Source organism: Anguilla anguilla, chromosome 6 (genome assembly GCF_013347855.1).
Source record: "Anguilla anguilla isolate fAngAng1 chromosome 6, fAngAng1.pri, whole genome shotgun sequence".
NCBI classification, from domain to species: domain Eukaryota; kingdom Metazoa; phylum Chordata; class Actinopteri; order Anguilliformes; family Anguillidae; genus Anguilla; species Anguilla anguilla.
The window spans coordinates 1416802-1478601 of NC_049206.1; the positions used below are offsets into that span (position 1 = coordinate 1416802).

General features: G+C 49.5%; 1 protein-coding gene across 1 annotated transcript; it reads left to right on the plus strand.

Moving 5' to 3' along the window:
• Nucleotides 1–19000: 19000 nt before the first annotated feature.
• On the plus strand, nt 19001–60462 carry LOC118228858 (glutamate receptor ionotropic, NMDA 3B-like). The gene is made up of 4 exons (XM_035420389.1): nt 19001–19727; nt 52866–53485; nt 55504–56632; nt 60302–60462. Exons 1-4 carry the CDS (start codon nt 19275–19277, stop codon nt 60449–60451), a joined length of 2352 nt encoding a protein of 783 aa, XP_035276280.1. The 5' UTR covers nt 19001–19274; the 3' UTR covers nt 60452–60462.
• The last annotated feature ends 1338 nt before the right edge of the window (nt 60463–61800 follow it).

Sequence of the window (61800 nt, forward strand, 5' to 3'; positions counted from 1 at the left end):
TGGTGATACCAATGTGCTCTGTGATTGGTAGAAAGCTTCTATGCTAGTTTCTGTGCAAAAAGCAATGAAATGTCTGTGCTCTCCATGTTTTACGAGTTCTGGAATAGGAAATGGGCTGCTACCCACAATGCTTCAGGGTTTCTGTTACTCCATGCTGAAGTGCCAGCATTTCAGCACAGTGACTTTGTCAGTGAGTGTGTTATACACTAGGATTTGTTTATGATGCATACAAAAATGTACTTCGATATCAATGCTCACAATATTTTTTATTAATATTAGGACCCCAGAACTCACACCAGCATCTAAGAAAGGAATGGATAAGTCAGAGAGTCTCAGTGTCTGATTGAGTCACAGTGTCTGATTGAGAGTCTCAGTGTTTGATTGGGTCACAGTGTCTGACTGAAAGTCTCAGTGTTTGAGTCACAGTGTCTGATTGAGAGTCTCAGTGTCTGATTGGGTCACAGTGTCTGATTGACAGTCTCAGTGTCTGATTGAGTCACAGTGTCTGATTGAGAGTCTCAGTGTTTGATTGGGCCACAGTGTCTGATTGATAATAAATAATGAAATAATAATAAAAGATTTTATTTTCTTACTGTGAAAACGGCCGTGTTGGCTGATTGGTGGAGGGTCAGCGATCCAGCGAGGGTTAGGGTTAGGGGTAGGGTTAGGGTGAGGGGTAGCGAGGTGCTGCTGCCGCTGGGATTATTTCATCGTTTGCCGCGCGGTAGTGTAGTATCTTTCCGCGGCGCCCGGGGAAACGTCACATCACATGATCAGCGTGATTCCCTCGGGCTGCGTGTGGCACGGTGAAGAGATACAGGCTGTAATTATACTCGTCTGCGTGCGTGCGTGCGTGTGTGCGTGCGTGCGTGTGTGCGTGTGTGTGTGTGTGTGTGGGTGTGGGTGTGTGCGTGTTTATGTCTGCAGTTTTAAAGGGTGAAAGGTCACCGACCCCTCACCCTGTCTTGCTGATGGTTATTCCCTGAATCACTCCCTCTGGATACTGCATGCAGGTTTACTGTGCAAGTGTGTGTGTCCCCATACACACACACACACACACACACACATACGTGCATGCACACACACAATTCCCCTCCCCATACACACACACTCTCTCTCACACACACACACAATTCCCCTCCCCATACACACACACTCTCTCTCTGTCTCTCTCTCTCACACACACACACACACACTATCACACACACACACACCTGAAACTGTCCCCTATCATTCCTCATCATTACTATGCCCTGTGGGATTATGGGTACACACGTGCTGGGTCATTTGTACAGATAAAAATAAATGTCACTTATTTAAACCAGAATTTTTGTGGTTTAATTTTATTTTAAAGAAAATGGTTTCTTGAGCGTAGCTCTTTCTGGAAACTTCCGTAGACTGTGAGGGCTCGTATGTCTCTCCGATCTCCTGGCCGTCACACGTGCTGTTAAAATTGCAACGGGACCGAGTGCAGCTGAATCTCGTGGCGGTGCGTTTAAAATGCAATTTGAATTTAACGGGAATTTGAGGCGTTTTTGCGCACTGGGTTTCGAAAAAACTTCCAATGTATTTTAAGAGCGGCTTCCTTCCAGCAGCACATCTGAACCCCAAACCGCTTCGCTTATTTTATCACGAGCGCCCAGCTACGCTGCAGAGCTGTAAATGCGTACAATATTTATATTCATTAGTAAAGGTACACTGGAAGCATTTCGAAATGTGAAACCTGCTTAAATAACATGAAATAATAATAATAATAATAACAAAACAATAATAACAACAACAACAACATCAGTTATAATAATAATACTATGTACTGTGATCAACAATTTCGGCTTTGTTTTCGGTTCTGTCACAGCAGTGTTGTTGCAGTAAATGGGTTTATTCAAATTCGTTTGAATTTCAGCCACAATAGGTCCCTTTCAGCCGGAGCAGCGCAGGAATACGAAAAAACAACCAATCAATCCCTCAAATAACACTTCTGCTGCAGCCAATAACACAGAGCTGTGATTGGACAGACACAATTGGGCCATTCATCCCACTGTTCTGTGCAGTAAAATTTTGAAAGCTTCAGGGCTTTAAACTTAAAAAAAAAAAAAAAAAAAAAAAAGCTTTTAAAACACCAATCAATTCTTCAAATTCAATCTTTAAAATGTATTGTTTTACTCGATAACCAATTTCATGGTAGAATTCACCACACCAGGAAGCAGTGCAATAACAGCTAGAATGATCTGATCCTACAACGGGTCTTAAACAATCCTTCCAGCAGAGGAGTAATACGGGCCGGTATTTTTCAAACTCCTGCACGTAAACACAGAAACAGGCTACGTACCAGCTGGCCATCCCGTTCCTTTTGGGTCTACCCAGAGCAAATGCACAAATACAGTATTCATGGCGAGATTGAGCTCGTGTCCACATTCTAAATGATGACCTCGTTAGGGTTTTCTGCACATCCTTTGGCGGGCACAAACAGTTGTCATGGTGATTCATACACTCAAATACATAGAGCTCTATGGTACCTTTACATCATCGTGGCAGTTTTGAAGTGCTCATTACTGTGGTCTTTGTGGTATGTTTAAAAGAAACAAACTGCAGTTATTTCGTTCTTTTCTGTTTAATTAAATGTCTGCCATTTTAAGTATCCTCAGACCACCACTGGAATTATGATCACTATTACGTAGGCTAGTGTGGGTGTGTGTGTGTATGTACAGTACATGGTGTGTGTATGGTGTGTGTGAGTGTGTTTATGTATATGGTGTGTGTTAGTGTGTATGGTGTGTGTGTGTGTGTGTGCGTGTGTGTGTGTACTTGCCCTCATCCCTCTGTGTTGAGTAGAACTCAAACGTGTGTGTAGTTCTGTGTTGTTAGAAGCAATGCTGACTTTCTGGTACAAGATTAGTCCAGCTCCAGCAGGAAGTGAGACCTAATCATTCATAAGCCAAAGCACCAATGTGTTTATTGAACACAAGTCAGCCAATCAAGTACTATCAGTGTGGATTCCTCTGTTTATGTCAGAGGATGTGTCATAATAGGATTGTCAGTCTTTTCTCTTTTAGGATTAGTGCTGTGCTTTCAATGCGGTTTAATTACATTGGCAGAGAGTGTCTCTCACTGTCCTAACTGCCTGTGTGTGTGCGCATGTGTGAGCGACTGCGTGTGTGTGTGTGTGCGCGCGCATGTGTGAGTGACTGCGTGTGTGTGTGTGTGCGCGCATGTGTGACTGACTGCATGTGTGTGTGTGCGCGCATGTGTGAGTGACTGGGTGTGTGTGTGTGTGTGTGTGTGTGTATGCGTGCGCATGTGCGAGTGACTGGGTGTGTGTGTGTGTGTGTGTATGTATGTGTAGGTGTGTGTGTCTGTGTTTGTGTATGTTTGTGTGTGTGTGTCTCTCTCTCTCTCCCTCTTTATCGCTCAATTTCTCTCTCTCCCCCATTGTGTCTTCACACCTTTCGTCTGACTTGCTCATTGCACATCCCCCCCCCCTCATTCTCAGCCCCCCCCCCCCCCCCCCCAATTCTCAGCCCTCTCTCCAGGCTTAATTATCCACAGGAAATTCCGTTTCTTCCAGCCACATAGGAGCGCCAGTGATGTGTTTCAAATACCAATTATTCAGCCGATCGGTTAATCAATGCCAACGGAATCTCGCCGCAGGATTAGTTTTGCAGGAGGTGTCTTTCCTGGGAAGGGTGTGAACTTTGTTAGAGGTGTGAGGAGCCGAACAGGCATGTGCGTGTGTGTGTGTCGCGTGTGCACGTGTCTCGCGTGTGCGCGTGTGTGTGCGCGTGTGTGTGTCATGCGCGCGCGCGTGTGTGTGTGTGTCTGTCTGTCTGTCTCGCGTGCTGCTGTCACACGGCCCGCGGCGGTCTCTCCTGAGCAGGGCCGCTGGCGGGTCACTGCGCGTAATTCCCGCCGCGCTGCTGCCCGTCCGTGGTCTGTGTGTTTAACTGCGTAGCGTACGCGCCGGTCACACGTGTGTCAGCAGCATGTTCAGCAGCGTACGTGTGATGAAGCTTGGTTCAACCCGACAGACAGACAGAGAGAGAGAGAGAGAGAGAGAGAGAGAGAGAGAGAGAGCAAGCAGGGTATCATGTGGCCCGTTTTCCACGTTTCTGTGCAGAGTTTTATGTACACGTTTTACAGCGGTGCTGTTATTCCCCCCGTTATACGATAGTGTTTTTCTCTGTGTTGTGCTGTTCTCCATGTTTATTTTACTGCGTTTGCACGAGAGTCCAAATTCATTTCCCAATGTGCGGCAATAACCGAACCGTCTAACTCTTATTCAGGAATTAAAGAAAAGTTTAGCCAATACTTACTTCCAAACTTTCTCACAGAACCTGCAGGCTCATGTATTAGATCTATCTTTTAAAATATTCGTGTCAGTCGCTCATTGCGGCTGACCTATTTAATACAGTCTGTCTGTACAGGCTGGTCCTGGGGGGTGGGGCAGGGGGGGCGGGGGTCACCTACAGTCAAAAGGTGACCATGGGAACAGAAGGAAAGACTGGCACGCTGGTAGTACTCTTTTTCTCAAACCCGAAATATATTTTAGAAATGTGTCACCCCTTTTTCACATTTAATTTCCCCCAGTATAAAGGAACACATTCGTGGGATGCTTTAGTTGACTTTATTTTCCGAGTTTTGGGGAGCTGGTAGACTGCCTGGGGGAGGCGGGGAATCGGTCACGGCGGGACCAACGCTCCGCTTGCCGTCAGCGCGTCTTCGCCGAGCGCCGGGTCCTCCGGTCCCCACGGGGGAGACTGCAACCCCCCAAAGATCACAGACAAATTACAGCCCGCTCCAAAGATCACAGACAAATTACAGCCCGCTCCAAAGATCACAGACAAATTACAGCCCGCTCCAAATCGATGCTTCATATTCCAGCTCAGACGGGCGAATCGCTGAAGACCAAATTAACGGGGTTAAACTTCACCGTTACTAAAACATCGCATCCCCCCCCGCCCCCCCCCCCCCCCCCCTCAGAGAATACGGATGAAATTGCTTGTGGTTAATTATTCATGCAGCCGTTTTAAAGAATGTAATTTTAGCAGTTCGAGCCACGCAACGGGGCGCTGGCATCACAGCGCCTCGTAGTATTTTAGAAAAGGTTGCAGATCTGACTGCAGTGTTCGGGATATGTTCAGGACCCCGTCCCACCCACTCAGTACCCCCCCCGCCCCCGCCCCCGTCACTCAGTACCCCCCCCCCCGCCCCCGCCCCCGTCACTCAGTACCCCCCCACCCCTGCCCCCGTCACTCAGTACCACCCCCCCCCTCCCGTCACTCAGTACCCCCCCGCCCCCCCCCCATAATCTCTGCACGTCTTCTGTTTAACGGATTTGTTCTGGAAAAAGTAAACAAAGTTATGCCATCTCTCAGTCCACCCTTGATGCCTCTGGTAGCCACTGGACTGCTGCATTAATTTGATTTGTGATTTTGTTTGTTTATTTATTTCTCTTTTTTTCTGTTTTAAGAGAATGGTTTTGCTGGACCGTGCTGTATTAATGATTGATATCTACCTGGCACCTTCACGGGGAAATATACTATCGATTCCCTTGCGGGTTATTTCAGTCTAACCATCACCAACAGACATAAAAATCATCACTTAACACAGATATAAAAAGCACATTAAATGTAAATATTGAATATTAATGCACATAGATGCAGTCAGACGGATCTGTAGGTAAGAAAGTGGCCTTTCTTGGCCATGGTTGTGATGTCCCCACGCACTAGACCCTAAACCGTGTTTCCAGCCAGAAAAGAGTTGTGTTCAGTCTTGTCCTTTGAGAGCTGCAGGATCTGCTGCGTTTTGTCTTCACCTTTAACAAATGAGCAGCCAAAGAAACCCCCTGTGAGGTGAACAAACCGTGCTTTAGAGATGCTTTAATTTACTTAATTAATTGTTGGGTAACAACAGAAACCAGCAGAGACCTTCCGCTCAAGATAGGGAAGACTGAACACCGCCATGGAGATGGGACAGACTGAACACCACCATGGACAGAATCCCTTCAGCTGGATATGGGACAGACTGAACACCACCATGGACACAATCCCTTCAGCTGGATATGGGACAGACTGAACACCACCATGGACACAATCCCTTCAGCTGGATATGGGACAGGCTGAACACCACCATGGACACAATCCCTTCAGCTGGATATGGGACAGACTGAACACCACCATGGACACAATCCCTTCAGCTGGATATGGGAAGACTCAGCACTGCCATGGACCGCCACAGTCTTGCTGCCCTTTTGCACAGATCCCCCTCGAGCTTATGCACATGGTTACAGTTCTGCAGAGAGCCTGGGACCCCCTGCCTGCGCCCGCTGAATTTAACACACCCCCATTCTCAGTCAAGCTGGGCCCACATTCAGGAAGACTGTCCAGCGAAGGCGCCACTTCCTGTTCCCCGATCTATCGATAGCGCCTTCCAGGACCCAGGCGGGTTTACTCCCGAAGGTGCCCTTGCACCTGTGGGAAAATCGACAGGGATCATTATTATTCCTCAGGCCAGCGAACAGGAAGGAGAGAGTGAGCGGATGTATGAGGTAAATGAGACTGCTTCAGGATGACAGCGAGCTCTACATAAGCGCTGATAATGTATTAATAATAATAATGATGATAATAATGATAATGATTATAATAATAATAATAATTTCTGCAGGACTCATAAAATCAGAGACCTTTGGGCTCAGACAGGGGGTGCGGGGGCTGTGGGGGCACCACCCCAAACACGGAACGAAATCAGAACAAACCCAAAGGGATCATGGGACACCGCCAGGTCAGTGCTATTTTATAATGAATCTGGAGGGAAGGACAGGGCCGGGTCAGTGGGGTCAATGAGAGCTTCAGTAACGCAGGTAAAGAAGGCAGAATCACCGCCATCACGCTAATGAAAGGCAGAAACAGCTCATTTCTGTGGCTCTTTGGCTTTGTGTAGATGTGTGATGTGGGGTTTGTGTAGATGTGTGATGTGGGGTTTGTGTAGATGTGTGATGTGGGGTTTGTGTAGATGTGTGATGTGGGGTTTGTGTAGATGTGTGATGTGGGGTTTGTGTAGATATATAGTATAAGGTGTTCCAGGTGCGGTGTGTAAGGTGTAGTCAGGTGTGTGTGTGAAGTGTTCCGGGTGTGGCCAGGTGTGTGTGTGCTGTTCCAGGTGTGGTGTGTAAGCTGTTCCAGGTGTGGTGTGTGGTGTTCCAGGTGTGGTGTGTAAGCTGTTCTAGGTGTGGCCAGGTGTGTGTGTGCTGTTCCAGGTGTGGTGTGTAAGCTGTTCCAGGTGTGGCCAGGTGTGGTGTGTAAGCTGTTCCAGGTGTGGCCCGGTGTGGTGTGTCGTGTTCCAGGTGTGTGTGTGGTGTTCCAGGTGTGGCCAGGTGTGGTGTGTGAGGTGCGGTCTGTGCCTTCCCACCCACAGTTCCCCCGGTTCAGTGGTCCAGCTCTAGTGGTGGTGCATTTTCACTCCAGGCTACAATGGGGGGAGGGGGGGGGGGCAGGGGGGCTAACAGCTGGGGACTGCTCCCCAGGGGGGAGCTTGATCACTCTGCCTGGGCCCATGTAATCTTCCCTCCATCCCTGCTGCAGTTAAACCCCCCATGGAGAGAGCAAACGTTTTCATCCCCCAGCCCAAAAGAACAAAACAAAAGTGCCATCTCCTCCAGATGTTCAGCAGTCAGTGAGAGGTCCAGGACTGGAGTTACGCTACTGTCTGTTCCACAGGAAGTGGAGTTACACTGCTGTCTGTTCCACAGGAAGTGGAGTTACACTGCTGTCTGTTCCACAGGAAGTGGAGTTACACTGCTGTCTGTTCCACAGGAAGTGGAGTTACACTGCTGTCTGTTCCACAGGAAGTGGAGTTACACTGCTGTCTGGTCCACAGGAAGTGGAGTTACACTGCTATCTTTTCCACAGGAAGTGGGGTTACACTGCTGTCTGGTCCACAGGAAGTGACGTTCTCAGCAGAGAGGAGAAGAGGCTCATGGGCCCCCCTTGAACGCATGTGAAGAAGCCAGTGCAGTATAATAGGTAAAGTACTGGGTTTATAACATATGAATCTGATGAATCTGAACCGACTCTTTGAATCTGCCAATATGTGAACCAGCTGTTTGAATCTCCCCATATGAACCAGCTGTTTGAATCTCCCCATGTGAACCGGCTGTTTGAATCTCCCCATGTGAACCAGCTGTTTGAATCTCCCCATGTGAACTGGCTGTTTGAATCTCCCCATGTGAACTGACTGTTTGAATCTCCCCATGTGAACCTGCTGTACTCTGTAAATGTGCAGTATTGTGCTGTCTAGCTCTGCGAGGTCATTCTTCATCTTGATTAATCCCCTCAGAAGCCTAATTTTTCCATCTGGCTTCCCGCCGGAAAAACCGCCTGCATACCAATGCAGGAGGCGCGTTCGTCTGCGTTAAGAGCACAGGTCAGGCTGAATCTACAGGCAGCACAGCTCAGGCTGAACTGACAGGCAGCACAGCTCAGGCTGAATATACAGACAGCACAGCTCAGGCTGAACTGACAGGCAGCACAGCTCAGGCTGAATATACAGGCAGCACAGCTCAGGCTGAACTGACAGGCAGCACAGCTCAGGCTGAATCCATAAGCAGCACATCAAAAGTTGATTAGTAATCAGAAGTTGATAGTTTTTTGTTTTTTTCTAATCCTTTCTAACCCTTTGTTTGGCCTGATTACAAAGGGCCTGCCTCTGTGTCTTTTGTTCCCCTTTCAGAACTGCACACACCACAAGGTCACCATCTAATAAGGAAGGTTCTGGCAAGCCGGAGAGCCTTTGGAGACGGCACACTGTTATGGTGTGTGCTGACTCTGAAGAATGCCCAATCCTCACCGCTGCTGCTGTGATTATTCAGAACGAGCACAGGGAAAAACTGCATCCCTCTCAATCAATACTGAGGACGCGGGACTGAAAGGCTGATTTATGAAAACATCAGTACTCTTACAATCCATTCAGCACTGAGAAAATATTTAACATTCCACCAGCGCTGAGTGGAACTGCCAGAAACTAGAGAGGGAAAAAAAGTGCAACTGAGTTGAAGGAGGGGGTAAGCAGTGATGGCAGACTGGTGGGCATAGGTGACCAGTGGCAATCCCCTGTACTACAGTCGGTACACACACTTTTTCTTCCTATAATTGACCACGGTACATTTGATCACACCTGCGAGGGTTAAATTTATTACAGAGGGGAGTTTAATTCATGCCTCTGCAGTTCAGGGACTCAGGGAGGTGTTCAATCTCTCACTTTGTCCTGACAAATTTAGACAGAGTGCTTCTTTTCCAGTAGATTTTTCTTTTTTCATTGAAAGTTTCTGGTAGGAACCAAAAAAATGTTTAAAAAAAAAAAACAACTTTGTAAACAACCCGTAAGTAATGAACAGACAGGCGTTGAGTTCAGTTAGCTGGAGTCCACCGTGAGCTGGCCTGGCCTGTGAGACAGCCTGTTCTGCCGAGTGAACTGTCACTCTCCAACTGTCACTTTCCAACTGTCACTCTCCAACTGTCACTCTCCAACTGTTACTTTCCAACTGACACGCATTCCGAAAACAAACACAAAAATAGAGTTCCTCACTAAACTTCTCATTGGCTGGAGCGCTGAACCAGTGGTAGCAGGCCAGGTGGACATTCATTTCTCACATTTGTCTTCCAAATGATTAAATGTTAGTGATTGGGTGGAGTTCGCTGGTCCAGTGTCGGTGTTCAAGGGGAAATAGCAGCCTAGAGCAGATGAGTTCAGTTTGACTGAAGGTCAGAGCGTGCTCCGTTATGCTCTGATCCTAAAGCTTGCATCCCATGGAATATTTATGACACAATTTCCCCAGACCTCCCGAATATCTGAAACGGTGAAGCACTCTTCCTCCACGCTTTGTTATGAATGCTACCTGCCCAGGGAAAGATGCGTTTCATGCGAGATTTTTGAGAAACGTCTTCTCTTCCAGGGCCTCTGGGAACCGCGGGGAGATCGATTTGATTCCCTGCCACAGCACTGAACCCGACTCGCATGAAAGTGCTCTCTGATTCTTGGGAAGAGGCTACACATCCGAGCCAAAAAAACCTCTGCCGTCGAAAAAAAGCTAGCAAAGTGGGACACAGTGGAGGAAAAATCACTTCTTTCAACATGATGGCACCAATGAGGACAAATTGTTTTTTAAAAGAAAATTAGAGTGACGCTTTGTCTGCCCCACCCCCGCTACCGAAGCGGTGCATAAATCTTTACTGTGCAGAATGTGTTTCAAAAACCGACAAAATTCATTAAAAATGGTCCTGAAACCCGCAGAGCCAACAGTGGCAGGTTTTCTCTCTCTCTCTCTCTCTCTCTCTCTCTCTCTCTCTCTCTGCTTCTACATTGGATTAGCATGAAAAAAGAGAAATTAGTTTTGAAAGGAAGCGGCTTCTCTTAATATGTGAAGCAGTGAGGTAGCAGGGCTCGCTCGACCTGGCAGCGGCCTCAAAGCTCTTTATGTGGCTCAGAGAGAGAAGCCTGACCTCCCTGCCTACAGCAAAGTAATTTATCTGGGCTCGAGATGTGTGTGTGGTGGGGGATGAAGAGTACCCCTCACTGCCCCCCGCCCCCCCATCCCACCGATGGTTCAGCTCATCTCTCTGCCCACTTTCGAAATTTCACACACACGTGGTGTTGTGGATGTCTCCGGAATGCTAAAGATGCACTCTGACATTTTACAGCTGTGGGGTCCAGCGTTTCGCCCGTCTGAGCGCGCTCAGAAGCTCACGGACAGACAGCATTGTCAGCTGGCACGGGGCAGGGGGGGCGGAGTCAGGTGTACACGCACATGCACACACACGTTCTCACACACTCTTACACGTGCGTGTGCGCACTCACTCTCTCACATGCACGCGCACTCACACACGCGCACACACACGCATGCACTCACACACGCGCTCACACACGTGTGCACTCACACAATCGTTGCAACCAAATGCAATCGTTTTAATAACTATCCAGCTGAGAAAAGGTTGTACATGATTTGGAAAAATGTAACTGGTTTATAAATCCCAATCAGATCAGTAATGTGATGCAATGCACTTCGTGCTGTTTATATTAATTATCATTAGCATTTGTTTTCTGGGTAATTAGGCTGCCAGTCTTTATGCACGTGTTTGGCTCTAAGAATTTTACATGAACAGGACAGTTTGGAGAAATAAGAGAGCCAGAGCTTTGAAGAGTGAGCACAGCATGAGAGGGTTTGGTGAGCTCCAGGTGAGCAGGTGACCTGCAGGTGAGTTACAGGTGACCTGCAGGTGAGCCGCAGGTGAGTTACAGGTGAGCCGCAGGTGAGCTACAGAGGAGCAGGTGAGGTACAGGAGATGCTATGCCACCAGACCCAAACTTGGCCATTACCCATGTCTATCGCCCTGACTCTGAACTGCAAACACGTTCCCAGAGAAAACCAGCTGTTAGCTGTACTTTCATAGTGCCTTTGTGAGTAAACACGGTTTAAGCTCTTACCATGTTACGCTGGTCGACCGAGAGCAAGCCGGCTTCCTGCGGGGATTCAGTCAAACCGTCTCTGACCCCCACGTTTACCCTCCTCTCCGAGAGGAAGACCTGCGCGCTCCACCTGTCCTCCCGGCTAAATTAGGCACAGGGCAGCTCTTTTTCTCCAAGCTTTAAAATTTTTATTTATTTCTCCCAGTCCAAGACAAGTTATTATATCAACCTTTAGCTAAAGGGGGAAGTAAGAGGGAAAAATTTGTATCTCCCCTGCTAGATAATTATAATGCATCATTACCCAAGTAATTCATCACGGTGGCTCACAGAAGCCGCCATTATAACGGTAGCGCCATCCGCAGCGCCTTTATCGCTCTCCAGCTCTTAAACCCCTGTGTGTGCTGCTGCCTAATCGAAGCGGGGCAGTGCTGTCAAGGTCGCTGGGAAGGTCGTTTCTCAGTTCCCACCTCTACCTTTCAAATCTGGGTTTTTTTTAAATTATATTTGTTCGAGGGGGGATTAATTTTGCTGGTTAAGAGCAAGTCAGTGGATCGTGGGGATTTAAGGGGTCGTTGGGGGTTATCAGACCCTGAAGACATCGGGGGCTTCTGCTGAAGGTCTGAGCCTGGTGTTCTGCTTCTTCTTTTAAACATGTATGAATCTGTTCCGGAACCTGAAGACCCAGCCTTCCAGAACTTCCTGTCCCTGCTTTTAATCAGACTGTAGCTCTATCTCTCTCTCTCTCGCTCTCTCTCTCCTCTCTTTTTCTTCTCTCTCTCTCACTCTCTCTCTCCTCTCTTTTTCTTCTCTCTCTCTCTCTCTCTCGCTCTCTCAGCTAGTTTAACTGTGAGATGGAATTCTCTCCCCTCGGATCTGAGGTTTGCTCTTATCTTGATTGCATTTATATGGCCCCGTTCACATCTCCTCCTGTGGAAAGCCAGCCCAGGCAGGGGGCTGAGTCCCAGTGCAAAGTCAGCTGCCTTAGAAGGCATCATTTGAAGGCCGAATTTTTACAATTTTTTCACCCTTGTCCTTCATAGGCAAGTCTCAAACCGAAGTCATCAAAACATGCGTCCTTCTAAAGCGCCTTATTGCGGTTAGATTTGAAGGCTGCATCGATGCTCCCTTTAGCTGGGACTATGTCCCATAGTTCTCTGCGATTACCTCAGGCTTCTGACTTCCATTAAACTAACGGCGGCTCAAACCAGTGGAGCGGTGGAAATGCGAATATACAGTGAACTCAATAAATCGTGGTAGTTACTGTCTAAAAGTAGATTTTCATTATTTAATACGCTGGAATACTGTATTTTATGTTTTTAGGCCTCCGTGAGCTTTCCCTGATCTAGCCAGCTGGCTAGCTCGAGATCACCTTACTTACCGATAGCGGCACAGCAGCCATTTTGGCTCCAGAATGCTCACCCCACTCATCAGCTTAGCAGAGAGGGGAGGGCATTACTGACCCAGGGAAACTGATCCAGGGAAGCTGATCCAGGGAAACTGACCCAGGGAAACTGACCCAGGGAAACTGACCCAGGGAAGCTGACCCAGGGAAACTGACCCAGGGAAGCTGGGGGATGATCAGAGGGCCAGACAGGGTGAGCCGGTTGGGATTTTGGCACAGGACACCAAGGTTAACACCCCCTAATCTTTCAGTAAGAGCCAGGGGGATCATCAATGACCCCAGTGTGAGTCGGGACCTTGGTTTAATGTCCGATTGGTGGCACCCCATCAACCAGAAGAGACAGGATTCTGGGGGACTGTAATATACACCCCACCCCACCCCCACCCCCCACCCCCCCATAACTGTAAGCCACAAAGAGAGGATCTGCATCGGGACAGTGGGGTGCAGCGCTGTGCAGACCCAGTGCTTTAGTGCGTCACCCCCCCCCCCTTCCCCCCCCCCCCCCCCCCCCCAGCACTGAACCCCAGGGGTTCCTGCCAGTTCTCTCTCTCTTTACTCAGCTCTTATCTGCCCTCCTCTGGGTCCCCTATCTCGGCTGGGGCTTAGGCCTTCAGCACAAAAAGACTGGTGCAGTCACTTTGGGCTATAAATCAGTTTAATTAAAGCCAAGTGCTTTTCTACGTGGTCATGACAGAACAGACTGGTGTGTGTGCCTGTGTGCCTGTGTGTGTCTGTGTGCGTACGTGCGCACGTGTATTAGTATATCCGTGCATGCATGTGTGTGTGTTTGTGTGCGTACATGCGTGCGTATGTGTATTAGTATGTGTGTGTTTGTGTGTGTGTATCTATGTAAGTACGTGCCTGTGTGTATTAGTATATGTGTGTGTGTGTGCGTGAATGTATATTAGTATAGTATATGCTATATAGTATATTATGCTATATGCTATATAGTATATTAGTATAGTATTAGTATATGCATGTGTATGTCTATGTGGCTGTGAGTGTAAATGCGTGTGTGTATGTGTGTATCTGGGTGTGTGTTGTGTGCATGCGTACATGTATTGGTGTATCCGTGCATGCGTGTGTGTGTGTGTGGCTGTGAGTGTGTATGTGTGCGTGTGTGAGTCTATGTGGGTGTGTGTGCATGCCTATGTGTATTGGTGTATCCGTGAATGCATGTGTGTGTGTGTGTGTGTGCATGTGTGAATGTGTCTGTGTGGCTGTGTGCATGTGTGAATGTGTGCAGGCGTGCGTGTGTGTATGTGCGTGTGTGCACACATATTAAATCAAAAGGCACGCAGATGCATTGTGGGGGGGAGAAAGAATACCGACCTTGGGTATGTGACACTTCTACGGCAGTGTAACATTTCAAATGAAAGCAGTTTCCCTGGATGCCAGTGTGTGATACTCCACATAACGCCTGCATTTGCAAGGGAGGGGGGGCAGAGGACAGAGCAATAATAATAATAACAATAATAATAACAGCTCTGGATATGTATTGTTAACCCTGAAGATGCCAGGTAGGCTAGTCAGTCCACGCCAGGGTTACTGGGCGAATAGCAGACATACAAGCGGTTAAGTCCTGGGGGGGGGGGGGGGCGACTCTTTTAATTGCTGTTTGATGAATGCGTTAGCCTCCCTTTAAGCCCGCCGCCGATGCTCCTCAGAAATGCGCATATAAATTGCGCCCTAATATGACAGCAGAGAGCCATCGCCCCGCACCGGGGCCCAAACGGGACGGGGGGGGGGGGGCTTCCGTCCACGTTCCGCCCCAGCGGTTACCGTAGCGACGACGCATTGTCAGCTCGCTGGACCCTGATCAATATTTCATTCAGGGAAACCCCCGCCCCTATCCCCCGCCCCCGCCCCCGCCCCCCACAGGCCGGGCTGTTCGTTAGTGGCGTTAGCGCCTTCATTAGTGGCATTAGCATGGAGAGAGCAGGCGTTCCCCCCCCCCCCCGCTGGGGGTTTCAGGCCGATGGATTCTGCCGATTCTGCACACGGCATCATTCACCGGCTCAGCAAACCGTGCCCCCCCCCACCCCTGCGCCCCTGGGGGGGGGGGGGGGGGGTGGCACCTGCTGCAGCTCACCCAGCATTTCTGCTCACTAGCTTTATGCATGCTTACTGACGTCAGTCCCAAGGCCACTACGCCAGCGTTTCTGATGAGATTCAAACCTGCAACCTCCTGAGGGACAGACCCGCTGCCCTATCCACTGCTGCAAAAAGCTGCGCATTCCAGTGAGTGATGGAGTCGAGCAGATACTGGTTATCTCATGGCAGGGTCGCTGAGTGACATCATTTACCTTCCATTGTGATGTAATGGCAACCAGACTGCATGACATCATTTGTTTTTATCTGACCTGTGAAGCACAAGATGGCAGAATTCCAGTGCAGAGCAGCCAGAGAGGGGCATGCCACCCCCGGTCCTGGCATTGTAAGGCAGAGTCATTCATTACTTTGTTCATTTTTCACAAACCTCTGCATCTGCTCAGCAGGTACTGCATTGGCTGTGGAAAGCCTGATACTGAGTGTGATTAATGCCTATCTGCTGCTGCATAACCACCTGCACCTGTTCAGCAATGACCCACACAGTTACAGTCATGAGCCAGCCCACAGCACTCACACTGGGCACTGACTGCCAACTCACCTGAGACTGCAGGTACTGCAGGTACAGGACTCACCTGAGCCTCACCTGAGACTGCAGGTACAGGACTCACCTGAGCCTCACCTGAGACTGCAGGTACTACAGGTACTGCAGGTACAGGACTCACCTGAGACTGCAGGTACTGCAGGTACAGGACTCACCTGAGACTGCAGGTACTGCAGGTACAGGACTCACCTGATGGCTTGTTGCTTAGGCCTGCAGTCTGTGAGGATTCATCATGTGATCTGTGGCCCTGGGATGATAAGGGCTGAGTTTCCCTGCAGAGCAGTTTGCAGTGCTGTCTCTAATGAGTGAAAAGGACTTATTCAGTGCTCCAGATTTACACAGCCTTCCTCACAGTGCTCCTGATTTACACACCCTTCCTCACAGTGCTCCTGATTTACACAGCCTTCCTCACAGTGCTCCTGATTTACACAGCCTTCCTCACAGTGCTCCTGATTTACACGCCCTTCCTCACAGTGCTCCTGATTTACACAGCCTTCCTCACAGTGCTCCTGATTTACACGCCCTTCCTCACAGTGCTCCTGATTTACACGCCCTTCCTCACAGTGCTCCTGATTTACACAGCCTTCCTCACAGTGCTCCTGATTTACACGCCCTTCCTCACAGTGCTCCTGATTTACACAGCCTTCCTCACAGTGCTCCTGATTTACACAGCCTTCCTCACAGTGCTCCTGATTTACACAGCCTTCCTCACAGTGCTCCTGATTTACACACCCTTCCTCACAGTGCTCCTGATTTACACAGCCTTCCTCACAGTGCTCCTGATTTACACAGCCTTCCTCACAGTGCTCCTGATTTACACACCCTTCCTCACAGTGCTCCTGATTTACACAGCCTTCCTCACAGTGCTCCTGATTTACACGCCCTTCCTCACAGTGCTCCTGATTTACACAGCCTTCCTCACAGTGCTCCTGATTTACACACCCAGTGCTCCTGATTTACACAGCCTTCCTCACAGTGCTCCTGATTTACACAGCCTTCCTCACAGTGCTCCAGATTTACACAGCCTTCCTCACAGTGCTCCTGATTTACACACCCAGTGCTCCTGATTTACACAGCCTTCCTCACAGTGCTCCTGATTTACACAGCCTTCCTCACAGTGCTCCTGATTTACACAGCCTTCCTCACAGTGCTCCTGATTTACACAGCCTTCCTCACAGTGCTCCTGATTTACACAGCCTTCCTCACAGTGCTCCTGATTTACACAGCCTTCCTCACAGTGCTCCTGATTTACACAGCCTTCCTCACAGTGCTCCTGATTTACACAGCCTTCCTCACAGTGCTCCTGATTTACACACCCAGTGCTCCTGATTTACACAGCCTTTACATCCATAAAGATGTAAAACCCATGAAGATTCAGTGAAGCCAGTTTTTAAGAGCTCAATCAAGATCAATATGGTGTGATGGTTAGGGCTCTAACACATGCACAAACACTCACACATACACACTCACACACTCACACTCACACACTCTCACACACGCACACACTCACACACACACACATACACACTCACACACACACACGCTCAACCTCACACACACACACTCACACACTCTCTCACACATGCACACACTCACACACACACATACTCACACACACACATACACACTCACACACTCACACTTGTGAGTTTAGTGGCAGCTTTCTGGACAGGAAGTGAGTTTAGTGGCAGCTTTCTGGACAGGAAGTGAGTTTAGTGGCAGCTTTCTGGACAGGAAGTGAGTTTTGTGGCAGCTTTCTGGACAGGAAGTGAGTTTAGTGGCAGCTTTCTGGACAGGAAGTGAGTTTAGTGGCAGCTTTCTGGATAGGAAGTGAGTTTAGTGGCAGCTTTCTGGACAGGAAGTGAGTTTTGTGGCAGCTTTCTGGACAGGAAGTGAATTTAGCGGCAGCTTTCTGGACAGGAAGTGGCCAGTAAGGAAGTGCGCTGGGTGCTGAGGCGTTCCACCTCAATTAAGGCCCTTTTGACCTCATCTCAGTCTCTCACTCCAGTGTCATTATGGAATGAGCATCTCTACCACTGCCTCCTAGACAGGCTCAGGAAAAAAGAAATGGGCAAAAGCACTCTACTGAGAATTAATTTATACACAGTGTTACAATATGTGTACATTAAAATGCAGTGGATTTATAGCTTGGCCCAGCCCTTTAATTCAATATGCAATGTAAGATTCCTGCCCTCTGATAATGGCCAATTACAGGAGATTATGTGGGCCAGCCGGACCGGGGGCTAAGGGCTAAGGGCTAATGGTATTCGCAGAGTGAGTCCCATCTCTGATGCCTTTGTTGTAATGAGTCAGCGGCGGTACTCTGTACAAATCCGCCTGAAAGCGGTGCTCCGTGATGCACACATTCTGTCACAAAGACCTTCTCAGGACTAGAGTGGCTCTTTCGGATGCGTTAAAAGAGCAAGAGACTGGGTTTTAATAACTTCCTGTCCTCCCTGTTCTTCCCCCCCCCCGATTTCAAAGGCCCAGTGGCAGTTGGGAGGCCTCGTCCCGTCGCTCAGTGAATTTGGGGAAGCCGTGGAGCCCACGCAGCAGAGCCGCCATTGCGGTGGGGAGCCTTGTAACGGCACGGCTGGCTGCAAGGCGCACGCTCAGCCACAGGGGTCGCTGTAGAGCAGGAAGGCGCGTCCCATTACTCTTCACTGCTCACCTCCTTTCCTCCGCTCCCCCACTGCCACTCGTCTCCTACCCGTATGTGGAGGAAAGAAGGGGAGGACATGAGTTTGAAGCCGCTTCGATAATACAGCTCTGTGTGCTTGTTGGCCCCGCCCCTTAGGGCCAGTTAGGCCCCGCCCCTTATGGCCAATTGGCAGTTCCCCTTAGGGCTTCTTGACTGGGTGAGCGCTGGGTCTCCACAGGTAATTCCAGACTCTCTCAGAACGAGATCATTATGAAAGAAACGCCACTGAATGGGAAATTATTTATTTGATCGTAATGTATAATAAGGTATAGTGTTCAATACAGAAGAAAAAGCAGGCCAAAACCAATAAAACAACTAGAAATTAAATTCATGCTGGAACATTGAACATTCTAAAACGCATACATATTGGCTCCATCAGTATGTTATGTCATCGGTCTAACATATCTCACTGAAGGCGCATGCGGTAGCTGCACAAATTCTATTGAACACATTTTACTTCATACAGTGCCGTCAATCAATGTAATAACTCTAAAGTCAAAGTGAATATAAAAACGTTAGTGTGTTGTGAGGACGTTCTATTTAAATTCATTCGGTACGTAAGGCTACTTAAAGCTTAAATGTCCAGGCAATTTGGCAAATTTTGCCATTTGAAATTTAGCAAACATTTTTATAGACCCACTGGAGTTGCAGTTGCGATTCGCGGACCGAAATTATTAGCAAAAAGATGCGCACTGGCTGTAACATCAGAAGACGGACCTGTTGACGGTGCGAAACAGCGGCTTGTGTTCGAACGCTGCCCTCGTGATCACACAGCCCCCACCACACCCCGGCAGCGCCACCGCTGTCAGTCTCGCTGCTTATTGACTGCTCCGCCAGCGCTCACCGGGAAGGACACTCACCGGCGGGATCTGCGCCTTGCTCTCGCGCGCCCGCCTCCCTTCCAGTATCATAATTTTTCACATTCGCAGTGTAACTCAGCCCCTATGACACCACTCACACCGTCGTCAACGAGACGGAATTACGGACAGAGAAGAGAGGAAACCGGGGGAAAGAAATGCTCTCTTCTGACGAGACCACACTCCGACTGAGAGCCAAACAGGATGACTTCAACCTTCTGGAGATTCTTGACATACTTTTACTTGGGGTTCCAGGTCATTCTGCACGCCCTCATCGACCCGTGCCACCTCCACCCGCAGCCGTGCCACATCCTCGCGCGGATAGGGCACACGCTGCGCCTGGGCGCGCTCTTGCCTCCCCGTCGGCCGGCCAGGGTGCAGGCGGCCCTGAACCGCGCCCTCGCCGGACTCGGTCAAACCGGGGGCAACCACCTTCCTTACAACCTGAGCCTGGAAGTGCTGGCGCGAGAGCCGCCGCACGGAGACCCCGAGTCCCTCTTCACGTGCGTCTGCCAGACCATCGTTGTGCAGGGAGTCTCCGCTGTACTCGCGTTCCCGCAGACCCACGAAGAACTGGTGCAAGTGGAATTTATGGCTTCTTTTTTGGAAATACCGTTTATTAGCATTATAGAGCAAGGAGAACCGCTGCAGATACAGGTAAAGATTCAAATCGAATCGTTTTGGTGCTTCTTCGAGGTTTGGATTTGGCTCGCATGCATTTCACGATAGTTGCTAAAGTTTGGTCATTTAATTGGCTCGTGTTCTGTTTTCTTCCCCCGTACCGTGCTTTGACTAACAGAATTTTAATATGTGTGTCTCACTGGAATTTTCATACTTAAATCTCAGAACAGGCCAAATATTTGTGTGGTTTCGAGAGATAAAATGGAAAAGGTTTGTACACGAGTACACGCGTAAACGCCTGGAAAACGCTGTCAAGTGAGGTCTGACACGCGCACGCATCTGTACGGTTCTGTACAACCGAATCGTAATTGAGTTATGGCAAAGGGCTCACAATTGCGTTTGTGCGCAGAGCTTGTGGAATGCAGTTATTTTACCCATCTCGTGAACCGCGATGGATTTAGTGAAACCGACAAGTGACCAAACCTAACGGCATTGTTTCAAGTCACTGGAATTCTCATTACAAAAGTAACTCTGAATGGAATTCATTCCATGGACACACGTGTGGTGAGAGCACGAGACAATTAGCGGCTAGCGGAAAGCGAGTGCGCGCTACGTATACTGTACCGTGCCAGTGTGATCTGATCCGAGAGTACATAACAATACATAGTCCACACAATTAAGTCTTGGACCGAATTTTAAAACATACAGCACCCGGCACGTCGCGTTTATAGCGCGAAGCAAGAGCAGCTGTTATTTTGTGCACCCTTGAGAAATGCCACGGCAATTTACGGAGCTGAAATCTGAGAAATGATTCTCATCATTTTTTGGGACGGCCGGTAGCGGAAACATTATCAAAAGGATCCCGTGGCGTGAGAAGGCACGATGGCAGAAGAGAAGGATACGGTGTGTTTTCATATTTATATTTCATATGAGTGTTACTCATACCGTGTGTTGTAGAATGAGGCTACCACAGCGTCTCTACTGGTACTTAACTGCCCGACTGTCAGTTATTATAGGGACACTTCACTGTGACGCTTTACCGAGCAACATTCTTTTGCTCAGTCTTCTATTTGTCGCCAATTTTTTCTCTCTCTCACTCTCTCGCTATCTGACAATAAAAATATGATTGGATCAGACGAAAGACTGAGCTTAGTGTGTACTTCATCCCTCGGGAGCTGAGCGGACCTGTTTTGTATTCCCGGCACAGACCGCCCGTGCTTTCCACTTACCCCACTTCTGTTCATTTCCTGGCTGCCGCGGGGACAGACCGAGAGATGCTCTTCCGGCAGAACGAGCAGCGTGCATTTAATCTGCGGCCGGTCGCGCTCTTGAGAAGTTTTGCAAGGTTATCTTTTAGTCCGCGTGCCAGCGATGTGACCTTTGCGGGAAATGGTTTCCTAAAGGGACGAAGTAAGATGCTTCATAGAGCCCGGCACTGTATTGAGAGGACAGGGGGCATTTTGCGTCGCGCAGCTTTGCAGTTATCGTAGTGTACAGAGTATGAGACAGAACACAAAAAGCAAAGTTGTCTTCCGAGACCATGAGGACCCTCGTCTGATTCTCCTTTTTCCTCTGCTCTTGTACTGACTACTCATTTGTTTTTCTTTTCTTTGTGTGTGTGTGTGTGTGTGAGAGAGAGAGAGAGAGAGAGTGTGTGTGAGAGAGAGTACAATAAAGTGTTTGCTAATTATTTTCCCTAATTGTCTGCATATGACATTTAAATCTAGTATTGTGGAATAATGTCTTCTTCATAAGTGGCCTGTGTGTGCTGTTGGACTTGGCAGGGGTTTTGTCTATTTTAAACTGCTTGCATCACAAAACACTTTAACAAATTACAGGGAGAGAATAAAAGAGTAAATTTGACAGCCCACTGGCAGAGGCTCGCGGGCTCGTGTAATATCTGCCCAGTGAAACGGGCATTGAACGACCGCGGGACCGGCTGTGGACCACACAGAGACCGGCGTTCCGGGTACACTGGTCCAAAACCCAGAGTCAGGAGCCTGCAGCGTAAGGACCGGGCGTTTCCCTGGAGACGGGCAGCCAGTGATGTACTCATCAGTGATGTGATGTGAAACTAAACTGCTGTCGCGTCCTCTTCTTATTTATTTACTGGGATGGCGCGATTTATCTCCGCTACGCGTCGGACGCAGTAAAACGGACGTGCTGCACCCCGGCCCTGTGAGTTAGGCCGTATTTGAGTGTTCTTCTGTCCCGTTGCGGTGACAGTGAACAGCCTGTCTGTGTACGGGGCCCTGTAGTAAACATCTCCATTCAGAGAGCTACGGTCCCACCCCCCCCCCCCCCCCCCCCCCCCCCCCCCCCCGCCTCCCGCCTCCCGCATCCTAATGAGGTGATCAGCCCTGTGTTGTTCACACCGAACGTTCCGCTTTTGCTACTGCCGACTGTGGAACTGTTCTGATTCGCCGCCTGGTTGAATATTAATGAAGGGGGCGTGAGAAGTCCAGAGCATGCATCGCTGGCTTAGGAATACAGAAGCGGCTGTGACTGACTGGTGCATGCTGGGATAGGGAGCGGAGAGAGGGCAGGGGGACGTGGGTGGGTCTGGCCATCTGGTTTGGGCGTGAAGCTTCCCTGGCTCTGCCGCCGAGGGTGGGGCAGTGCTGACCTTTGAACTCTGACCCCTAAGGAGGGGGCATGAGTCTGAACATCTGGCTGCTGCCCACTTTTGTGCAGGTGTGTGTGTGTGTGTGTGTGTGTCTGTGTGTGTGTGCATGTTTCCTGTGCTCTGCCCTGCTGGTTTGGGTTCAGAACCAAACCTCATTACTGCGCTGAACAGCAACACCACAGGGTGGCACAGGGCTGCACAGGGCCCTCACATAGCAGCACAGAGCTCTCACAGGGCAGCACAGAGCTCTCACAGGGCAGCACAGCTCTCACAGGGCTGCACAGGGCAGCACAGGGCTCTCACAGGGCAGCACAGAGCTCTCACAGGGCTGCACAGGGCCCTCACATGGCAGCACAGAGCTCTCACAGGGCAGCACAGGGCAGCACAGAGCTCTCACAGGGCTGCACAGGGCAGCACAGCTCTCACAGGGCTGCACAGGGCAGCACAGGGCTCTCACAGGGCAGCACAGAGCTCGCACAGGGCTCTCATAGGGCAGCACAGAGCTCTCACAGGGCAGCACAGGGCTCTCACAGGGCTGCACAGGGTTGTACAGGGTTGCACAGGGTTGTACAGGGTTGCACAGGGCTCTCACTCCTGTGCCAGACTGACTGCTCCTCTGTCTGCAACGAGAAACACTCCTTTTTAATCTTACTTGTCCTTTCATATAAGTAGCCAGATCTCAAAAATCAAGGTTGTCAATATTTGATTTTATTTATTTATTTATTTATTTTTTGCGGATAACCCTAACCTGTACTCCTATTGTAAAATCAAAGCATCAGCGCACCTGTCTGTTCCTCCAGCGCTACCCGTTGTTTGGGACGGCATCAAAGCGCTCTGATCTGTTTGAAGGCTTGTTGCCGTGGCTTCCGTTAAAAATCACCATTTTGACGCGTCGGCTCTTTTTTTTTCTTTTTTTTTTTTTTGCATCGACGAGCTTCAAAGCCCCCCATCAAGGGCACGAGCGCGTTTATGAGAAGAAGGAACAAATTGTGGAATTAATTATTTTTTTTGCGGTAGCGGTCTCTATTAGCTGTCCGTATGCTTGGCTAGCTCTCGCTAATGGGGTGCAGTCACAACTGCTTCCGCGCTCATTATCAAAGCCTAATTATTAGTTTAGGCAAATACTGCGAGCGAGCATGAGGCGGTGGCGGCGTTTCTTAACCTCTCTGATGTCATTCTGTCAGACTCAGACACACATAGTGCCGCTGCAGCAGAAGACACGCACAACATCGCGGCCACATCTCATAACTTTTATGTTCTTATTGGGATATTGAACCGTTTTCCTCATCAAAGGTTTTTTTTTTCTGACGTGATTGATCCTACCATTGCTCCTCTCTCCCTCCTCTCTCCTCCCTTCTCTCTCTCCCCCCTCTCCCTCCTCTCTCTCTCCCCTCTCCCTCCTCTCTCCTCCCTCCTCTCTCCCTCCTCTCTCCTCCCTTCTCTCTCCCCCCTGTCTCCCTCCTCTCTCCTCCCTCCTCTCTCCTCTCTCTCTCCCTCCTCTCTCCCTCCTCTCTCCTCCCTCCTCTCTCCTCTCTCTCTCCCTCCTCTCTCCCTCCTCTCTCCTCCCTTCTCTCTCCCTCCTCTCTCCCTCCTCTCTCCTCCCTCCTCTCTCCTCCCTTCTCTCTCCCTCCTCTCTCCCTCCTCTCTCCTCCCTTCTCTCTCCCTTCTCTCTCCCTCCTCTCTCCCTCCTCTCTCCCTCCTCTCTCCTCCCTTCTCTCTCCCTTCTCTCTCCCTCCTCTCTCCTCCCTTCTCTCTCCCTCCTCTCTCCCTCCTCTCTCCTCCCTCCTCCCTCCTCTCTCCTCTCTCCCTCCTCCCTCCTCCCTCCTCTCTCCTCCCTCCTCTCTCCCTCCTCTCTCCCTCCTCTCTCTCCCTCCTCTCTCCTCCCTCCTCTCTCTCTCCCTCCTCTCTCCTGTCTCCTCGGGGCAGATTCTCTTTTGTATTAAAAACAGGGGATGCTGACATTAGCAGAAAGGCTGGGCGGGTGCTCTAAATGGAAAGGATGCTCTAAACCCAGGACCTTGGCGGATTGGCGCTCAGCAGTGTGCGTGCTGGACATGCCTGATGAAGGTTATTAAGTTTAATTAAGCTTGAGCTTAGAGAAAACAGAACTGTGGGGGGTTTTATGTCTGAAAAGAAAGACGTATTAAAGATGCATGGATTTGGTCTGAGCTTACAGCAGCTATCTGAGTCTTTACCAAACAGCTCAAGGCACACATACTGCTTTAAAAAGGTTGGGTCTATTCCTTATGCAACATGCCGGATGACTGCGCTTGTATTTACATCCTTGTCCGGCTGAAAGCCAGTTTTCAAAGGTGTGTAGGTTTTGGGGGGGGGTAGTTGGTTGGGAGGGGTAATTGGTTGGGGGTAGTTGGTTTGGGGGCAGTTACATTTATTTGTAACTTTGGATGGGAGGGCAGTTGGTTGGGGGGGTAGTTGATTGGGAGGGTAGTTGGTTGGGTGGCAGTTAGTTGGGGGGTAGTTGTTTGGGGGCAGTTAGTTGGGGGGGCAGTTGGATGAGAGGGGTAGTTTGTTGGGGGTAGATGGTTGAGGGGATAGTTGTTTGGGGGGGGGCAGTTGGTTGAGGGGGGGTGGTTGGGGAGATAGTTGTTTCGGGGGTAGTTGTTGGGGGGGGTAGATGGTTGGGGGCAGTTGTTTGAGGTTGGTAGTTGGTTGGGGGGGGGGTAGATTGTTGGGTTGGGGTAATGTGCTTTGAGCTGCTGTCCGGTGAGAAAAGCGCAAAAAAACCAAGGAATTATTTTGACTGTTATTAATCCCATCTCTGCTGAGCGTCGGTCGTAAACAGGAAGTGGAACTGTAGCAGTGCGTGCGCTCCGTTTGGATGCGCCCCCGTGCCTTGGATTATGTGGGAGAAAAGGCAGATCGAACCGCTTTAAATGGAGTGGAATGTGTCAGTCGGTGGCAGCGGTCACACGTACGTCCGTTATGCTTGACTGCGCGTGATGATTGTTGTCTTTTCAATATGTCTTTGCCTTGAGTCAATGAGAAGTCCAGGGGTCAGAAAGCAAAAAAGACCTGTCATGTGTTTCTTCCACCCATGATCACAGCCAGCTGATTTCACTAATGGCTTAAGAATTGTGCTAATTAAAAAATCCTGTTACAAAATACGGGGCAGGACTTTTTCTGGACCTGGATTTTCCACCTCTGCCTAGAGTTGAAATAGACAGAATTCGGATTGGAAACCGCGCCCATTCAGTATAAATTCGGCACATGCCGGTCGGGTTTTGGAGCGCACCCACCGATTATGGAGAACTGCGTTTGAATGAGGTACTTCAAACGAAAGCACACCTGGTAGCGTGAATCCAGGTCAACAGAGGAGGGAAGCCACGCCCACTGGTCCAGCACCAGGTGCAAGCGTAGGAGAGCTGGTCCACAACAACACCTGTTCGTTACCCACCTGTGTGCATAGCCCCAGAGGATGCGAGTTACCTGCCGGCGAGCGGCCCCGCTAATGTTCCCCGCGGCAAGATTAGAAGTGAAACGAAGAGCCGGTTTCTGTCAAAATCCCAATTCTAGCATTTATATCTTTACAAAAAAAGGGTGGCCGCTCTTTTCACTAAGAAGATACGCCGCTACGCAGCCCTTTGAACTCGTGCGGCTAGTTTATTGTTCATCTCGCATTGTATAAATGAACCAGCGGAGCGGAAGAGAAACGAACTAACGTAACTTGAAGAATGTGATTCAGATCTTATCGGGAAATCGCCAGCTCTACAGTGCCGGTACAGTGCGCCGGGTAAAGTGTTTTTTAAAGCCCCGTTTTTCACTTTAATTACAAAACAGCGATAAAGGATCTTATCTTCTAATGTTCAGTGTGTCTCGGCGGGTAAGCTGGTCTGTTAGATAAATAACTATCTGTATCTCTCGGCTTTGGTTGTTTTTTTTTTAATGTACATTAGAGCAAAGCATATTGGAGTTTAGGAGTGAACTTGTTTTTCTGGGTTTCACCTCAATGCGACGTGTTTATCATTGAGATGTGTGTGCTTTGCAGAGGGGATGGAACGGAGGTCAGCTGAAGGCCTGGAGCCTGTTTCACACAGGATTACTGAGTAGGCTGGATAACTGCACGGAGTAAAACACAGCTCTTTATTTATTTATTTGTTTATTTCTTACCTGATTTGGAAAGGTTCTGTGTTTATCCAGCAAATTCAAATCCTGCTTCATGAATTACCCCCCAGGATTACTGAATTGGCCAAATATACCGGAACAGCTTTTTACTTCAGTCCATCTTCCTGATTTGAGAGGTTTCCGGGTTTTACCAAGTGCAGTTATCCAGCTAACTCAGTATTCCTGCTCTGTGATACAGGGTTTTACTCAGTGCAGTTATCCAGCTAACTCAGTTATCCTGCTCTGTGATACAGGGTTTTACTCAGTGCAGTTATCCAGCTAACTCAGTAACCCTGCTCTGTGATACAGGGTTTTACTCAGTGCAGTTATCCATCTAACTCAGTAATCCTGCTCTGTGATACAGGGTTTTACTCAGTGCAGTTATCCATCTAACTCAGTAATCCTGCTCTGTGATACAGGGTTTTACTCAGTGCAGTTATCCAGCTAACTCAGTAATCCTGCTCTGTGATACAGGGTTTTACTCAGTGCAGTTATCCAGCTAACTCAGTATTCCTGCTCTGTGATACAGGGTTTTACTCAGCGCAGTTATCCAGCTAACTCAGTAATCCTGCTCTGTGATACAGGGTTTTACTCAGCGCAGTTATCCAGCTAACTCAGTAATCCTGCTCTGTGATACAGGGTTTTACTCAGCGCAGTTATCCAGATAACTCAGTAATCCTGCTCTGTGATACAGGGTTTTACTCAGTGCTGTTATCCAGCTAACTCAGTAATCCTGCTCTGTGAGACAGGGTTTTACTCAGTGCAGTTATCCAGCTAACTCAGTAATCCTGCTCTGTGACACAGGGTTTTACTCAGTGCAGTTATCCAGCTAACTCAATAATCCTGCTCTGTGATACAGGGTTTTACTCAGCGCAGTTATCCAGCTAACTCAATAACCCTGCTCTGTGATACAGGGTTTTACTCAGCGCAGTTATCCAGCTAACTCAGTAATCCTGCTTCCTGATACAGGGTTTTACTCAGCGCAGTTATCGAGATAACTCAGTAATCCTGCTCTGTGATACAGGGTTTTACTCAGTGCAGTTATCCAGCTAACTCAGTAATCCTGCTCTGTGATACAGGGTTTTACTCAGTGCTGTTAACCAGCTAACTCAGTAACCCTGCTCTGTGATACAGGGTTTTACTCAGCGCAGTTATCCAGATAACTCAGTAACCCTGCTCTGTGATACAGGGTTTTACTCAGTGCAGTTATCCAGATAACTCAGTAATCCTGCTCTGTGATACAGGGTTTTACTCAGTGCTGTTATCCAGCTAACTCAGTAATCCTGCTCTGTGATACAGGGTTTTACTCAGCGCAGTTATCCAGCTAACTCAGTAATCCTGCTCTGTGACACAGGGTTTTACTCAGTGCAGTTATCCAGCTAACTCAGTAATCCTGCTCTGTGATACAGGGTTTTACTCAGTGCAGTTATCCAGATAACTCAGTAATCCTGCTCTGTGACACAGGGTTTTACTCAGTGCAGTTATCCAGCTAACTCAGTAAGCCTGCTCTGTGACACATGGCCCTGGAGAGTGGGTGCCCATTTCCCTCGGTTACTCTGATTTAATTAGCTAATTGGCTGTTCTTGCCAAAGCCACTTCTCTCGTAGATTAGATTGCAGTGGAACGTGTCATGTGGAGATGCAAGAGCAGCCTTCAACTGTCTTTTACGAGCCCACCAACAGCGCCGGCGTGAGGGGGGGGTGGGGGTGGTAATAATTCTAAGGGCCGAAGCCGGGGGGGGGGGGGGGGGGGGGGGGGTTTGGGGGGGGGGGGTCGTGTGTGTCACAAATTATTTGAAATATGCCCTTCGCCCCCCCGCTAAGTGGATCAGTGTGTTTCTTCTGCCCTACCCATAAATATAGGTCAGATGTTGGGTTGCTTAAGTGTGACTGAATTGCTGGAGGATTTTGAGGCGAAAACGAACAGCAGCAGCCTCTGTGTCTCTAAGCGCCCCCACGGGCTCCGGGCAGTACTCTGGGGTTCAAGGGCCTCCGCGTTTGTGCTCTTGCGCCTCAGAGCCGGAGGCGTTCCGAGGGGCGGACCTTTCACAGAGAGATTGGGGTGGGGGTCCCCGCTCCGGAAGCAGGATGGAGAAAATGGCTTCGGTCCGCCGAGCTCGCCCCCCCAGTCCGGAGCACGCAGCGTTCCGGTGCGGCATTCCGGTGCGGCGTTCCGGTGTATGGTCCTGGGAGGAATGGCTCCACGCTGCCAAGCTGCTGAAAAGGCCCGTCTGTAAACACGTTTCTGGGAAACGGCATGCCCTGCATTTCTAGCCAAAAGGTATCAGTTAAGTTTCTGTTGCAAGATGTGTGCTGCTTTGGATTTTGATTGAAGCATTTGTTGCTTTTTAAGTCTGGGACTAAGCTTTGTGTCTTGGGCCGGGGTCTTGCCTGTCTGTAAGGTCGTTGAAGCGGCAGTCTTCATACCTGTAGAGAGAACCTCCTTGGCAGATTGATAATCTTGCAGAGCAGCTGGCTGCAAATTTATCTCCCACATCTTTGGCTTAAATATCCATCAATCCTCAGCCATGTTCCCCTAGTCAGCTGTAGGAATAATACCACGATGTTCCTCCCTGTGTTCAGTCTGTGTTTGCTGCCCGTACCTGTGTTCAGCAGATGCATAGACCCACACACACACACACACACACGCACGCAAGCAGATGCGTAGACACACACACACACACACACGCTCTCTCTCATTCTCTCAGTGACCGCACGTGTCTGAATAGCTGTATTAGCGATGTGTAAATTACCTGCAGGAGAGGACCGTAATCTGTGGCAGGTGTGTGCGTGTGATAGGGTGAGTTATTTTTGGCGCCTGAAGGCCTTGGGGATGTAAACCCGCCATCGCTGCGCTCTGTTCGCATTCAACAGGCCCTGGCTTACCGCCGCCGGACTCATCCGTGCGATTGGAGGGGTTTGTGCGCTCCAGGGATTTCTCCGGAAGCACGGGCTCGTGCCAAAAACAGAGCTGAGTGGTGTTTACACTGGTTGAGGGGGGCGGGGGCTGATTCTTTAGGGCTACTCAACCCTGATTCTTCAGGGCTGCTCAACCCTGATTCTTTAGGCCACTCAACCCTGATTCATTGGGCCACTCAACCCTGATTCATTGGGCCACAGTGCCCACAGGCTTTTTGTCCCAGCCTGGTCAGTTAGCCGCCCGTCCCTCCTCATCGCTGTGCTGATTGGCTGATTGATGGATGTCCTCTCTCTCCCAGTGTGAGTGTTTTTAACGAGTGAGCGAGTGGCTGCCAGACAGGCTGGCCCTCGGCCCGGAGGCCTGGAACCCTTCAGCCCCTCCTCCCCAAAACCCTGGCGCCTCCCCGACCCTCTCTTCCCGACCCCTGAATCCTTCGCTGAATCCGTCCACTGCCGTCTGTGCCTTGCGTCCCGTGAACACAGAAACCCGGCCAGCCCTCAAAGGGGCTCCTCCCAGCAGGAAGGGGTCCTGCGTGGACTGTGCTCGGAGGGGGGGTGGTGTACTACGCTCCGGGGGGGTGGGGGGGAGGCGCACTCGTCGGTGGATAACGGCCGCTCTTTTGAGTGCGCTTTGTCCTCGTCTGAGTTGGATCTCTGAATCGATACGGCCATTTGCCTGGGGGTGAGATGCGCTGGCTGCACTGATACTGCACCTGTTAGGAACTGTGGCCCTGGGACAGGGTAAAACACTGCAGAAATTTGCCTGTGTTCAGCCCTGTAAAAGTGGTGTCTTCAGACAGGCCATCTCACGGGGCACCTAAGAAGAGGCCCTCCTGTGTGAAGGGGGCATTTAATTCAGCCGCCGGGTGAGGGTGACGGGGGCGTGGCGCGCTTTGACCCGGGTCTGACCATGTTTACGGAGACGGCCGGGTCTGACCGTGTTTATGGAGACGGCCGGGTCTGACCGTGTTTATGGAGATGGCCGGGTCTGACCGTGTTTATGGAGATGGCCGGGTCTGACCGTGCTTACGGAGACGGCCGGGTCTGACCGTGTTTACGGAGACGGCCGGGTCTGACCGTGTTTACAGAAACATTTACACCGAACGGCAGGGTCCTTGATGCGCTCTCCTTTTGCCTGCTGTGAGATGGAGCCATCTTTATCATGATTTAATAACCTAAATGAGAAATGCATTCTGTTTTATTAGCAGTTATTGAGAAGTGCTTTCTTGATTTGGAATTGTTTTGTCAGCAATTATTGAGAGACGTTCTTTTGAGAAAATTGTTCATTGTGAGCGGTTAATGAAAAATCTGTTTTTAGTAAAAACGGTGTTTGTTGGTAATTGTTTTCACCTGTGCTGGTGTGTATGTGCTGCAGGGGGCGGGGCTATACAGGTGTGTATGTTCTGCAGGGGGCGGGGTTTAGTAGTCATTACCATTCAATTCACCCTGTTGGTGTTGATTGACAGGTGATGTTGTGTGCAGTGATGTTAAAGGCACACAGAACCTGGGCTGCACTAGTGCGTCCGGCTGAAGGTGTACTACAGTGCGGTGTTGCCATGAGGAGGCCCGCTGGTCCAGATTCGAGCCCTGACCGCTCCGGTGTCAGCCCGCCGTCGACTGTAGCGTTGCTCGGCAACGGAGTAGAATGTGGAGTACAACCAAGTTTAAATTTTACCAGCACGTGAGTACCATGTCGCACACTGCACAATCCATGCCAAAACTGGGTAAACTTCTTACATAATGAGACCTTTAGCACAAGGGAGCCAGGAGGTCTACGTGCTTCGCAGTGAAGAAAAGCAAAATGCATGCATAAACAAATAGTTTAAAATGCTTACAGACTCAAACGCAGGAATAAAAGACAGAAAATTCTGTCTTCAGGGCAGCTTATACGGTTTGATTTTGTTTGATGCTAATCCATTCAGCTAGCTAGCTGTCCAAGGGAGACGTGCGGCTTTGCAGCAGAAACCTAATTATTTCATAGTGTAAGTGGGTTAGGGAGGTTAGTGACAAGCCAAGCGATGAGTAAGCTAAGTAGCAGCAGTTCGGGGAATAGCGTTTGACAGGTGGATTGCTGTGGATGTTGAGGCCTTCCGCTCGGCGCCTGGTTCTGCGTGCGCTGCAGTACGGTCTCACCGGAGGCCTTTTCCTGCTCCTACCTTCATGCTTTTATCGCCAGTGTGCTGAACTCGGTGTTGCCTGCTGTTTAACTGCAGCTGCCAAGCAGCAGCCCGTTTCCCTATATTTCATTCGAAACGTCCTGCATAATTTTACCATCTGCTGAAATATTATTCACATAATCTTCTTGTAACTGTTTTGTTTCTGGTGTTATTGCCGAGGTCATTTCTCCACGTACGGGATTGATACTGTATCTGTACAGCCACACAGTGCGCTGATGTCCTGAGCTGAGGGGCTGGGCCTGGGTGAATGACCACAGCCTCAACACTACGGCCTCCCTGCGTCAGTCCTGTTCTCACATCTTCAGCCTCTGGCATCGCGAGTCGTGGCTCCTGGCATTCGCCAGCGATGGCATTAGCTGGCATCAGTTTAACTGTGTTCTTTTGGTGGAACCCGAGAGAGAGAGAGAGAGAGTCTCCATAATGTCTTTCTCTGGGATAATGAAGGCAGCACCTTTTAATGAAGAACCGGGCAAACGATCATCTTACTGTCTGCTTGGGGACTGTAGACACACTGCTTACAGAGAGAGAGAGAGAGAGAGAGAGAGAGAGGGAGAGAGAGAGAGAGGGAGGGAAGGGGGGGAGAGAGAGAGTGAATGAGGAAGACAGAGTGAGGGAAATAGAGAGTGAAAGGGAGCGAGAGACAGAGTGAGGAAGAGAGAGGGTGATGGAGTGAGGAAGAGAGAGAGAAAGAGGGAGAGAGAAAGAGAGGGGGTGATGGAGGGAGAGACAGAGCCAGAGAGAGAGATGAATAATGACCTTTGCAAACATATCATTGTATAACACATAACCCCTTTTGTGGCACACATATCGACACACCCACCGACACACACACCGGTGCACGTTGGCACACACTGACACAGGCCGGTACATGCTGGCACACGCACTGGCACACACACTGGCACACGCACTGGCACACACACTGGCACATGCTGGCACTCACACTGGCGCACACACTGGCACATGCTGGCACTCACACTGGCGCGCACACCTTCCTGTGAGACTGCTCTGGAGTACTGCTCCAAACAGGTCTGTGGCTGGTGCACCCAGTGCATTCTGGGTAAGCACCGTCACCTGCCAACAAATTTCCAAGAACAAAGCAGCTCCCCCCCACTTGGCCTGCATCATTATGGCCTCTCTGGGTCACACCTCTCTGTAGCATGTTTACCATGTCCACACGCTCACTTAGGTCCACTTCTGTGTTTCCACGGTTCCTCTACACGGGCAGTCAGGCACACGTATGCGCACGCGCGCACACACATGCAGCACACTCACAAGCGGACATGTGTACACACACACGCACGCGCATGCACACACACACACCAGTCCTCCTGTGCCAGCTGTTATGGGTGTGAAATAACAGCAAGCAGATCGGTGGCCATTCCTCCTGACGAGCTGAAGCTGTTCGAACGCTGAGCTCTGAGGTCCTTTCAACCAATCAGCTCTGCGGTTTATCAGATCAGATCGGGGGGGGGGGCAGAGCCGTGCTCTTGCGCTGGTCTCAGCTTGTATGAGCTGGACGGGGTTGTGTCAATAACCCAGAGCTGATGAAGCGTAGGAATATTATGCTCTCCGTGGTGCTGCTGCTGCTTAGCCGGGCTAACAGATTAAGGAGCACACACACTCCCTCTGGAGACCAGCTCCAGCTCCGCTCTGTTCTGTGAGGCTAACAGATTAAGGAGCACACACACTCCCTCTGGAGACCAGCTCTGCTCCGCTCTGTTCTGTGAGGCTAACAGATTAAGGAGCACACACACTCCCTCTGGAGACCAGCTCCAGCTCCGCTCTGTTCTTCGATGCTAACAGATTAAGGAGCACACACACTCCCTCTGGAGACCAGCTCCGCGGCGTGTGCTAACAAACAGGCGGTTTGGCGCGTACAGCAGGCAGATGTAAGCAGTCAAACAGCCCCCACTCTACCGCGCACTCGCACCCCCAAGCCTGATCTCTCCAGCTGCTTAATTAAACAACAAAAATTTAAATTGATTTCGTTTTTCCTTGTTTGCTGTGCAACTAAAAACGTGGAACTGAATGGGCATGAAGTACCGCTTTTCCTCTGGAAGAGAGAAAAATACAGAAGTAAAAACCCTTTTAAAAGCTTGCAGGTCTCTGTAGCCTCACTTTCAGCGTGTTTGTTAGCCTTCTTTCCTTTTTCTCGTTTAAAAAATTTGGTGCCCAAAGTGGACTGAGCATCTCCAGTTGTTCCCGCGCCAATTTGGAAACGGCCAGTCGCCCGCGACCGCAGCTGAGAACCTCACTGCCAGCCCGGGGGGGGGGGGGGGTGCGGGGGTGCGGACACCCACAGTTCTCCTCCGAATACGCGGCGGTGCTGCCAGCCGCGCCTTATCGCCCCGCCAACAGCAGCTGCGCTGGCGCGGGGTGGAGTCAGAGGAAGACCTTTCAGACGCGCTGTTCACACACACAGTCCATAGTCACCTGGTCTGCCTGTGGGGTGGATAGCGATGCACCCCTAACTGACTGAGCCCTCCCGTTCCCTGGGCGGGGCAGTAGGTCACTGTGCAGCACCCTGCGGAGCTCCTGGTCCCGGTCCCGGTCCCGGTCCGGGTTCGAGCGAACGAGGCCTCCTGCAGCCCCTGTCCTTCTCTGTAACCCAGCTTCGTACGAGCCCTCCTGCAGCCCCTGTCCTTCTCTCTGTAACCCAGCCTCGTACGAGGCCTCCTGCTGCCCCTGTCCTTCTCTCTCTAACCCAGCCTCGTACGAGCCCTCCTGCTGCCCCTGTCCTTCTCTCTCTAACCCAGCCTCGTACAAGCCCTCCTGCTGCCCCTGTCCTTCTCTGTAACCCAGCCTCGTACGAGCCCTCCTGCTGCCCCTGTCCTTCTCTGTAACCCAGCCTCGTACGAGCCCTCCTGCTGCCCCTGTCCTTCTCTCTCTAACCCAGCCTCGTACGAGCCCGTTGGCAGCCTTGTGCTTAACTGCAATAATCTTGCACGGCATGCTGGGAGGAGCTTTTGTTTGTAACCTTCGCCGTGGTCTGAAGACTCATCGCTTCAGACTGTACCTGGACTAACTATCACTACTCTGCAGGGCACTCCCAATCTTCAGACTGTACCTGGACTAACTATCACTACTCTGCAGGGCACTCCCAATCTTCAGACTGTACCTGGACTAACTATCACTACTCTGCAGGGCACTCCCAATCTTCAGACTGTACCTGGACTAACTATCACTACTCTGCAGCGCACTCCCAATCTTCAGACTGTACCTGGACTAACTATCACTACTCTGCAGGGCACTCCCAATCTTCAGACTGTACCTGGACTAACTATCACTACTCTGCAGGGCACTCCCAATCTTCAGACTGTACCTGGGCTAACTATCACTACTCTGCAGGGCACTCCCAATCTTCAGACTGTACCTGGACTAACTATCACTACTCTGCAGCGCACTCCCAATCTTCAGACTGTACCTGGACTAACTCACTACTCTGCAGGGCACTCCCAATCTTCAGACTGTACCTGGACTAACTATCACTACTCTGCAGCGCACTCCCAATCTTCAGACTGTACCTGGACTAACTATCACTACTCTGCAGGGCACTCCCACTCTAGCATCACTGCTATCACTTACACTTTGTTCCTGTAGCACTTTCATATTACATGTACCTCCATCCAGCACATATATTAAACTTGTATCGTTGTCTTGATGTTGTAGCTTGTTGTCATGCCTCCTAGTTTGACTTAACATTACTCTCTGATCTAGCTTATGATTACTGGGCGAACTGGAGTTAATGTGTTCATGGCTGTGAATAACTGCTACATAGTATTGTACCTTAATCAGACGTGTGTTTTGTAGTTGTTCCAGTGACCTTCGGCATGCACTTACTGTACGTCGCTTTGGATAAAAATGGCTGCCAAAGAAATGTAATGTTACCCACTTTTACCTTATGTAATGGGAAATTCCCTGCTGAATGTTGATTGGCCGGGTGACTCGCCTTGCTACTTTCCATTTGCTCACTTGCTGTGCGTACATCAGCTCAGATTAGAACAGTGCATCACTGCTGTTCGTTAGCGGGTACTTGCTCAGATTAGAACAGTGTATCACTGCTGTTCATTAGCGGGTACTTGCTCAGATTAGAACAGTGTATCACTGCTGTTCGTTAGCGGGTACTTGCTCAGATTAGAACAGTGTATCACTGCTGTTCATTAGCGGGTACTTGCTCAGATTAGAACAGTGTATCACTGCTGTTCATTGGCGGGTACTTGCTCAGATTAGAACAGTGTATCACTGCTGTTCGTTAGCGGGTACTTGCTCAGATTAGAACAGTGTATCCCTGCTGTTCATTAGCGGGTACTTGCTCAGATTAGAACAGTGTATCACTGCTGTTCGTTAGCGGGTACTTGCTCAGATTAGAACAGCGTATCACTGCTGTTCGTTAGCGGGTACTTGCTCAGATTAGAACAGTGTATCGCTGCTGTTCGTTAGCGGGTACTTGCTCAGATTAGAACAGTGTGTCACTGCTGTTCGTTAGCGGGTACTTGCTCAGATTAGAACAGTGTATCGCTGCTGTTCGTTAGCGGGTACTTGCTCAGATTAGAACAGTGTGTCACTGCTGTTCGTTAGCGGGTACTTGCTCAGATTAGAACAGTGTATCACTGCTGTTCATTAGCGGGTACTTGCTCAGATTAGAACAGCGTATCACTGCTGTTCGTTAGCGGGTACTTGCTCAGATTAGAACAGTGTATCGCTGCTGTTCGTTAGCGGGTACTTGCTCAGATTAGAACAGTGTATCACTGCTGTTCGTTAGCGGGTACTTGCTCAGATTAGAACAGTGTATCGCTGCTGTTCGTTAGCGGGTACTTGCTCAGATTAGAACAGTGTATCACTGCTGTTCGTTAGCGGGTACTTGCTCAGATTAGAACAGTGTATCGCTGCTGTTCGTTAGCGGGTACTTGCTCAGATTAGAACAGTGTATCGCTGCTGTTCGTTAGCGGGTACTTGCTCAGATTAGAACAGTGTATCGCTGCTGTTCGTTAGCGGGTACTTGCTCAGATTAGAACAGTGTATCACTGCTGTTCGTTAGCGGGTACTTGCTCAGATTAGAACAGTGTATCGCTGCTGTTCGTTAGCGGGTACTTGCTCAGATTAGAACAGTGTATCGCTGCTGTTCCTTAGCGGGTACTTGCTCAGATTAGAACAGTGTATCCCTGCTGTTCCTTAGCGGGTTCTTGCTCAGATTAGAACAGTGTATCACTGCTGTTCGTTAGCGGGTACTTGCTCAGATTAGAACAGTGTATCCCTGCTGTTCGTTAGCGGGTACTTGCTCAGATTAGAACAGTGTATCCCTGCTGTTCGTTAGCGGGTACTTGCTCAGATTAGAACAGTGTATCCCTGCTGTTCGTTAGCGGGTACTTGCTCAGATTAGAACAGCGTATCGCTGCTGTTCGTTAGCGGGTACTTGCTCAGATTAGAACAGCGTATCGCTGCTGTTCGTTAGCGGGTACTTGCTCAGATTAGAACAGTGTATCGCTGCTGTTCGTTAGCGGGTACTTAGCGTTTGACCAGCGCTCGTATAATTTTTTTGAGCGGCCTCTCTGTCCTCCTCTTTGATGTGGGAGCACAGGCAGCTGTTGATTGACGGCAAAGCACACGACCAGGCGCAGCGAGAAAAGCAATTACCGCCAAAACATCGCTTCCAAAACATAATGAATATGTTTTGGAATCTGTACAAATACATGGCGTTTGCTGTCAAATATGTTAATGGTTTCATCTTTGCACGAGTTTGCATATTTTTTTGTAGCACTAGTGTATTCCACATGGAGCGATACAGAATGCATTAAAGTGTACTTTTGTTTAAATTTGATTAGTGGTGAGAGAACCGTCGTATTCGGAGTAGGGAGAACGCTCTGTTTGAGAATAAAATATTTGTCCCCTCACAGAAAGAAGTTTTGTTGGTGGTGGGGAAAAAGATAACGAAGCACATTTTGTTTCTCTGGGATTGTTATCTCTGGCGGTGCTGCAGGTTCCAATCACAGGTGTGGCACAGCACAGTCTGCTTTGCTGAGTTTGGGCACGGGGGCCCCACCAAGCGTTGAACATGCAAAGAAGACGAAAGGAGCTCCAGTCCTTGGAGGACTGGTGTTGTGTGCCAGTTTCCCACCCTTATTCTAACTTCATTTTCTCAGTAGCTGTGCACACCAGCGCTGGTTCTGTCCAATGTCAGACACACAGTAGAGAGGAAATTCATACGCAGTCTACAGCTGCTGCTTATGACTTCATCAAAAATGTCGGATGAGATGAGTGATCGGGCCCAATTAAATAATTAAGGCCAATTAAATAATTAACTAGAAGCTGGCAGGAAATCCCGAAACGGATCAGCCCTTGCAGTGGGGTGGATCATGTGCTGACTCTGAGTTTTTTGATCCCAGTTCAGGGAACTCCTGTCTCCCGCTTTTCAGTGCAGCCCAGTCCCTAGTCAGTTATAAGATCAATGGAGCTGTTAATTGAATTCTGATCTGGATTTAATTGACTAATTAAAAGGTAAAGGGAGCTGAGTGTGCTTATTCGGGCCTGAAACGCGGAGCAGCTCCTCATTCCGCTTCGTAGTTTTCGCTATTTCCCGTTTCACTCCGGGGTGCACGCTTTACAGAGTCCTCCTCCTCCACACCTGAATAAATACCGAAATCTGGCGCTTCCTGGCAGCCCCCCCCCCCATATGAGCCAGCAGTGCACAAATCTGACCCAGGTTAGGCCTGGGTTAAGAGCCTGTCTGCGCCTCATGGACAAGCAGCTCAGCTGGAGGGAGACTCCTGCACACAGCGCCCCCTAGAGACAGGTCAGGGAGGCGCTGAGGCCCACGTGTACTCGTGCTCTGTTTTAGGGTGCGGTTCACATTTTACGGTTGGCCTGGCGGGTTCTGCTGACATTACCTCTGGTGTACAAAATATCTGGAAGGGGAACTGGTGTTCAGCATGGTTTTGTCATTCTGGTGATCCCAGAGGGGGATCTGTGTGTCTGTTAATTAGTGACACTCCCCAGAGAGAGGGGGAAGAGTGAGAGAAGGAAAAAAGAGAGAGAGAGAGAGAGGGGGGGAGAGCAAAAAGAGTATGTGAGGAGAGAGAAAGAGGGAGAGGTGGAGAGAATGAAACTGCTGCGATACAGAGTAAAGTAGCTCATTAAATGTCTGAAAGTATAGTCCGCTTCAGGCCTTTTACCTTTTTTATCGAAGTGCTGCTGTTATTTATGTCTGTTATTTGTGTCTGTGGCGCGCAGGTGTAAGATCGAATATTGATTCTGGCTTTTTAAATGTTTCTCCTGAATGATCACTTTTGGGAATTAGCACTTGGAGCCCATGGCTATTTTACACCCTGCAGGCCACACACAGTACTACAGGAGCGCCAGTGACTATTTACACCCTACTGGCCACACACAGTACTACAGGAGAGCCAGTGCCTATTCTACACCCTACAGGCCACACACAGTACTACAGGAGAGCCAGTGACTATTTACACCCTACAGGCCACACACAATACTACAGGAGAGCCAGTGACTATTTACACCCTGCAGGCCACACACAAAACTACAGGAGAGCCAGTGACTATTTACACCCTACTGGCCACACACAGCACTACAGTCTGTCTACAGCACGTACAGTCACAGTCTCAGATTGACCGCGGAACAGAACTGTTGCAGAAAGTACATAGCTGATTAAACCAGTTATCCACAGGACCTGCTCCATGGTTTCAGATCCCCTCTGTTTCTTTTTCAGCATGATAGACTCATTCCACATTCGTTTAACGTTCGTTAATTATTCATAGATCATTAATCTGGGCGTGATGATGAATCATTTAATAAATTACATGCCATAATTTGCACATTAAAATTCGTTGACATCACCATTTTGAAAACGTTGGCATGGTTACGGTAGTGGAGGATGTTTGACCTGGTGCCTGTAAGCCCCTAGGGTAAGGGCCAAATCCAAAAAGCCCTCCCCCCTTGGCTACGTTTCTGGGGCAGAATTGTTCTGTGTCTGATGTGTTCAGTAATGAGCTCATGGTAGTGATGCAGCGTAACCTTCAGAAGGGAGCGAAGGAATGAGGTGAATTTTGGCAGAACAGGATGAATGATGGATTTGCTGATTGGCAGGGAATAGGGACATAACATCAGGCCAGATTTCAGCAAAATCACTCATGAAGAAATGAGTATCCCAAAATGCACCTGTCCCCCATATCACATGGTATCCCACAATGCACCTGTCCACAGTACGGCATGGTATCCCACAATGTACCTGTCTGCAGTACAACATGGTATCCCACAATGCACCTGGGATGAGGGGCCCACAGCGAGCGCGGCTCCTGTTTTTGCTCTTATTTGACCGAACTCTCGTTGAGCCATGTCAGGTGCAGCTGTGCTGCCCTGGGTCTGTGCCTGTGCCTGTGCCTGAAAATGAGATGTTCCTTTATCGGGCGGCCATTACGGCTCTGCTGGGTCCTGGACTGGGATGAATCTGAGCTTGTGTCTGCCATTTTGGCTCTGCTGGGTCCTGGACTGGGATGAATCTGAGCTTGTGTCCGCCATTTTGGCTCTGCTGGGTCCTGGACTGGGATGAATCTGAGCTTGTGTCCGCCATTTTGGCTCTGCTGGGTCCTGGACTGGGATTAATCTGAGCTTGTGTCCGCCATTTTGGCTCTGGTGGGTTCCGGACAGGTGTTTACTACCTCCTGTTTATTTTCTTTTGGCCATGTGTGTGCCCCTGGAACCCCCCGTTTCTACACATGCCCCGCCTACTGCTCCTTCTGGAAGAGTCTGGAATGCAAACGGCACTTCTGCTGGGTGGCTCGTTTGGTTATGACAGCGTAACTGAAGAGCCCATTCTGAGCCAATCCGAGCCAATCCGAGCCCTGTAAATGAAGGGCAGCTTTCCTGAATGGGAGGAAGCAGAAAATTACTCTGTACTGTACTGTGCAGTTATACAGGGCAGTGTGCAGTTATACAGGGCAGTGTGCAGTTATACAGGGCAGTGTGCAGTTATACAGGGCAGTGTGCAGCCACACATTGCTGAAAACCACTCCCCAAGAGCACAAGAAAGCTCGCTAAAATGACATTTTATTTACTGCACAGGGCTAATCCTCTTAATTTATGGAAAATTACAGTAATCCTGAAATGTAATTAAGAGCGGAAAATATTTGGACGTCTCCACATTTTTCCATCTCAATGTTAGCAAATATTTACAAGGATAAGCAGTTTTTTTAAAGGAGGATAGTTTTTTTTGTTGCTAACAAAATCTGATGTTCTTAAATAAAAAAATAAGGCTCAGAGTGAAGGGATGTGCTGAATTTATGAATATTTTTCATATTTTTATTTTTTTCTGAAATTTTAGTCAGGGGAAAATTTTTGGCGGGGACATGTTTTTTCCCCCTCCTGGATTCACACAGAAACGTAGGTTGTTGTGTCTGTCAGAACCCTGCGCCATATCACCTGTCATGTTTCACACGCAACTTATCAACCATCTGACACAAAACCCACCGCTGATTCAGAAACTCCCATAGTTCTGCCAGACATCACTCTACCTCAGAGGCAGAGGGAGCGAGGGACAGGGAGAGAGGGTGGGAGTGTGTGTGTGTATGTGTGTGTGTGTGAGTGAAGAAGGGAGGAAACAGTTAGTCTGTGGAGGATTTAGGACTGGGGGATGCAGAGTAACACTCATTGCATTGAACATGTCATCATATTTGCTTTTTAAATGTGTTTGTTCATATCGAGGGGGGATTTGAATAATTTGATATTCAAATATTCCACAGCTGCAGCGAATGTTCAAATAAATGAGACCCCTGTTCGTTCTTTTTCCTGTGAGCTGTGCAAAACTCTGAATCTTTAAATAATGAGATCTGTGATGCCGCACCCTTTCAATCAGGAAAACTAAGAGCAGCAAATTAATTATCTGTTACCTCAAATGTGGTTCTGAAGATTCCTCTTCGTGAATATTCATTAGAAAGCTTGAAACTTTTAAAAAATGTTTTGATGACTTAACAAGCATTCAAACTCTGTTCCCAGTAATTGCTTAGTAATATATTCAAATGATGGATTATCTGGCCCTGTTCCTAATATCTGAGCATTATTTTTATAAAAAACTGGATCCATGGACGACTTCTGTTACCAAATTTACATGCTCAATTGTTCCTTCAATAATCCTGCTAGAACATCAGCATTTTCAATTTGGAGAACTAGCAGTCATTTTCCTTATGCAGGCGAGAGGCGGTGTCGTTGCTTAATACAATATTGTGTTATTGTGTAAGGTAATTTATTTAAAAATAAAAATACCTCCATGCATACAATGCCTTTCATAAACAAATGTGGTGCTTACATTTGCACTTTTCTAAGTCGCTTTGGCTAAAAATGTGGAATAAAGGATTGTATTGCAAAGTGGGGAAGAAAGATAGAGAAGGACAGTAGAGCTGCAAACTCAGTGTGTGAGTACAAACACGCACTAGCCCTTTAAGGTGTGACATCACAAATATGTTATCAGAATGCTCTTAGCTGAACATTCTAATGCTGATGTCACAATCACTGCTGGTGACTGAAAGCAGTGGAGTTCCGGAACACTGACATTGTTTTTTAGGCGGAAAAAAAGAAAAAGAAAGTAACATTCCCAAAGATGTACTCTTCCAGGAGTTAATAAACCGCAGTGCTTTATCACTGAATCACAGCTGCGCAGTTATACAGCGTGGGGGCAGGCAGTGGAGCCGGGCAGTGGAGCGGGGCAGTGGAGCGGGGCAGTGGAGCCGGGCGGGGGTAGTGGAGCGGGGCAGGGGAGCCGGGCGGGGGCAGTGGAGCGGGGCAGTGGAGCCGGGCGGGGGCAGTGGAGCGGGGCGGGGGCAGTGGAGCCAGGCGGGGGCAGTTGGAGAGGTGGTTTGTTCAGTCCCCGGGTGGCCCTGTGCTCCGGTACCCTTTCGCTGAGCGCTGATCCAGAAGGGCCCGGGCAAGCGCAGAGCCGAGCGGAAAGGTTAATGAGTGGATGTAAGGCCTATGAGTCAGTCCTGATAAGGGCACCTCCATGTGTAAGATAACCTACAGAAGCCCTGTGGGGGCTGAGCACGCAGCACCCCCCACCCCGCCCCGCCCCGCCCCGACACCCCCCCGCCCCGACACCCCCCCGCCCCGACACCCCAGGGGTGGACTGGCTGCGGAACACCCGCCAGACCTTCTCAACCCCACCTGGCTGTGGAGATTTCTCTCCTCGCACACCCGAGTCGCCGTACACCTGGCCCGGCTGCCCCACCTGGTGGACAGGTAAGGATGGAGGTTTCTATGGACCCCAGCTGCCCCATGACCACGTGCCCCTGAATCGCCAGCAGCGTCTGTTTGAACCTGGCTGCAGGCTGTGGTGTATTAATAATGTATTAGGAAGGGTTTTAAAATACACTGAACGTATTGAGTCTTTAAAAAATTGATATCACTTTTTATTTTATTTATTTTTTAAAACATGCGTTCTTGAAATGGAATTTGAGTGATATCTCTCCATATTAATGTCTCTTTCTAAAAGGATTTATGAATCGCCTCCTCTCCTCGCACGCTGATCCGAAGGACTCTGGGGACTAAGTTTAGCCCCCTAAGACACAGGAGTTTAGAGAAGTGGTGTAGTGTACTGCATGTGTCCTGTGCAGTATAGAGCTCATCTGTGCAGTACTGCTGCAGTGAGGACCATAAGGCCCCAGTCTCTGCAGTACTGCTGCAGTAAGAACCATAAGACCCCAGTCTCTGTAATTCAGGGATATTTGACTAAAAATTTTGGCCCATTGCAGACGTCCTCTCGGACCTTCGGTCACGGAGATGAAACTATAAAAGATCTGCGACGTTGTGTGTTCTGTTATATTTTAAAAAAAAATCATTCTACCGTTACATTACTGGCATTTAGCCGACACTCACAACTTTTGTAAATTTTAGCGTTTTAATTTCCATAGTGTCCATTTTTGCAGCTGGATACATACAGATGCAAGTCAGGGAACATGCCTTGCTCAAGGGTACAGTGGTCGTATCCTACCTGAGAGCTGAACCAGCTACCTTTGGGTCACAAACCAAGTTCTCTACCCATTGTACTACCCTGCAGCTTGCATGCAATCTGTATGCCTTAAAAACTCCACTCCATGAATATTCATCGCTAATTCAAACGTTTTCCCTCAGAGGTTGGTTTACAACCACTGCTAATCAACAAGGACGACAGGAAATCAATCAGGCTCCTCCCACTGCATTCTGGGTAACACGGATTGAGAGTCCCGTCCAGGCATATGTTCTGAGTGACAGAACAATCTGGCTTTGCTACTTTAGCGCAGCGGGTAATTGTTATGGCAAAGGAGAAATGCTTTTTGCATTAATGATTTACAATTTCACTAAGTCTCTACTAGGTGTTTTTATCACCCGAACAAGAAAACAGCATCATGGACTTATAAAGAGACATAAATCTCATTTAAGTGGCCCTACAGGAAGAGTAAAACTTTTATGGGCTAATTTCATTCCGTTCAGGGCTGCGTGGGTGAGAGCTTTTTGGGTCGACCCTCAATGGAACAAGTTCTGCTGAGTCACCAAGGAGAGCGGATGGCTTGGAAGGCAAGCCGAGGGCTCAGAGAAGCAGAAATACAGCCGCGCTTCAGACGCTGTACCAGGGGAACCAGCTGAGTTACGACGCTCTGAGATTTCATGTGCATGTTGTTGGAGAGTTAGGGTCCTCGTCATCCAGAATACAAATATTTTATCTGCACAGTGTTGTTGAACAGGCACAGTGCAGCAGTGAACCGCGGTGTTACAGGTTACTTTCCTTTAGGCTTACAGGTTATTTTCCTTTAGTCTTACAGGTTACTTTCCTTTAGTCTTAGGGGTTACTCTCCTTTAGTCTTAGGGGTTACTTTCCTTTAGTCTTAGGGGTTACTTTCCTTTAGTCTTAAGGGTTACTTTCCTTTAGTCTTAGGGGTTACTTTCCTTTAGTCTTAGGGGTTACTTTCCTTTAGACTTACAGGTTACTTTCCTTTCATCTTAGGGGTTACTTTCCTTTAGTCTTAGGGGTTACTTTCCTTTAGTCTTAGGGGTTACTTTCCTTTAGACTTACAGGTTACTTTCCTTTCATCTTAGGGGTTACTTTCCTTTAGTCTTAGGGGTTACTTTCCTTTAGTCTTACAGGTTACTTTCCTTTAGACTTACAGGTTACTTTCCTTTCATCTTAGGGGTTACTTTCCTTTAGTCTTAGGGGTTACTTTCCTTTAGTCTTACAGGTTACTTTCCTTTAGTCTTAGGGGTTACTTTCCTTTAATATTACGGGTTACTTTCCTTTAATCTTACAGGTTACTTTCCTTTAGTCTTAGGGGTTACTTTCCTTTAGTCTTACAGGTTACTTTCCTTTAGTCTTAGGGGTTACTTTCCTTTAATATTACGGGTTACTTTCCTTTAATCTTACAGGTTACTTTCCTTTAGACTTACAGGTTACTTTCCTTTAGTCTTAGGGGTTACTTTCCTTTAATATTACGGGTTACTTTCCTTTAATCTCATAGGTTACTTTCCTTTAGTCTCAGTGCAGTGGTCTTTCAGCTTTCCCCTTGTCGGTATAGTTTTCATTCTTTAAAAAAATATTGAGGAATTATTGCGAGCAGTGTCCCATTAGGAATTCCTCCGATGTGCTTTTCACCAGTTTGGATATGAAAGGTCAGATTTCTGTTCTGAGAGTCGCCCCGACTGCTGGAGGCTGTGGATAATATGGATCTGTGTCCAGCTTGTTCTCCGGGATTTTGTGTGCTTCATGGTTTTATGTGAAATGAGCATACTGAAATCATACTGAATTTATAATCCCCACACACACACACACACACACCCCTGCTCGAGCGACCAGCCTTTACCATTGCCTCATGGAGGGGTGGGGGGGTGGTTTGGGGGATCTGCTGTAGGGTCATTAATTAGGTTTTTGAAAGAGATGATGGACATTTAAGGCCAGGTGCAGATCTATATGCAGAACGGTGCCTTCAGAGCAACTGTAGCCTGAAAGTTTAAAGAAATGCCCGTCCTTGTTGCGTACACACACACACACACACACACACACACACACAGACTCAGACACACACACAGACACACACAGACACACACACACACACACACACGCTCCCCCTCTGAATTATCTTTTAATACCATTTCTGGGTCCACAGATGGATTGAAATTATTGATCAGAACTTTGGAATGCACAGAGCTAAATTTTTTTTCCAGGTCAGTTCTTAAAAATTTATATATATAAAAAATATTTTTGCACCAAACAGGAGGGCCAGGAACCCCCTGTGAGTTCTGTCAGAAATTACCTTTGAACCCCGACAGTGATGAATTCTGGGAAAGCTTGTAGGTCGGAGAGTCAGAGAGACAGATGGGCCATAGCTGCAGGAAAAATGCCTTTGAGAAGAAGCTGCTGCTTGTGTTTAAACACACACACATGCGCACACCCACACACACACGCGCACACACACACTCTCACACTCACACTCATACACACACACACGCACACACTCGCACTCGTACACACACTCATGCACACATACACACACACACACAGACGAGCAAGAGGGGGTTATTTCCCTCCATTCTGGTGGTTATTTCCCACACTGATGGTTATTTCCCACACTGGTGGTCATTTCCCACACACTGGTGGTTATTTCCCACACTGGTGGTTATTTCGTTCACACATTTGGGCTCGACATCGTTCAGCCCCTCAGCCTGTCACTTCAGATAGCCACCACCTGCTGTTGCAGTGCCTTCTGGGATATTTGGAATACTGCGATCCCGCTGTTGTCAGTTTATTTGTTTGTTTTCCCCCCCATATGTTAAGTTAAATCAGAAAATCCTCACAGAAAATTGTGCTCTGCGACTGAACGTGGGCGTGAGGTGGTTTGTCTGTTTGTTTGTCTCTTTGTCTGTGTGTCTGTTTGTTTGTCTTTGTCTGTTTGTTTGTCTGTTTATCTGTTTGTTTGTCTTTGTCTGTTTGTTTGTCTTTGTCTGTTTGTCTCGTGCGTCCTGTAGGATTTGCAGCGGGCGAATGTTAGTCCTGGGCTTTCTGCGGCTTTGAAGGACGGCGCTGGCAGCTTATGTGGCACTTTGTCAGCTGGGCTGGAAAAAGGGGGGGATGTGTTATACAATTATACGTCTGCGAAGGTCATTATTCCTCTCTCTCTGTCTCTCTCACTGTCTTTCTGTCTTGCATTTATTCTTCTGAAATATTTGAAGGTTCCTGCAGATAGAAAGGTGTTTCTGAACGCAGCGCTGTTTGATTGCTGTGTTAAATAATGATGTGGGGGAGAGTGCTTTCGTTGCTGGGGGAAAGTCTCCTGTGCCTGACTGATCGGTTTAAAGCAAAAGCAAAAACGCTTTGTTTTGTAAGGTTGATTGATAAAGGTGTGTTTGTTTTTTTAATTTTTTCCTTAAATTCGGTGGTGTGTATGCGTGTCTGAGAGAGTGTGTATGTGTATGTGTGCGTGTGTGTGCGTGTGTGTGCGTGTGTGTGTGCGTGTGTGTGTGCGTGTGTGTGTGCGTGTGTGTGCGTGTGTGTGTGTGTGTGTGTGTGTGTGTGTGTGTGTGTGTGTGTGTGCATGTGTGAGAGAGCCCTATGTTAGTGTGAACTGTGCTTATGTGATTGCCCCTGATGCCTGTATTTGCCTGTCTCAGCCATCTGTCTTCTGGCCCCGCCCCCAAACCTCGCCCTTCCCTCTGCCCCTACCCCTCCCCACTGCCCGTGCCCCCACCCCCAAACCCCACTGCTCACCCTGCCTGTCCCTGAAACCTCACCTCTCCCCCCGGCCCCTCCCAATGCATCTGATCCTGCTTGCCCTGGCCCCTCCCCCTGCACCTGACCCTGCCCTGGCCCCTCCCCCTGCATCTGACCCTGCCCTGGCCCCTCCTCCTGCATCTGACCCTGCCTGCCCTGGCCCCTCCCCCTGCATCTGACCCTGCCTGCCCTGGCCCCTCCCCCTGCATCTGACCCTGCCCTGGCCCCTCCCCCTGCACCTGACCCTGCCTGCCCTGGCCCCTCCCCCTGCACCTGACCCTGCCCCGGCTCCTCCCCCTACATCTGACCCTGCCTGCCCTGGCCCCTCCCCCTGCATCTGAGCCTGCCTGCCCTGGCTCCTCCCCCTGCATCTGAGCCTGCTTGCCCTGGCCCCTCACCCTGCGCCTGACCCTGCCCTGGCCCCTCTCCCTTCTCTCCAGAGCTCCTCCTTCCTCCCTTCCCTCCTGGGTCTCTGTGATGCTGCTTCAGTGTTTTCACCATGGACAGGGACCCGCCCCTTCGCTTTGACCCAGCTGTCAATCATCCTTCCACCCTGGAGCCACAGCACTTCCTGTCCTGTTCTATTTAATATTGCTTCGGGGAAGAGCGTCTGGCTAAATGATTACATTTTTATTCGATATTAAGTTTAATGCAATAAAGGCTGCGCTTCACCACACGTTTATTAGATTTTTTATTTATTTATTTTTTTACCAGCGATGCTCAAGTCTAACTTCTCTTAGAAGCGACTCTGGAGGTACGTGCTCATCTGCCGCTGTCTGCGGCTACGTGTCCGTGGCTACGTGTCTGCATAAACGAACACGTGCAAATCAGCGCATGTAAATTACCTGCTGGAGTCCATCGTTTTGACGGAAACTCAATTTAGTTTTTTTCCGACCTCTGCCATCTGCGCATCGGTGCATTAGACAGCTCGCTCTGTTCCGTCTGCGCAGTTCCGCTCTGCTCCGTCCCGTCCGGGCCGTGCGTGCGTGCGCCTTCACGTCTGCCGCATGACAATGTGCGCCTTAATAAAACCATAACTGAGCGTGAGGTTTTATTATTATTATTTTTACAGATTGGGTGCGCTTCCATCGCCCCCTCCTCCCTGGCTGCGAGTGGTGACTCATCATAAAGCCGTGACCTACTTTTCATCGTCTGGCTGCGGTGATTGAGTGCTTGTGTAACTCACAGGGACCTGCGGGAATCGGCGGAAGGCTCTGAGCCAAAGTTTAGGCCAAAGCACTGCACGGGCACTCGCCCCGCCCCTGAAATAGAGTGCAGTCCGATAGCGGCGTGTCGTTCGTGAACGATTCATTCCTTTTAAACGAATCTTTTTGGTGAACAAAAGGAACTGACTTTCCTAACCACTTTTCGCCTTTGGGCCCTGGTGTCTGTAGTAGCCATCAGCCAACGGCAGCATGGGCCCGCTGGAGCGGGGCGCGCTTCGCTCTGAGCCCGTCCCGTCCGTGTGGCCGAAGCCACAGCAGTTCAGTTCCTGAAAAGCGGAGGGGACCGAACCCACGAAGGAACCGGACACTCTGATTCCTGGGGTCCGGGTCCGGGTCTGGGTCCGGGTCCGGGACGGGTTTAACTGGAGCGGGAGGCTGAAGGTGGTGGGGTCACGTCCCGCTGCTAATCGCGCCAGAGCTTTTTAATCCGCTGCGGCCGGCCTTCCCGGCCTTCCCAGTCTTCCCGGCATTCCGGGCCTTCCCAGTCTTCCCGGCATTCCCAGCCTTCCCGGCGCTCCCGTGTACGGAACGCCCCCCCGGACAGGTCCGGCTCTCCATGACAGGAATACCGCAGGACTCGTGGTCTCATCATGATCCGCCCGCTCTTTCTCTTAATCGCGTCAGCACGATGAGAAACCCCGCTGACTTCCTCTTCCTTTTCCAGCTCCCTCCGCAGGCGCACGCTCACGCTCACGCGCACGCTCCTGCTCGCTCGGCAGCCCTGGCCTGCCGCTGGGTGGCTGCGTGTGATCCACATCTGTTGTGTGTTTAAAGATTTTCTTTTATTCTGCAGAAAACGTTTAGAGATTATCTCAGTGAGGGAGTTACCGGCAGCGTGAGGTCACGCGAGGTAGGGGAACTCCCGGCCGAAGAACCGCGCTCGCTTTTCCCGTCGCCATGCGGGGTTCGAGGTGGGCAGACACAATCAGCGGTTCGGTCTGGCGGCTCTCTGAAAAGGTCGCGACCTTGATCCAGGATGTGGAGGATTGAGCGTGTGGGCGGGCCTGGCTGCACCGAGGGGAGGGCCGCTCACTGTAATTGTGTTTTCTCCTGTTTTATTAGCCTTCCTGGCCGTTTGAGGGAAATGCCGGCTATTGTTTTCAGTGCAGCCTCCATGTTTTATCGCTCCAAAAGAAACCCACTGGGGCTTAATCAGCCCCTGTCCTTAACTCTGACGGGTGCTGTGCTCTCTCTTCACAAGCTCCGCTCAGTGAGTTAGTTTAAATGAGTTCTGGACTCGGCAAATTGTATTTGTGAAGGAAAAAAAAAACAACCCATTTTGATTTAAACTGATAGAGAGACAGGTGTTGATTGAATGCCAGCCACTGTTGGCAGGAAGCTCTGTCCCCCACACCTCCTGGCTGCTGGGTAAAAAGGGTTCTTTATTAGATGTAGAGTTGTATGTGTCTGCGACTAATGCAGTTAGACCAGACTAGCTAGCACAGGCACACTTACACTCTACTGTGTCTAATGCATGCAGAGTTATACCTGACTGTGACTAGCGGAGCGTTCCACCTGAGTGCTCCAGTGGAACAGGGAGCCGGCTGTGTGCGATTGTGACCTCATCGTTGTCATGGGAGTGATTGGAATAATCGGTAAGAAAAAGAGCGGCAGCATTGCGGGGCTTGCAGGTTCGATTCCATGCTGGGGCGCCGCCGATGTACCCTTGAGCAAAGCACTTAACCTGAGTTTATTCAGCAAATATCCAGCTGTATAACTGGATTGTGTGTGGAGGCAGTGTGAGCTCGCTTCAGTGCACGTCTCTCTGGGTGAAAGCACCCGCCAAGTGCGTAAAATGTGAGGTGTAATGAAAGAAGCAGCAGGTAGAGGTCTGTACAGGTGTCCTCCCGAATCAGTGGAGGGGCACAGGAGGGCTTCGCAGGCACGGGACAGGCGTGGTGAAAACCCAGAATACAGAGTTGCCAGTTAAGAGGTGTGGCCTCAGGAGTGGCTGTGCGCGGGCCAATCAAGTGCTGCAAAAGGAACGCCAGCGTCACCATGGCGATGTTCTGGTGTAGTGCTGGTCTCTGCCAGTCACTCGTAGATAATGAGTGTTCGCTCTGCCCTCGGGGTGGAAACCAATGACCTTTCCAGTGCTCCCGCAAATTAATTTTTAATTACCGATAAAGGTTGCTCATTGATGTTTTTTTAAATATGTGTGCTGAATGTAATTGATGTTGTTATACAGCGCCGTGTCTGCTAATTTATATATAATAAACTGTTTATGCAAATTGTAAACCTTTGCAAATGTCTTGGGTGTGCTTGTGAATTGAATAGAGGCCTTAAAATGTCATTGTTCTCGCCACAGGCTTATTCAGTTCTTCACAACGTGAACCATGTTTCAACAAACCGAACCTCATGGCCTGTCATAGGCACAGATATTACCTCTATTAAACAGCGGCATAAATCACTGGCAGGTATTTTTAGACAGTCCTTAGAAACTGGAGATACATGAAGCATTGTAATATAATACCAATATATAAGGGGACCGTACTGATCCAGGAAACTACAGGCCTGTAAGTTTAACTTGCACAATATGTTAAACACTGGAACCTATCATTAGAGACAAGTTGGAAGTGTTTCTTGAAAATAATAACATCCTTATTAGGGAGAGCCAGCATGGTTTTTGTAAGGGAAGGTCATGCCTGACACACCTTCTGGCATTCTTCGAAGAAGCTTCCAAGTGTTTTGCCTACAATAAGGCTTATGATATTATATACTTAAATTTCCAAAAAGCTTTTGATAAGGTACCACACGAGAGAATTGTTAGCAAAATGGAATTACAGGAAGTATTTCAGAGTGGATTTGGAACTGGCTACAGGGTTGAACACAAAGAGTAGTAGTAGGAGGGATATTATCTGAGCAGGGAACTGTGGGAAGTGGAGTCCCACAAGGATCGGTGCTGGGACCATTGCTCTTTCTCATTTATAACAATGACCTTGACAGGGACATAGAAAGTACATTAGTCAAATTTGCAGATGATACAATACTAGGAGGCCCAGCTAATAGTTTGGAATCTACTAAAGTCATCCAAGAAGACTTAAAATCAAGAAGTGGACTGAAACATGGCAAAAGAAATTCAATATAGCCAAATATAAAGTTCTGCATTTGGGATATTGTGAAGCACTTTGTATCCTGTATTGAAAAGTGATATACAAATAAAGCTATTGTTGTTGTTATTATTATTATTATTATTATTATTATTATTATTATTATTATTATTATTATTGTTATTGGTATTGTTATTTATACAAACATTCGGCATGATTGCTGAACAAAACTGGAATGTGCTCAATTTCAAAAAGACTTGGGAGTAATGTTTGATCAAAGTATTTCAGGTTCTAGGCACTGTGCTGTAGCATATAAAAAGGTCAACTGGATGCTGGATATATAGCCAAAAGTATAGAGTATAAATCCAAGGAAGTTATACTTTTACAATACATTTGTTGAACCACAATTTGTGTATTGTGTGCAGTTCTGGGGACCACGCTACAAAATATAGAGGCTCCAGAAAAGTGTTGCGTTTGTGTGTCGCTGAATTTGTGGGGACTGTGTGTGTGTGTGTAGCTGAATTTGTGTGGACTGCGTGTGTGTGGTGCAGGGATGGGACTTCAGCATGTTTACCCAATCATCAAAAAATGTTAATGGCAGCTTATCACAGTGATTGATGGTTTTAGTGTTTAAAAAGTGTTTGTGTGGATAAGCTATTTATCATGCTCTGTTAAACTCAGGGAGCTGGAGCTGGAGACCCCATTGTAATCAAATCTCACTTTCAGACGCTAATGATTGTCTGATTGCACCAAGAAAATGTTTGCACCTTGGGCTAGCTTATTTTTAACTTAGGACAAACTCGTGCTCTCTCTCTCACACACACACACACACGCACACACTATTACTCACTTTCCCACACACACCCTCCGACTCCTCAGTCACTCGCTGACTCACTGATTTGCTCACTCTCTCAGTCGGTCAGTTGGTCAGTCAGTCAGTCAGTCAGTCAGTCATTCACTCACACCCAAACTCACTCACTAAAGGACCAGCAGACCGACTGTAGTTTAATGTTTTCAGCACACACATCGTCTCCTGCTGTTCTCCTGTGCATTAAGCCACAGCAGTCTCTCCCTGGTAACCCCAGCAACCCCAAAAACCTCAGTAACCCTGGTAACCCCAGTTGCCCTGGCAACCTCGGTCACCCTGGTAACCCCGGTAACCCTGGTAGCCCCGGTCGCCCTGATAACCCCGGTAGCCCCAGTTGCCCTGGCAACCTCGGTCACCCTGGTAACCCCGGTAACCCTGGTAACCCCGGTCGCCCTGGTAACCCCGGTAACCCCGGTCGCCCTGGTAACCCCGGTCTCTCTTGCTTCCACAGAACAGGTTCCACCTGCAGATGCTGACCCGCACACCCCCGTCGGGCGTGGCCGAGCTCCTGCTCGCTATCCTGGAGCGGGGCGGGTGGAAGGAGGGTGTAGCCCTGTCCTGCGGCGAGCGGGAGGAGGCGGGGCTTCTGGACCTGCTGGGGCGAAGGGGCGGGGCCTACTGGCATCTGCAGGCCACCCTGTTCCTGCCGCGCGGCGTGGAGGCGGAGCAAGCGCAGGTCACGGCCTTCCTGCTGGAGCACCTGGGCCAGGTGCCGGGCCCCTCCCTGGCCACCGTGCTGGTGTTCGGGGCCGACCCCCAGTGCGTGGCCTCCGTCCTGCGGATCGCCGACGAGCTGGGCCCCACGCTGCCCGCCGCGCACTGGATCATGGGTAACCCGCTGAGCCCGGACGCGCTGCAGGCCATCGGCGGGCCGACGGGGCTGGTGGCGTACGGCGAGGTGGAGCGCAAGCCGCTGCAGTTCTACATCCGCGACTCCCTTCAGCTCCTGGGCCGCACCGTAACCGCGGCAACCGCCCTGCGCCCCGACCTGGCGCTGATCCAGAACATGGTCAACTGCTACGACAAGCCCAACAAGCACGAGGTGCTCTCCTCCGGCCAGTACCTGGCCAGGTAACCCCGCCCCCCGACACGCCCACACAAACACACCCTGGGGAACGCTGGGGAGCACACTCACCTGAGGAGCGCACTCACCTGACTCACACACTCACCTGACTCACACACTCACCTGGTGCACACACTCACCTGACTCACACACTCACCTGGTGCACACACTCACCTGACTCACACACTCACCTGGTGCACACACTCACCTGACTCACACACTCACCTGGTGCACACACTCACCTGGTGCACACACTCACCTGACTCACACACTCACCTGGTGCACACACTCACCTGGTGCACGCACTTACCTGACTCACACACTCACCTGGTGCACACACTTACCTGACTCACGCACTTACCTGACTCACACACTCACCTGGTGCACACACTTACCTGACTCACACACTCACCTGGTGCACACACTCACCTGACTCACGCACTTACCTGACTCACACACTCACCTGGTGCACACACTCACCTGACTCACGCACTTACCTGACTCACACACTCACCTGGTGCACACACTTACCTGACTCACACACTCACCTGACTCACACACTCACCTGGTGCACACACTTACCTGACTCACACACTCACCTGGTGCACGCACTTACCTGACTCACACACTCACCTGACTCACACACTTACCTGATTGAGAGTGCTGCACTCCCAGTACAGCAGTGGGAAAACACGCTGGGGGGGGGGGGGGGGGGGGGCGCTGGGGGGGCACTCGGTGATTAACTGCAGCTGATTCCGCATTAATGGCTGCCATACAGGAAGTGAGGTAAAGCTTTGCGCGCCCTGCAGGTTCTCTGCGTTCCTGTGTGTTTGGGATGCGGGGGTGCGCTGACCTGCTGGAGGGGAACGGGCTGGTTTTTACACTGACTCAGAACCCCCCCCCCACCGCCCCAGAACCCCCGCATACATCAGCCAACTGTGGAGAAGGGGAACTCACCTCATCATGAGGCGTCAACCAACGAGAAGACACAAAATCAATACGCCATGAGCCGGGGGGGGGGGCGGGGGGGGGCGGAGAGGGAGAATCCAAACAGAAAGCTACGGCAATTCACGTCTTCATTTGTTTCTCTCAGAGTCACGGTGTCTGTCACAGTCACGGAGTGTGTGTAACAGTGTGTAGAGACTCAATGAGTGTGTGTAACAGTGTGTAGAGACTCAATGAGTGTGTGTAACAGTGTGTAGAGACTCAGTGAGTGTGTGTAACAGTGTGTAGAGACTCGGTGAGTGTGTGTAACAGTGTGTAGAGACTCAGTGAGTGTGTGTAACAGTGTGTAGACACTCGGTGAGTGTGTGTAACAGTGTGTAGAGACTCGGTGAGTGTGTGTAACAGTGTGTAGAGACTCAGTGAGTGTGTGTAACAGTGTGTAGAGACTCAATGAGTGTGTGTAACAGTGTGTAGAGACTCAGTGAGTGTGTGTAACAGTGTGTAGAGACTCGGTGAGTGTGTGTAACAGTGTGTAGAGACTCAGTGACTGTGTGTAACAGTGTGTAGACACTCGGTGAGTGTGTGTAACAGTGTGTAGAGACTCGGTGAGTCCCTGGTGTGCAAAAGAAAAGCACTTGCTTTGGGAGCATCAAAACTGAGCGAGAAAGGGCCTCTCTTTCCCTGCCTGGGGCCGATGCCTTTACTTCAGACGACCGGTGAAATTCCTGTGTGTTACAAACTCTCTCATAAAAAAATAAAAAGTGCATTTCCAGCAACAGAATTTTTTCTTGTTTCATGATGACATTTATTCCGTTTTATGTTTTTAATTGAGCCTTTATTTCACCCGGCAGGTTCGTTAAGAACAGACGGCCTGGCAGGAGGCTGCGAAGCCTTGGGAAAACATTTTGTTTTAAATAAAGTTTTCTTTAGAAATTTTTCAGAGGGGAGCTTTTTCACATTTTCAGCGGCCTCTGCAGAGTTAGAGCATTTCAGAAGCGTTTTGACCTTTGACCCTGCTCTGGTTCTTTCTTCCCCAGACTCTGAGTCTGCTGTTTTTACTCCCTCCTCTTTCTTTCGGCAGGTTCCTGTGGAACTCCTCGTTTGAGGGCCTGACGGGGGCGGTGCGGGCGCAGAGGGGCGGGTCGCGGGTGCTGACGGGGCAGCGCTTTCGGGTGTGGCGGCTGCAGCGGGACGCCGTGGGCAACCCCGCCTGGGTGACCGCGGGCCGCTGGGACGGGCGGAGCCTGGAGGCCGAGGACCCGCACGGGGCGTGGCCCGGGGGGCTGTCGCCACGGAAACCGGCGGGGGCCGGGCCAGGGGGCGGGAGGAAGGGCGGGGCCGGCCGGCGCTGGAGGGCGGGGCTCCCCGTGGCCGGGAGCCGGGTGCGGGTGGTGACGCTGGTGGAGCACCCCTTCGTCTTCACCCGGGACTCGGACGAGGACGGGAACTGCCCCGCGGGACAGCCCTGCCTGGACCCCCACGCCAACAGCACCCGCGTCCTGGACCTGCTGTTCCAGCGGCTGGAGCGGGGCGGGCCCAACGGCACGGACCCGCCCCTGCCCGCCCGCGCCCGCCGCTGCTGCTACGGCTACTGCATCGACCTGCTGGAGAAGCTGGCGGAGGACCTGCGCTTCGGGTTCGACCTCTACATCGTGGGCGACGGGAAGTACGGCGCGCGGCGGGCCGACGGCCGCTGGACCGGGCTGGTGGGCGACCTGCTGGCGGGCGGGGCCGACATGGCCGTCACCAGCTTCAGCATCAACTCGGCGCGCAGCCGCGTGCTGGACTTCACCAGCCCCTTCTTCTCCACCAGCCTGGGCATCCTGGTGCGCAGCCGGGACACGGCCGCGCCCATCGGGGCCTTCATGTGGCCGCTGCACTGGTCCATGTGGGCCGGCATCTTCGTGGCGCTGCACGTGACCGCGCTCTTCCTCACGCTGTACGAGTGGAAGAGCCCCTTCGGCATGACGCCGCACGGACGCAACCGCGTGCGCGTCTTCTCCTACTCCTCCGCGCTCAACCTGTGCTACGCCATCCTGTTCGGCCGCACCGTCTCCAGCAAGACGCCCAAGTGCTGGACCGGCCGCTTCCTCATGAACCTGTGGGCCATCTTCTGCCTGCTGGTGCTGTCCAGCTACACCGCCAACCTGGCCGCCGTCATGGTGGGCGAGAAGACCTTCGAGGAGGTCTCCGGCATCCACGACACCAAGGTGAGGGGGGTGGGGGTGAGGGGGGTGGAGGGTGGAGGGGGCGGGGTGGACAGGCGCAGGTGTGACTAACGTTCATGACGGCATCTTCCCCCCGGTGCACCTGTAGTACCTTTGGTTTACCACTAGGAGGTGGTTAAAGGACACTTTTAATGCCCTGTTATCCAAGTCGTGGTCCTTCGAGGGCTGAGAACTGCTGGTTTTCCATCCTCCCTTTACCTGGGAGTCAGGTGTGAATACAGTCTGGTCAATCAGCAGCACTAATTCTTCCATTAATTACCTGGGAAACAAGGAAAACCAGGGCTGGATTCGGGTACTCATGCAATGAAGGGTATTCTGTGTTTTACAGACGAAACAGTGTTCCGTAATGGCTGTGGAACTGGGATTGTATCTCAGGTTGCAGGTCCAAATTTGCCTTTTCACCTCTGAAAATCTCAGACGTCGCCATCGCAAGCAACATGAAGGAGATGAGAAAGTCAGACGTAAATGGGCTTTGAAAACAGATGGAGCTCGTGAGTTTCAAAACCCGAGTCATTCATTGTGTTGTTTAAGCACTTCATTATCTACAGAGTGATCTGCTTCATCTCTCAGAGCACACTGCGGTCTCCGCTGGCGCAGTAATCGTCACGCGCGTCGCTGGGCTGCTGCTGCTTCCTGCGTCTGTTCACTGAGAGACGCGGTGGAACACGGAAACGTCTCCCAGCATCCCCGGGGAAACGGGCAATTAAAGGCAAACTTTTAATTAGTTTAGTTTGCGTCTGATGTTCAGGAAATGAGCGTGTCTGTTGGTTGGGACTGCGTAAGCAAGTACAACATGCTTCGACTAGAAAGCGGAGATGGTATTGGAATTAGAATATGACTCGTGTAGAAATCTGAACGTAGTAAATGCAGTAGTAACTACAAAATGAGAAGGTCGAACGGGCTGCAGATGATCTGAGTGCGTCTTTAAGATCTGAAGATGTGCAATCATTGCTTGATTTGTTGTTTTAATTTTCAGTAAATCTCATTGAGTCTTATCGGATTCATGTGCACTGATCTATTCCTGCTATTTGCAGCCTCTGTAACTCAGTAACAATGGGATAGCCTATCAGGATTCTCAGTAACTCTGGGTTAGCCTATCAAGATGCTCAGTAACTTTGGGTTAGCCAATCAGGATGCTCAGACTGGTTTAGCCAATCAGGATGCTTGGTAACACTGGATTAGCCAATCGGGATGCTGTGTCCCTGTTCCCCATGATCCCTGTGTGTGCGGCACACACCTCATTTAGCAGAAACGGTGCCATTTTCTGAAAATCTGTCAGGGTTGGGAAAATTGGAAGTGGTTTTTTGAGTTTTTGGGTTTGAAGCGGCGTTGGTAGCAGCTGTCTGGATGTGGAGATGGGTTCCAAGAGCGCACCGCTTGTCCTCTCCGACCTGTCAATCACTCTGTCACAGCCCGCCCCTTTCATCTGCCTCAGCTCGCTGACTGTACCTTACCAGAGCTGCCCCGAAATCTGCAGCTCCATTTCTCTCTCTCTCTCGCTCTCGCACACTCACTCTCTCTCTCTCACACACACACACACACAAACACACACACACACACTCACTCTCTCTCTTTCTCTTTCTCTCACACACACTCACTCTCTCTCTCTCGCTTTCACACACTCACTCTCTCTCTCACACACACACACACTCTCTCTCTTTCTCTCTCTCACACTGTCTCTCTCACTTTCAAACTCTTTCTCTCTCTCTCACACATACACTGTCTCTCTCTCTCTTTCTCACACACACACACACACACACACACACTCACACTCTCTCTCTCTCTCTCTCACACACACACACACACACTCTCTCTCTCTCTCTTTCTCTATCAATTTTCAATTTCAATTTTCTCTCTATCTTTGTCTCTTTATCTGTCTGTCAGTCTGTCATAGCCTATTGCTTTTATTAGGCTCCAACAATATCAATGCTTTTCCTCAATTTGCAATTTAATTTCTCTCCCTCTCTCTCATTATGTCTCTCTGTCGTATGCTCTGTCCGTCTGTCCGTCCGTCCGTCCGTCCGTTTCTGTCTGTCTGTCTGTCTGTTTGCCTGCCTGCCTGCTTCTCCCCCTGTCTCCTTTCACTCAATTCATTTGAAATTTCAGCTTGGCGTATGGGAATGCAAAACAGATTTGTGCTGCCAAAGCTTGTTTACCTCAGTCTAAAACAGCGCCTTGTCCAAACAGAAAAGAGCTGTAAACCAGTGGACCGAGAATATAGTAAATATAATTAATCTCTGCCTCTCTCTCTCGACTATTTTGTGTAAATAGTCGGGATTTGGGGGTATCTTTCTCTTTTTTAAATTATTAATAAAGGGAACTTAAAAGTCAAAGTCTTTCAATTCAATTCAATTTAATTAAACATGCTTTACTCGCTGGAAATACTGGAAAGGTATAATAAATATTGCAGAAGCAAGAAACTTACAGAAACGAGTAATGCTTTAATCGATAACTAATACAACAACTATTACAACTGGAGTTCAATTAAAATGACAAAATAAAATTAAAGTAAAATAGTAATAGTAGTAGCTTGATTTTTTCTCTCTCTCAAATTCAAATTTCAGTTGCTTTATTGGTAGGAAACACATATGTAAATATTGCCAAAGCATCAGAAATTAATTGAAATACATATGTACATTAAAGTAATAAAGATTGTGATGTCTAATGATAGTGAAGACTAATGATAATCATTTTTTAAGGTCCAATAGCAATTAGTCGACTTTGTGTTTTGGTTTCTTTATCCTATTATTCTAAATTCATTTTTTTTGTTTGCCTCATACTTTGGGTGACACTGATTTGCAGCTGGTTAGCAGTGCTGGTCTGAGCGTGATGCGGGTTAGTTTGGGTTACAGGATTACTAAGCTTCAGTACCAGCTGACCGAGGTGGACTCTTTTCTGGGTTCAGTTCTTGGGATTGCGGCACTTCAGATTGTAGCGTGTCTTTGGGACTTGATTGAAGGTGTATCCAGAATTTTAGTGCTCTTTCTTGTATATTTATTACTGTTGGGAATTGGCCTAATTTTGCCCTACATGCGTTATTAGGTGTTTTCCTTTCTATTTGTAAGATATTTCTGCAGAATTCAGTATGTAGGGTTTCAATTGGATTCTTGTCGCATGCAGTGTAGTCTTTCTGACCGAGTGGACCCCAGACCTCACTTCCATAAAGTGCAATAGGCTGAATTACACTGTCAAATAATTTGGACCAGATTCTAATTGGGATATTTAGTTTGAAAAGTCGTCTCTTTATTACATATATGGCTCTTCAAGCTTTTTTTTACTGCCATGCAGAAACTCCCTGATGCAATGATAGTCAGACCAAGGTAAGTATAATTCAGAGTGTGCTCTTGGGTGGTGTTACCTAGAGTTAATTTGTTTCCATTTTCCTGATCCCTCCCTCTCTCTCTCCCCCATCTCTCTCCCTCTCACTCTCTCCGCCCACTCTCTCTCTCCCCCTCCCTTATCTCTCCCCATCTCTCTCCCTCCCTCTCTCTCCCCATCTCTCTCCCTCCCTCTCTCTCCCCCATCTCTCTCCCTCTCACTCTCTCCCCCCCACTCTCTCTCTCCCCCTCCCTTATCTCTCCCTATCTCTCTCCCTCCCTCTCTCTCCCCCATCTCTCTCCCTCTCACTCTCCGCCCCCCCCCCCCCCCCAGCTGCACCACCCCTCCCAGGGGTTCCGGTTCGGTACGGTCCATGAGAGCAGTGCGGAGGACTACATGAAGAAGAGCTTCCCCGAGATGCACGAGTACATGCGCCGGTACAACGAGCCCACCACGCCCCGGGGCGTGGCCACACTCAAGTAAGAGCCAATCAGAGCGGCCCCCACTCACACCAGCCAATCAGAATGCCCCCGCTCTCTGCTCTATCGCTAAGCAACCACCCTCAGTCGTGCCAGGAAACCAGGTGTAGTGCCTTGTGATGGGGTGTTGGGTTTGAATCCTATGTGCGACTGTGGTGGTGTGCCCATAGATTGCACAGTGTGAGTGACCCCCCCCCGACCCCCCCCCCCCACCGCTGTCTGTTTCAGTCCAATTCATTCTGGGAACTCGATGAAATTCTAATTCACTCACAGAAAAATCCTCTTAAGAATATGGTTACGGTAACTGATAAATTCAGAAATTCCATTTCTGGAACGGACTGAATTTGAATGAAATTTTGCTCCCCACCCCTGGTGTTATCCAGGTTATTCACTGCATAACAGGCAGTGCTGAACAGATAAACCTCCTTCAGAGGTTGAGCCTGATGCTGACTGAATTCTCTGGGTTGTGGGAGCTGGAAGGAGGAGTGAAATTTTGAAAGCCATGGTGTTAATGACTCTGAGATTTCTTTTTATATTCTTTTTTTTTAGTGAGGAGGTCTCTGATTTTCAGTGGGGGGGGTCTTTGTTTGAGTGAAGCGGTCTCTATTTTTCATTGAGGTATCTTTATTATTGAGCGAGGTGGTCTTTATCTTTGAGCGAGGTGGTCTTTATCTTTGAGCGAGGTGGTCTTTATTATTGAGTGAGATGGTCTTTATTATTGAGTGAGGTGGTCTTTATTATTGAGTGAGGTGGTCTTTATTATTGAGTGAGGTGGTCTTTATTATTGAGCGAGGTGGTCTTTATTATTGAGTGAGATGGTCTTTATTATTGAGTGAGGTGGTCTTTATTATTGAGTGAGGTGGTCTTTATTATTGAGCGAGGTGGTCTTTTTTATTGAGTGAGGTGGTCTTTATCTTTGAGCAAGGTGGTCTTTATTATTGAGCGAGGTGGTCTTTATTATTGAGTGAGATGGTCTTTATTATTGAGCGAGGTGGTCTTTATTATTGAGCGAGGTGGTCTATATTATTGAGCGAGGTGGTCTTTATTATTGAGCGAGGTGGTCTTTATTATTGAGCGAGGTGGTCTTCATCTTTGAGCGAGGTGGTCTTTATTATTGAGCGAGGTGGTCTTTATTATTGCGCGAGGTGGTCTTTATCTTTGAGCAAGGGTGATTTCTGCTCTAGCGGCGATGGCAGGCAGCTGCCAGTGCGGCGGGTGGAAGCCGCCGTCTCGTCTGCCTTTAGGAGGTACCGTAGAACATTCCGGAATCCTGCGGGCTCTGTCAGCACCTGTGAGCTGAGACGGAGGGGCCGCGCGTGGCAGAGATGAAGAGAAGGAGAGATGAAAGGAGAG

Excerpts from the sequence above, each read along its gene's own strand:
- LOC118228858 (XM_035420389.1), top strand. The coding sequence starts at position 19,275 with ATGACTTCAACCTTCTGGAGATTCTTGACATACTTTTACTTGGGGTTC. Across the intron at positions 19,728-52,865 it reads GAGAACCGCTGCAGATACAG|AACAGGTTCCACCTGCAGAT; the intron begins GTAAAGATTCAA and ends TTGCTTCCACAG. Across the intron at positions 56,633-60,301 it reads CCGGCATCCACGACACCAAG|CTGCACCACCCCTCCCAGGG; the intron begins GTGAGGGGGGTG and ends CCCCCCCCCCAG.